At 37.4% G+C, this 62,991-nt stretch overlaps 2 protein-coding genes across 3 annotated transcripts; one reads left to right on the top strand and one right to left on the bottom strand.

Moving 5' to 3' along the window:
* Window positions 1–25,413: 25,413 nt before the first annotated feature.
* Window positions 25,414–26,806, top strand: LOC120080944. The gene is made up of 2 exons (XM_039035629.1): window positions 25,414–25,666; window positions 25,995–26,806. The coding sequence occupies exons 1-2, from the start codon at window positions 25,414–25,416 to the stop codon at window positions 26,804–26,806; spliced, it is 1,065 nt and encodes a 354-aa protein (XP_038891557.1).
* A 15,595-nt stretch (window positions 26,807–42,401) lies between these two features.
* On the bottom strand, window positions 42,402–54,752 carry LOC120081479 (plant UBX domain-containing protein 7). 2 transcript variants are annotated; one of them, XM_039036369.1, is made up of 10 exons: window positions 54,347–54,752; window positions 53,475–53,611; window positions 53,271–53,381; window positions 50,255–50,447; window positions 46,641–46,718; window positions 46,478–46,546; window positions 44,967–45,110; window positions 44,782–44,881; window positions 43,240–43,493; window positions 42,402–42,885 (listed from the first exon to the last, which is right to left on the bottom strand). In XM_039036369.1, exons 1-10 carry the CDS (start codon window positions 54,446–54,448, stop codon window positions 42,721–42,723), a joined length of 1,353 nt encoding a protein of 450 aa, XP_038892297.1. In that variant the 5' UTR covers window positions 54,449–54,752; the 3' UTR covers window positions 42,402–42,720. The 2 variants fall into 2 exon arrangements, with proteins under 2 accessions (XP_038892297.1, XP_038892298.1); XM_039036370.1 differs by having other exon boundaries at window positions 53,271–53,372; window positions 54,347–54,750.
* Between the last annotated feature and the right edge of the window lie 8,239 nt (window positions 54,753–62,991).

Genomic DNA, 62,991 nt, shown 5'->3' on the forward strand with positions numbered 1-62,991 from the left:
TGATTGGTTCGGGATGCATCATTTGATGCATTTCGTCCATTTGCCTAGGGTCTAAACTCGCTAATATGGGTCTGAAAACCTTTTGCTCATCTCTTCGAGACAGTTTTATGGGGTTTGTTGGGTTGCGCTATAACGTAGGACTATAAGAGCTAGAAGGGTTGTTGGTGGGTTCAGGTAGGTTGGTAGAAGGGGTATATGGAAAACTGGGTGAGGAGATGATGATGGGTGAGGAAGGTTGGGTGGCTTGGCTGGCTTGGCCTCCCTCAGAAGGAAAAATTATGGCCAAGGGTTGAATGGAGAGAGGGGCCAATGGACGCATGGCAGGTGATGGAGTGGTGTGGAGATGCTCCGGGATTGGGTCATGCGTCGACACGATAGGGGTGATGTTTGGGATGGTTGGTGGTGGGGCAGGTTTTCTATATGGTCGTGCGACAGAAGATGAGGTATATTGGGGTTTTGGAAGGGTTGAAGTGAAAGGTTTAGGTCTGGTTGAGGTTTGGAGTTTTTGGAGGGTTTTGGGTAATGCTGAAGCGCGAGTGAGTGTTGTGGCCAGAGGAGGCTTTGCAGCCGTTTTGGGCTGAGACAGCCTCCGAGAAGCAGAAGATGAATCGCCTTGCTATTTGGCTAAAATAGGGGGCTTCGACATGGGGGAAGGGGAAGAGGCATGCAATAATGAAACGAACGAAGAAGAAAACGAGCTTACCGGCGAGTCTCCAGTGAAGCTCATCGATTGATTCTGACTGTCCGAGGCATTCGATATTACGAGCTTGATAGATGATTGGAGCTTTAAACGGAGTGGCTGCTTGGTCAGATGATGAGGGCTAGGAGATATTTTTTTCTTTTTTAAACACAGAGGGCTCGGGGAAGATGAAGAAGAATAAGGCAAAGGGTTTGAGAGCCCTTTTATAGACCAACCTAGGTGAGAGAAATGAAAGGACAGCTCTGATGTGTCAGTCGATTGGGACGTTTAGGCTGCTCATTAATTGTGGATGTGAAGAGACACGTCTTGGGCTTCCAAACACTCAAGTGCTTGCTCCCCACGGAGAGTGTTTGTTCAACTTTAAACGCATGGTGGTGCGTTGATCTAATCCTAATGCATTTATTTGTCAAGTTGGTTTAAACAAACATTCAAAAAGAAGCATTTTTTTTTTTGTGAATTAATAAAAAGCAATCAAAGCAAGAATCAAAGCAAGCAGAAATTTAAACAAGACTCAAACCAGACAAAAAATCAATAGCATAAAATACATAAAGCAAAAAAATGATGAAGAGGAAGCGTCACTGGAGTATATGTGTCTGATCAAGCGTAGAGAGGCTTCAACACGAGCTTTAGATAGCTTCACATAGCTCGAGGGATGATTTTTGTCATTCTATATTTACTTCAAGGTAAGGTTTCACCCACTGCCCATTTAACTTGAATGTGTTTGTACCATCCTCTCATGTAAGTTCCACAGCTCTATGAGGAAAGATTGTTTTTACAATGAATGGGCCTAACCACTTGGACTTCAATTTTCCTGGGAACAATCGCAAAAGCGAGTTAAATAGCAAGACCTTTTTACCAATATAAAGTTCTTTCTTACCGATATGTTCTTCATGCCAACACTTGGTCTTTTCTTTGTAGATCTTGGCATTTTCATATGCACTAAGCCGCCACTCATCGAGCTCGTTGAGTTGCAGTTTGCGTTGTTCACCAGCGATCTCCAAATTCAAATTTAGCTTCTTCACTGCCAAAATGCTTTGTACTCCAATTCCAAGGGTAAGTGGCATGATTTTCAAAATACCAAAGAGTAGAGAAACATACCTATTGGCGTCTTGTAGGGTAGTTCTGTAAGCCCATATTGCCTCATCCAGCTTTTGTGCCCAATCTTTCCTTCATGCATTGACCACTTTTTCCAATATAGATTTGATCTCTTAGTTGGATACTTCCGCTTGACCATTGGTTTGGGGGTGGTATGCGGTAGTGATTTTATGCCTGACATTATATTTAGCAAGTAACTTAAAAATGATACAGTTAATGAAATGTGTACCTTCGTCACTTATCAGCGCCCTAGGCATTCTAAAGTGCATGAAAATGTTTTTGGTAAGAAATTTCGAAACGGTTGCCACATCATTCTTGGCACACGCTACAGCCTCAACCCACTTTGATACATAATCGACTACTAACTAGATGTATTGTTGTCCGCAAGACAAAGGGAAAATTCCCATGAAATCAATGCCTCATACATTGGACAACTCAACTTCCAATATGTTATTCACAGGCATAACATTACTTGAAGAAATATTTCCAGTGTGTTGATACATTTCAGCACAAACTCCCTAGCGTCCTTGAAGAGGGTAGGCTAGAAATATCCACTTCGAAGTACTTTTGTAGCAGTTCTTTGCCCTCCGAAATGACCCCATAAGGCGAGTCATGACATTCAGCCAGGATGCATTGTGTTTCAACTTCCGGAATGCATCGACGCATAATGAAGTCAGGACCTTGCTTGTAGAGAAACGGTTCATCCCAGAAATAGAACTTACTGTTATGAATAAGTCGTTTCTTCTGTTGTGCATTGAAGTGCTCAGGGAACTGTTTATGGTTAAATAATTAACAATGTCAACATACCATGGTTCCCTGTCTTCAATTTTAAGTAGACATTCACCAGGGAACGCATCTCTGATTTCAACTTGTTTTTCCTATATTTCCATGTTTTCCAGCCTTGACGGGTGATCAGCCACCTGATTCTCAGTTCTCTTTCTGTCTTTGATCTTTACATCAAATTCTTGTAATAGCAATACCCATCTAATTAGCATTGGTTTTGCGTCCTTTTTGTCCATCAGAAACTTGATAGCAGAGTGGTCTGTGTAGATTATTGTTGCCGCACCAACCAAATATGCTCTGAACTTCTCAATACCGAACACTACCACCAACATCTCCTTTTTAGTAGTGTTATAATGTTCCTGGGACTTGTTTACTGTCTTTGACGCATAAGAGATGGCATGTATCAGATTTCCTTTTTTCTGCCCTAACATGGCTCCAACTGCTACATCATTCGCATCGCACATGAAAATGAAGTGTTGTGTTCAGTCTAAGGCTATCAGTATCGGAGCTGTTGTTAATGCATACTTCAATTTATCTGATGCGTTGATGCAGTCTTCGTTAAATATATAGGGCTTGTTTAATTCTATCAATGCACTCAGAGGTCGCACAATTTGAGAGAATACTTTTACAAAACTTCTGAAGAAGCCTTCATGGCGTAAGAAGCTTCGAAGTGCTCTAACATTTGCAGGTGGGAGAGTTCGGCTATAACATCAATTTTCGCTTCATCGACTTACAATCCTGCTTCAGACACCTTGTGTCCTAAGACAGCGCCTTTAGTCACCATAAAGTGACATTTCTCCCAATTCAGCACAAGATTTGTTTCCTTGCATTGTGCGAGAACAACCTCTAAATTGTCTAGGCAGGATAGAAAGGAATCCCCAAAAATAGAAAATTCATCCATAAAAACTTCAATAGTCTGTTCTAGAAAGTACGAGAAAATCGCCATCATACATCTCTAGAAAGTCCTTGGTGCGTTACATAGCCCGAAGGGCATGCGTCTGAATACGAATGTTTCAAAGGGGCATATGAATATTGTTTTCTCTTGGTCTTCAGGATCAATAAGGATTTGGTTATATCCGGAGTATCCACCTAAGAAACAATAAAACTCTTTGTCAGCTAACAGGTCAAGCATCTGATCAATGAAGGGAAGAGGGAAGTGGTCTTTCTTTGTCGACACATTGAGCTTCCTGTAATCCATGCATATTATCCATCTTGTGATAGTTCTCGAGGGAATGATTTCATTGTTGCTGTTAACTATCATAGTGATGCCTCCCTTTTTGGGGATGCATTGGACTAGGCTGACTCAACTGCTACCAAAGATGGGGTAAATTACCCTTGCGTCAAGCCACTTTATGATTTCTTTCTTCACCACTTCTTTTATTATAGGATTTAGCTTGCTTTGAGGCTCGATCAATCTAGTTTTCCTTCCTCCAGCCAAATCTTGTGCATGCAGTAGGATGGGCTGATGCCACGAATATCATCCAGCGTCCACCCAATTGCACACGTATGCCTTCGCAACATCTACAAAAGGGAACACTTGTTAGGCTAAAAAAGATTGGTTGAAATAATCATAGGTAAAGTGTTATCGGTACCAAGAAAAGCATATTTTAAATGATGAGGTAAAGGTTTTAGTTCCAATGCTGGTAGTTCTTCTAAGGATGGTCACATTGGTTTGGTTTGTCGCTCATTCAGACTTAGCGGTTTAAATTTTCTTATGGTTTCCTCCAATGCATGGACCTCGCAGATTTGGTCCATTTCTTCTTCATCATGCAACTCAATTGGACTGCCAGGTTAACATTGTTCATCATCTAGGAACTTCAATGCGTTCAGCACATTAAAGTTTACTTCCTGGTTGTCCACACGCATAGTAAGCTCTCCCTTGTGTACGTTTATCAATACCTTCCCAGTGGCAAGGAATGGGCATTCAAAGATGATTGGAACATCCCGATCTCCTTCATAATCTAAGATAATGAAATTTGTTAGGAATATAAACTTGTCAATCTTCACCAAAACGTCTTCAATCTTACCTTCTAGGTACGTGATTGTCTTGTCAGTGAGCGGAAGTGTCACAGAAGTGGGTTTTTGTTCACCAATTCCTAGCTTTTTGAAAATTGAAAGGGGCATGAGGTTAATGCTGGCTCCCATGTCTCACAACGCATTACCTATATCTATCTCTTCATTTGAACAAGAGACTGTAAAGCTTCCCGGATCCTTCTACTTCTTAAGAATTTTCTTATTGATCAACGCATTGCATTCCTGTATTAGCGCCACGACTTCCAACTCACCAACTTTTCTCTTCTTTGTTAGAACACCCTTCAGGAATTTTACATACTTTGGCATTTTCTCCAAGGTTTCTATAAGAGAAATGTTGATGTGCAATTGCCTTAGGATCTCAAGGAAATGCCTGAATTGTTGCTCATCATTCTTCTTTTTCAGGTGTCTGGAAAATGGAGCATTTAGCTACACTGTAGGCGGCCCTGTGTTAGACATGCTCAATCCAGAATGACTTGTTCTTTCTTCTCAATCTTTAAATGCCTTTGTATGCGTTATGTGCTCATCTGCTGAAGGATTGTTATTTCTTAGGTTCATCTTCTTCTCCACTAAAGCTCTACCACTTCACAATGTCACCACATGACATTGCTCCTTCCCATTATTACTTCTCATGGTTTCCATGTTACTAGGTAGCACTTCTTGTGGCCGATTCTTCAGTTCACTAGCAATCTGTCCCACTTGCATCTCTAAGTTCCTGATAGATGATGCCTAGCTCTTTAACAATGTGTCATTCTGGGCTATGTACTCCTTCAAAATATTTTCAAGTAGGGATGTTGAACTCGACGCCTGACCACCTCTATTGAAGGATTGATGCTGAGTTGCTGTGATGACTGGAATCTAGACGGCGGTCCGTGCCTCTGTTGTTGGTTTGCCCTTGGTTGATGTTGTTCCTGCTCGTGACCTCCCTAAGAAAAATTTGGATGGTTTCTTGATCTAGGATTGTAAGTGTTCGAGAATGGGTTATTCTTGATAAAACAAACTAATTGCGGATTCTATGGGCAGTCATTATAAGAGTGAGGTTCTCCACAGCCCACACAGCTAACCATAGGTGGTACGAATGCATCCACCGGATTCACCTTTTGAGTACGAGCTGCATTTCCTAATGATAAAGTTTGCAAAAGGTTTGTCATAGCAGGTACCTGTGAAGAAAGCGTGGTTATTTCGTTTGAATCAACATTGTTCACATTCTGAGAATGCCTCCTAGTGTTTGTTATGGCATTGTTAGTATCGTCCACCCATTCTATGTTGTGTTTGGGAACTATTTTTCCATGAACTTTTCCACTAATTTCTCCTATGTTGTTATCTCGCCAGGTTCTAAGGAACTTGCCCATTTCTTTGTGTCATCACGAAGAGAATAAGAGAATAAAGAGAGTCTAATGGCCTCTGGAGTGATTCCAGGAATCACAAACGATTTGCACATTTCTAGGAAACATTTCCTGTGGGCATGTGGATATTCACCATGGGCACCTCCAAACTGACTTATAGTTTAAAGCATCTGGAGCATTATGAACTTCATCTAAAATCTCGTTCCATCTGGCGTTAGATGATCCCCGACGAAAATTCATATAACACAGGTGACGCATACTTCTGCATTGGACGCATACTGTTGTTTGCCATCAAGATTGGATTTGGGGCTGCGTTGGCTAATTGCTAAGCTAAGTTCTGGTTTAGTTGATCATCCACCATTTGTTGTTATCTTTGTTTTTGTTGTCTTATTTGTTGCCTTAAGGATTGGATTTGGGGAAGCGTTGGCTAAACGATTCGATCGGTTTCTTCGTCTAAAGGTCCTTTCAACTTTGGGGTCGTATAGGAGCTCAAGATTTTTTCCCTGCTCATAAAATATTTACAAGCTTAGGCTTAGCTTGTAATACTCCCTCAATTGCAAGTTTTTCTACAAAAGATACATGCAAAATTCTGGTGGCAACAACAAAAACAACAACAAATGGCAGATGATCAACTAAACCAGAACTTAGCTCAATAATTAGCAAACGCTACCCCATATCCAATCCTGATGGCAAACAACAATATGCAGCTAATGCGGGAGTATGTGTCACCTATGTTGTATGACTTCTCGCCAGGGATCATATACCCAATGCCAAAAACTTGTTTGTGATTTCGTGATGTGCACTAGGAGTGTATTATAAGTGGAGATGGAAGATAAAATTGATGTAAATGAAGATGAATGGTAAATGACTTCTCCAAGTGAGAAGAATGGGTGATGCGTTACACTCTTTCGCTAATGCGTACAAGCTTTACCTGAGCTAGATCCAAGTATAAATCTAATTAAAGTTCATGGTAAGTCCATGGTCGAACACAGGGATTTAGGTTAGTCTAACGCAAGCCTTGCTTGCACTGATGTACAAGGGTTCCAAATAAATGCTAGGAAAGTTATCTACACTAATTTACTACATGCATACAAGAACAAACAGAAGTTTAAGTGAAATATAGGGTTCAATGAAGGAATGATGCTAAATGATAGGGGATGCATTGATCCAAGTAAGATGAACACGAAAGAGTGTGGGCGGGAATGAAGATGGAAAATGCGTGTTTACAATCAAATGTATGTCATGAAGGAAATCGGACATGAGAATATCCTTGAGCAGCAGAAGGATCATTCCAAATTTCAATCATATATGAACATACACAATTACAGTCACTAACGGAAACAACTGGCTATGCACAAAATAGAAATTACAGCACACTTTACTACACGATCAAGGGATGGAATTAACATACCTTTGAAGACTCATCTTCAAGATCCCTCGATCACGGATGCTCGATCATAGCAACACGGCAACATACGAATGCTCGTACACTATGACTACTACACAACACGATCACAGCAAACTCGAACATTGTGATCTCCAACATCACGAAGACCCCAAACACCACGAACGGCCTCCATAAAATCTCGACTGTGTCGAGTTAAGCATGACATGACAAAAAAGGTTTCCTTGGTATTCTCGGTTGAGAATCCGAGTATGGGCTTTGTGTGGACATGGTTAGAGAATGAGACTGGAGGAGAACAATCGTGTAAATGATTGAGCAAGTGGGAGATGTCAAGGCCTATCGTATAGGACGATGCCCAATCATTTAACAAAAGCTAGTGATCATTTAGCTAAATATATGCAATCTGTTTAGCTCATCGGCTAGCTGAGTGCTTATCGTGTAGAAACAATCCACGATCATCTAGTCTCTCCAAGCTGTCGTTTAGTAAATCTAATTTACTTGACAACCTTTCTGTGAGTAATTTCTGAGAGTGGAAAATCTCAAATCAACAATCACTAAATTTAGGAAAACATTTTTCCTTTTAACTCACAGTTACCATAAAACCACCAATAACTCCCATTCAATTGGTTATTAGAGAAAAATAGATAATTATCCAATAATTAACATTATTATAAATATAAATCATAATCAACTTATCATACTATATTTATAACCTATAGTTTTAATATTTCATCTCATGAAACATATAAACCATGGCTCTTTTTCTATTTCGTGGTCCTAAATGTAAATCTAATTTACATTAATCCTCTACCAGATGTATCTCATATACCATACTGATCATATCATATATCATCAAAATACCTCTTGTTAATTTGAACATTTCAAATCAACACCAAGAACTGATCCTCAACTTGAATCCATTGAGCTACCAATGGGACCTTATGGACCTGTAGCTCAAAGCTCCAACGGTACATGAATAACTGACTAAACTCGTTAGTCACAGGATCCACCATCCGTTAATTGCCAGGCACTCCAATAAAGATCGACAACTGAACTCTTCTTACTACAGATATATTATATGTCCATCTTAACCAATCAACAGGGCGACAACCTTTCACAGATCGCTAGTAAATATAGCTCGGCCAATAACTGTTATACCCGTGTAGTTACATCTAACTCCTTAAGTACCAATGATCCCTCTAATGAACATAAGTCATAGTTCTACTATGACCGAGTCCTCTCCTCTAAAGAGAAGTTGTAGCCACTATGTTCATGAAAGACCTCTTATACAAGAGTACCTATGAGCGGAAGTGGATCTTTCCAATTCATTGTGACAGAATTTACACATATACATTCAAACAAACAGATATGCATTGCTAACACTAAATTACTGGCATGCTTTAAAAGGTAAAAAAAAAAGACCGAGAGAACGTACCAGTTGAAGACTTTCTTCAAAAAACTCGGTCTCTTTGTGAACGAACTCCTGTCGCTCTTTCTTATCCAGCAAGTGATCGCCCAGTAACACCATGATTGTCTACACGAACAGCAACACACAAACAATAGGCAACAAGGACGACACTACCACTCGAAGACCTCAGTATTCTCGGAGTGAGAATCCAAAAGGTGGGCTTTAATGGAATTGGTAGAGGGGAGGAGGAAAGGCTATCGTATACGACGAACAAGTAAGTGGGAGAAAGTGAAGACTATCGTATAATTGGATGCCTAATCGTTTAGAGCGAGGCACATGACCGTGTAATAAAAGCTAAGCGAACGTCTATCAAAAGGTAAGTGATCATTTAAATACACTCAGGCACTAAGCGATCGTCTAGGAAGAGGTAAGCGATTGTTTAGGAAATCCCGAGCGATCGTTTAAAAAAGCGCGGGTGTGCGATCGTTTAGTAAGTGGGCTCTATCGTATAGGCTCTCAACACTAAGTGATACAATACTTATCACACCGTGAGCGATTATGCTGCTCATTTGCAAAATGAAAACTATTTTCATTTTATTCTTCAGTTACTAAAACTGAATTGAACTTGCCACTATCGCACGAATTCGGAGAAAACTTAGGCCAATTATGTCATAACCGGCCAATTAATAAATTAATAAATATAATCATATTATATTCATAACCTGTAGTTTGATATTATATATCAACTATAGTGTTTTCTCCTCTACTTGATAAAATCATATTTATATCCAATTTTCTCCAAAAATAATGTACATTTAGTCAATCATATCATATATAATTAACCAGTTCAATTATATCATATATAATCGAACTTCTTCTTATCAATTTGAACATTTCAAACTGACCTAAAAACTGATTCATAACTTTTATCCAAGCTACCAAGGGGACCTTATGGATCTATGGCTTGAAGCTTTAATGGTACATGAATAGCTGACTAAACTCTTTAGCCACGAGATCCACCATCCATTAACTACCAGGCATTCACTAAAGACCGACAACTGGAATCTTCTTACCACAGATATATTTTTGTGTCCATCAGATATAACCAATCATGAGTACGATAACCCTTCACAGATAATCGTAAGTACAGTTGGGCCAATTTACCGTGTTGCCTCTGTAGTTACATCTCACTTCTTAAGTACCCCTGATCCCTCTAATGAACAATACAACATAGTCGAAATCTCTGTCATGAATGGTGTATATAACGAGACATTAACACTTCATGGTCAGGTCTTATACAAACTCTTTGTATAGGACACCCCCGCTCATATGTCCCCTGCACGAATGATCAGGATCAGACCATCTGTGACAAGTCAACACTTATAACTATTCACAAAGCGGGCCGCATCTGTAGCGTTACTAGGATAAAGTTTCCCTCCTATATCCATATGCTACAAACCATTTTGGTTATCACTTAAGACATGATCCACTTGTATGCCACCACATACATTATTAAGTTACATAAAGACAACTAGAGATTTTAGTTCATTAACTTGTGGTAAAGCAAATAAAACATCCAAATGAGAAGAATTAATAAGTGAAGTAAATATCATATATTATACATTGCAAGCGTTCGTAGAAACTGTTTACAAACTACGGCACATGAGACTTTAGGGCATCAACCCCAACAGTTCAAGCCCTAGAATCAGCCCTTAAGGGAGCAATCTATCTACTTACTCGTACTTCGGGGAAGGAGTGAATTCCATCTTGTGTAACTGAGTTCCCAGCTCCTAAATCAGACAAGTCTCCAAAAAGATAGGCATGTTGAGTTGGCAATCTGGCCACTCTCACCCATACTAATCAAAGAACCGCCCTCAAAGGCAGAAGTTCCAAAACACTCAGGATTGAGGTCGTGACATCTATGGTCGTTTAAGTGAGACGTAAGTCTCCAATATCAACAGCGTTATATACAGAGACGAATCATCTCGTGGTCCGATCTTATACAAACTCTTTGTATAGAACACCCCCGCTCACATGTCTCCACATGAATGGTCAGGATCTACCATTTGTAGTAGTTTAAAACACTTGTAAATCCCTACAAAGCAGGCTATATCCGTAGTGTCACCAGGATCGGTATCCCTTCTTAATCCTTATACTACAGACCTATTTAAGTTATCACTTAAGGAAAATCCATATTTGGAACAACTTCCAAATTTGAAAGGAATTTCCTCAGCCAAACAGGCTCCTTAGCTCCTTCACAAGCCACTACGTATTCGGCTTCCATAGTGGAGTCCGCTATGCATCCTTGCTTAATGCTTCGCCATACTACAGCCCCTCCATTCAGAGTAAACACTAACTTCGATGTTTATTTACAAGAATATCTATCGGTCTGAGTCTGTGTATCCTGTAAGGATCAGATCCTTATCTCCATACACGAGCATGTAGTCCCTCATTCTCTGAAGATACTTGAGGATCATCTTGACTGTCGTCCAGTGATCAAATCCTGGATTGGACTGATACCGATTGACAATCCCTACTGCATAGCAAATGTCAGGTCTAGTACACAACATTGCATACATTATGCTTCCTACAGCTGAAGCATAGGGAATCTGCCACATCTTCTCAACCCCTCGAGGTGTCTTAGGATATTAATCCTTAGACAAAACGATTCCATGCCTGAAGGGTAACAAACCCCTCTTAGAATATTACATCATATACCTGATCAACATTTGATCAATGTACGATGCCTGAGACAAGGCTAACCTCTTGTTTTTACGATCCCGAATGATCTGGATCCCTAGAACATATTGTGCCTCACCCAATTCATTTGGAACTTGGCAGCTAGCCGTTTCTTAATATCAGTCAGATACTCTACATCATTCCCAATGAGTAGGATATCTAGTACCAGGACAACTACTGAGTTGTTGGTGATTTTCTTGTAGACACAAGGCTCATCAACGTTCTAATCAAAGCCAAACGACTTAACTGCAGTGTCAAATCTAATGTTCCATGATCTAAACGTTTGTTTCGGCCCATAAATGGACCTTTTAAGCTTGCAAACTCTTTGCTCTTGATCTACTATAAACCCCTTTAGTTGAGTCATGATAGACTTGAGCATGACAACAGGTGAGAAAGTTACCGTATAGTCAACTCCTTCGACCTAGGTATAACCCTTTGCCACAAGTCGAGCCTTAAAGGTTTGCACCTTTCCATCTACACCTCTCTTTCGCTTATAAATCCACTTACACCCAATAGGTCTTACCCCATCAGGTGGATCAACAAGCTCTCAGACGTTATTGAAGTACATAGACCCATTTCTTGGTTCATGGCTTTAATCCATTCATCATTGTCAACATCCTCCATTACTTTCTTAAAAGACAGTGGATCCTCGACTCCATCATTAGTAATGACGTTCTGGGCTTCGGTCAAACCTATGTAGCGATCTGATAGGTTCATAACCCTCCCACTACGTCGAGGCAGTCTTAACTCTTGAGTTGGTTGACTAGATGCACCGACCTCAACAACTCTTGTTGATCCGTCAGTCTGTTCAGCTCTTGTTGAACCCTCAGTAGTCTCAATCTCACTAGAAATCTCATGTAAAACAAGCTTACTTCATGGTTTATGATCCCTCATGTGGTCTTCTTCCAATAAGATAGCATTTGTAGAAATAGACACTTTGTTCTCACTTGGATCATAGAAGTATCCACCCCTCGTTTCCTTGGGGTAGCCTACAAAGAGGTAAACCTTTGAACGCGGTTCCAACTTCTTCGGGTTAGTCACTAGCACATGTGCCGGACACTCCCAAATCCTGAAGTGGCATAAACTACCTTTATGGTGTCTCCACAACTCAAAATATGTTTACGAAACTGATGGGCGGAAATTGGAACTCAATTTTACTCGACAACCAACTTCCCTTGGACGCATTATTGTGATGCATGTTCCTAAAATATGCGTTGATAGCCATGCATCGATGGTCATGGGTTGGAATGAAAATGCGTTAACGAATGTATGCAATGACCATGCGTCCTGCCACAAGTTTTCTTGCGTTCACACCAAGTGTAACATGAACGCAAGTTTCTTGGGTAATCCGAGGTCGAATACAGGGACTTGTAACTATATGTTTGCAGTGATTATGCATGCGGCGGTATAAATAATAGAATGAAGGGGATATTGCTACATTAGTCCTACTCCTACTCCTATCTATCAGACAACGCAATGAGAATATGCATGAAAGGTAGAAATGTGATAAACCTTGACATGAAATAAATGTGTGGGAAAATAGATAAAATGTGGAGATGTTTTCATTGCAACCCTTAAGAGTGAGCGCAAGGGAACCTTAGTCAGCGCAGACTATGCGATCATGTTACAACCATACACGGAAAGTCATTTTCCAATGGAAATGCGATGCTCCTAATTCTAGGACGCATGTGTTGAATGCAAAGTGTCCATAGAGCTTATTTCTAAGTCTCTACTGTTGTCCTATGTGATGATGAAGAATGCATGAAAGCAAGGTGACCGCATTCAATCGTATCCTATCTCTAGGATGCATGTGATGCGTTAATAACAAACAGTGCTCATTCCTAAGCGCCTATCTCTTGTTTTATATGTTCTAATCTGGCTTTCTCAAGCCTAGATTCTGACCTGACCTTCCCAAGTATAGATCCTGTCCTTAGACTACCCTCTTGAGTATGCCTAATGGACGAATGAAGCATACATAACACAAGACAATCGCATAAACTTCGCTGACCTATGGTTGTTACTAATCCTAGTGAACAACGCATATCTTGCTTAATGCACCCAACCACTTACCCTCTCGGGCAGTTGATTATTACTGACTTCACTCATAGACAAGCAATGTGTTAGCCCATAGACAGGCATTTTCGTAGCTTTACACGAAGCAAATAAGATTACTCACATACTCGCACAACACACACCTCTTGGTGGGTTGCTACATGCTTCATATCCCTAATTCACATGACTAAGTATGCAATACCCAAGCAATCCCACTAAGTGTTGCAATGAAAGTAAAGATGCTAAGCAAAGAAGATGGAGATGAAGTTGAAGGACAAGAGAAATGCATTGAAAAACACATTGTATTAATTTCTTAATTCCAAAATGTTATACAATACAATATGAGAAAAGAAAGGAAAAGAAATGACCAACTGGAAGCAAAGGTTTGCTTCTAGCAGATGTGCGTCAAGGCTGTCGTGGTGTCATGGATGGGCGGAGGAGCTGACTCTCTCAAGGTCTAACTCCGGTCGAAGGCATCGGTCGTCACTCGGAATGGATGAAGGAAATGAAGAACTCTCAGGCGTCTTCTCACGCATTTTATCTGGATCGCAGGGAAAGTCCCCAGTTCAAAAGGATCCTCCCCCATATGACCTGAATTTATGCTCATTGGCTTCTATTTATAGAATTTGGATCGTCGACAACATTAATTAGACTGCTCTGAGTCTGACATTCGGCGCGTCAGTCCTTTCTGAACCTCTGCCACCAACGGTACGATAGGTGAAATGTCAGCATCAACTTTGGATTTTCTAGAGGTAGATGCGTTAATGCGTTCATTCCGCCTACTTTGCGTTGATCCCATTAGAATGCTTTGTCACGTAGCCGTAGTCATTCAATGGCCGCATTCACTTAACACCGCAACTCTACATGATGACCGCAATTTCTTAACGAGCGCAACTCCCATGCGATGAACGCATACGGCTTATTATCGACATCCATGCGTTGATCGATGCATTTTCCTTGCGATGGAGTGTTTCTCCACATGTGGTCATCTAATAAAGGTCCGGTTTTAGCTTTTTCGTTCATTTCCTGCATTGGCTACAAAAATAGAACTTTGAACGCATAATTAACGCAAAGTAATGGGTTAGCTAAGATTCGATATGCTGCTCAACGCAAACTCTTTTTCTCGTGAATTCCTGGCATGATCGACGCATATTCTACCTAACAACCTTAGGGAACATTGTTCATGATATAGCATACAGTCTCCACTGCAAAACCCCAAAACGAGTATGGAAGATGAGCATAACTCATCATAGATCGAACCATGTCCATTAAGGTTCTGTTTCTCCTTTCTAATACATCATTCTACTGAGATGTACCTGGGGCCGAGAGTTGAGATGCAATCCCATGTTCTATCATATAGTTCTAGAATTGGAGGTCTATATGCTCTCCACCACGATCAGATCGTAGAGATACCCATACCTTGAATAATCATCTATGAAAGAGATAAAATATTCATACCCACCTCGAGCCCTAACACTCATCGGACCACAGAGGTCATAATGTACAAGCTCCAAGGTTTCCTTCGCTCTGTAACCTTTTCCAGTAAAAGATCGTTTGGTCTTGCCTTCGAGGCATGCTTCACACGCCGACAAGGAGTTTTCTTCTAAACTCTTTAAAAGTCCACTTTTCACCAACTGATCAATCGTATTGAGATTGATATGATCTAACCTTAAATGCCAAAGATGGGCATTTTCCTTAGGAGAAACCTTTGGTCTTTTAGTTATTGTCACTGTACTGAACATTTCAATGTTAAATAAGGCTTTTATGACTAACGGCCTTAGTACATATAAGTTACTTTCCATCGAACAAAAACCAATCTCCATTCCATTCTTGAAAATAAACAATTTATTCTCAGAAAAAGAGACGGTATAACCTTGTTCAATGAGACAAGAAACCGAGATTAAGTTCCTTTTAATATGAGGAACTAAGAAAATATTATCCAGTAATAGATAACGTTTCTTGTTAATAAATAATTTCAGCCTGCCTACAGCAACAGCTAAAACAACCTCACCAGTATCGACTTTAAGAGTCATCTCTCCCTGTGGTAATATTTGCCAGGAACTGAATCCTTGGTAAGAGGAACTGACATGTTGGTAGCACCTGAATCTAAGATCCAAGCAGAATCATCATTCTCTACCAAACACGTCTCCAAGACCAATAAATCACATTCACTATCTTTCCTCCTCTTTTGGAGAGTAGTGGGATCAGTATCAGAACCTAAATAAGCTCCAAGTTCCATGTCAGAGAACACTTATTTTCTATAAACCTCAATAGAGTCAGCAACAATTGCTTCCTCTTCATGGAGTTTAACTTGGGAACTGACACTATTGGTTTTGTCATCCATCCCTTTGTGCTCGAAAAGTAAGAAATGAAGTTTAAACAAATCTTGCAACGAGTCCATGATCTCGCATGCAATGACCATGTTCTCAAACCTTTTGGCCAAAACATCGGGTATGTTAGCCAAAATGTGAAGTCGGGCTAATGAGTTAGCCTTCATCCACAACTCGTATCCATTGCGAACACTTCGTGGTGTATCAAGGGTCAGGACTTGAGGACATTCCTCAACCATGACAAATTCGAGGTCATTTACCACGAAATATGTTTTACATGACTCTTTCCACTGTATATAATTGGTCATATTAAAGGCACTAAACGGAAATACTAACGAGTTGCTGAAAACAAAAACACATTGACCTACGTGGTTTTAAGTAAATACCCATTGAAAAACAAACAACATCCAATAAGGTTTAGCAAAACTAACATGAACCCCGTGTGACATCTAGTTTTACAATGACTCTTCAAAGTTTTAGGACAAAATTCGCCGAAAGAAGGTCAATTATCCCTCCTCTGAATTGAGATTCTCAACCAGTCATTAATTCCAGAACAACTCTTGTTCCTATAATGACTAGCCATCATTGATTTGGTCAAGAGATCATTAACTTACTTAATAACGTAACTGTGACTCGCCATTTTAGGACCTAGAGATCTGCCCCAAGCAACCAATCTGAAGGGAAAAAATCCGATTGGGGAAAAACCTAAAGCAACCCTATCCATTTCTAGAGTTCACCTTGATCTTGACCAACTACAAAAATCCATCCGAAGGGGGACGCTCATAAGGCGCCACGAGGGAGTACAGAATGATCTCACAGTGTGAACCAATGATAGAGACCATAGAACGTGTTGACACACACCCTTCACCCACTTACTATAAACACTCTCTCCGTCCACCTTGATATTGACTCATGCAAACACCATCCGAAAGGGGATGCTCCCAGAGCACCACGAGGCCAAGCATGAATCTCACGACATGAACATTCAGGGAGAAACGTGAGTGGAATCATCGACATATTAGATACATCTCTTCCTCCCACTGAGTATTTTATAACCTAGGGTTTAATTTACTTAGAAAAAAACATGGCTAAAAATTTTAATTAAGTGACTTTTTAGGTTTTCCCAAGAGTAACTTCTACCTTGGATAGTTGAAACAACTTTTGATCATCATCCATTAAACCCAATTGTCGCATGCTTGTAGAAAATCTATTTAACTCACCTTTCTAGGTAGGTTCCCAGGTAGGAGTGTTCCATTTCCATCAGCTTAAGAACCCCAGCCTAGACAGAACCCGCCTTAGATAAAAAGTCCCTTATAGATAGATTTAAAACAAAATTAATCCTTTATGCCAATCAATTTAATCCTATTAAACCGATTTTAAAATATTAAACTAGGTTCCTAATCTCAATAGAATCATTTGAACTTAGGTCTATCTCAATCCAATTTTAAAACCCTTTTAAAAAGCATGAGTTCACCCTACGTTCGCATGCAACTCTTTCTTATCGATTTTAGTTCAATTTCCTTTATAACACTTATAACAGAAACAACCAAAACCACAACACAAAGCAGACACATGAAAGGCATTCATAACGCTTATAAACAACCTAAGTGTCATGCTCAATGCATTGTTCATTCATTGCTACCTTTTTATATAACACTTATACAAAACAACCAAGGAATCAAGCACAACATGCTTCCATTCACCCTTATACCATAACGCTTACAACAAAAGGATGATGCATGAATATGCTCACTCCATGCAAAATATAACTCTTATATTTCACAATGCATGTGCATGTTTTCATGTAATTTCTTCATGCTATATTATAACACTTATAATACATGATGCATGGATGATTGCACAACCTAAGGTGGGTTTTAAACTATATGTCAAATACTTTGCCATATAAACACCATACATCACATGTATAATTAAAAAAAGTTAATGAACCAGGAAAAATTGCCTCAAATCCTAAAAAAGAAATAAGCTAACTATTACAAAACAAGGAGTCTTTGGTTCAAACAGGCGAACCGGGTCTTGAACTGTTCAGGCGAAGCAACGCATCTATATTAATCGTGCACCAAACACCCCGCGATTGTCTACACGAAAGAACAACCGATTTGCTCTATCGTTTACCTATGCTTCCTGAGCTAAACGATCGTTTAGCAACGATCGTGTACCTTTTACTATGCAATGAAGCATGAGGTATGTGATCGTGCAGAGTGCTCTACATAACACAAACTTTATACGATCGTCTAAATGACCGCTGAATGAGCACCTTCGTATCGTATACTGTGTGATCGTGTAGTTAGTAACTATACGATGAGGCATGCTAACTACACGATGAGCATCAAATACTCCCACTACGATCGTTTACCTCCAACGTCTATGCGATTGGGAAACCAATGCTACTGTCTCTTATACACATCTAGATGTGTATAAGAGACAGGTATCGTATACTGTGTGATCGTGTAGTTAGTAACTATACGATGAGGCATGCTAACTACACGATGAGCATCAAATACTCCCACTACGATCGTCTACCTCCTACGTCTATGCGGTCGAGAAACCAATGCTACGCGATAGACTAAATGATTTACCCCATCTAAACGATCATTTAGTAAATACTACACGATCGTGTAGAAAAATCTACACGATCGTTTATTTAAATCCCAACGATCGTTTACCTAAGGCTTCACGACACGACCAACTCTTGGTCTTCTTTTTCACTGAGAACTGCATCTCCATGCTTCGAAACTTCATCACGAACGACTCAACTAACTCAAACTCTTTGAATTACAGTCTCATAGCATGCTAATTGTGCCCAAAAACACAGGGGCCCTTACAAATTAACACTTTGTAATTTAAAGAAAGCTTTAAACATAAGCAATGAACCCATAAACATCCATCAACGCCATCCAAAAAAGCATTTAACAATTAAACACAAATGCAGAAAACCCACCACCACTGTAAAAGAAGTTCAAAACAGAAGTGAAATTTGGAATATCAGAACAATCTGTCTCTGATACCAATTGAAGGACATCGGACATGAGGATTTCCATGAGTAGTGGAAGGATCGTTCCAAATTTCAATCATATATAAACATACACATTTACAGTCACAAACGGAAACAATAAGCTATATGCAAAACAGAAATTACAGCATGCTTTACTACACAATCAAGGAAGTAATTAACATACCTTTGAAGACTCATCTTTAAGATCCCTCGATCAAGAACGCTTGATCACAAGAACACGACAACACACGAACACTCGTACCCTACGACCACTACACACCAAACTCAAACACCACGATATCACGAACACCCCAAACACCACGAATGACCTCCACAAAACCTCGACTGTTTCGAGTTGAGTATGACACCACCAAAAAGGTTGCCTTGGTTTCGTGGTGTGAGAATCCAGAGTGTGGGCTCTGTGTGGACTTGTTTAAAGGATGAGACTAGAGGAGAATAATCGTGTAAACGATTGAGCAAGTGGGAGATGTCAAGGCCTATCGTATAGGACGATGCCCAATCGTTTAACAAAAGCTATGCGATCATCTAGCTAAAGCTATGCGATCGTTTAGCTCATTGGCTAGCTGAGTATCTATCATGTAGAAACACTCTACGATCATCTAGTCTCTCCAAGCCATCGTTTAGAAAATCTAATTTACTTGAAACCTTTACGTGAGTAATTTCCAAGAGTTAAGAATCTGAAATCAACAATCACTAAATTTAGGAAAACATTTTTCCTTTTATCTCACGATTACAATGAAACCACCAATAACCTCCTACTCAATTGGTTATTAGAGAAAAAGAGATAATTATCCAATAATTAATATTATTATAAATATAAATGATAACCAACTTATCATACTATATTTACAACCTATAGTCTTAATATTTCATCTCATGAAATATATAAACTATAGCTTTTTTTCTAATCCATGGTCCTTAATGTAAATCTCATTTATATTAATCCTCCACCAAATGTATCTCATACACCACACCGATCATATCATATATAATCGAAATTCCTCTTGTTAATTTGAAATTTTCAAATCAACACCAAGAATTGATCCTCAACTTGAATCCATTAAGCTACCAAGGAGACCTTATGAACCTGTAGCTCGAAGCTCCAACGGTAGGTGAATAACTGACTAAACTCTTTAGTCACAAGATCCACCATCCGTTAACTGCCAGGCACTCCACTAAATACCGACAGCTGAACTCTTCTTACTATAGATATATTATATGTCCATCTTAACCAATCAACAGTGCGACAACCCTTCACAGATTGCTCATAAGTACATCTCGATCAATAACCGTTATGCCCATGTAGTTACATCTAACTCCTTAAGTACCACTGATCCCTCTAATGAACATAAATCCGTAGTTCTACTATGACTGAGTTCTTTTTTCTAAAGAGAATTTGTGGCCACTATGTTCAAGCCTTGGAATCAGCCCTTAAGAAAGCAATCTATCTACTTACCCCTACTTCGGGGAAGGAATGAATTCCATCTTGTGTAACTGAGTTCTCAGCTCCCAAATCAAACAAGTCACCAAAAAGGTAGGTAGGTTGAGTTGGCAATCTGGCCACTCTCACCCATACTACTCAAAGGCAAGAGTTCCCAAAACACTCAAGATTGAGGTCATGTCACCTATGGTCGTTTTGGTGGGATGTAAGTCTCAAGTATCAACGACGTTTTATACAGAAACTAGTCATCTTGTGGTCCAGTCTTATACAAAATCTTTGTATACGACACGTCCGCTCGCATGTCTCCACATGAATGGTCGGGATCTACCATCTGTAGTAGTTCACAGCACTTGCAAACCTCTACAAAGCAGGTCGTATCCGGTGTGTCACCAAGATCAGGAATCCCTCCTTAATCCTTATACTAAGACCTATTTAGGTTATCACTTTAAGCATGATCCACTTGTATGTCTCATATACATGCTTAAGTTTACATACAATAACCATGGAGCTTTGTTTATTGGAATGAGTAAATGCCAGAATGAAATAACACTTATTTTATTCATAAACAATGTGTATAAGTACAAACAACGAGACTCCGGGAGAATTAGGACACCAATCTCAACATGTCAATGCATTGAGTTTCTATTTATCTAATCATTTAACATTTCTCAATGCAAATGCCACATGCTCATATCTCTAGGGTGCATGCGTTAGATATAATAAGTAGTGAAGCACAAGTATCTTTTTCTCTAAAGCTACTATTTGTTCTGACTTTATGCATTTCTAGTTATCTTATTCTCTCGAATGGTTTAGCTGAGGTAACTTCAACCAAATGATGAAAATGATTAAAGCTTTTAGAATTTTAGCATGCACAAAGTCACAAATACGTTTAACACGGTAAATTGTAAGCAGAGACAAATGTGAACGGAGTAAATGCATGAATTAATAAAGATCGAAATTATCTTTACAATAACACACTTAATCGCATGGAAGGATGAATGGAAATAAAGGAAAAAGAAAAGAGTCAAGCCGCAGAGTTCAATTTCTTGTCCTCTTTGGCTTGATCTGAATGTGTGTACAACCAATTTGTTAAAGAAATGAAGAAAAGTTCTCTCTTGAGCTTGGTTCTCTTCAATTATCCTTGATCAACAATGGTGATGGTTCTTTTCCTCCTATAATCTTCTTACGGCAGCAGGACTACTATAATCTAAGCTCTAAGATGATCTCTCTATGTTATGCTGCTTTTTTCGGTTGCAAGTCTTCTATTTATAGACGCTTTTCCTCAGCAACTTGTGATATGACAACATTAATTTCCATGTCCTGGTCAGCTGCCTGCCATTTCAGTTTCTTTTCAGATGCCGACATTCAGATGCCCATACTTGCAAGTGATGATTTGACAGGAACAACTCGAACCAATGTATCTGCTATGCATTGGAATCCTTCAGACGCATGCCTTTTCATTAGTTGAGTCTGCGACACTTAGTGAAATTTATTGAAATCCTGCGATGAGATGCATTAATGACGTAGTTTTATAAAAAGAATGTTTTTGTAGAGGTTAGTAATGTTTGAAGGATTCCATGCGTTTTTCTTTAAGATAGATGAGATTTTATCATTAAGAATCCTGATTGTTCCAACTTTCGAGAGACAATAACTTGTATTTCTACAAGTTATCAACAACAAAGACGATGTGACCATATGTGCGGTAAGAAAGAGTTTCACTCATTTAAATGAAAAATTTAGGCCCCGTTTTGTAACCATTTGGTTTTTTGTTTTTGTTTTTGAAAACTAAGCCCATAGGCAATACTTCTATCTTCAAATTTCTTCATTTGTTAGCTACTTTTTACCAATAGTTCAAAAAACCAAACCAAATTTTGATAACTAAAAATAGTAGCTTTCAAAAAGTTGTTTTTGTTTTGTAATTTGGCTAAAAATTCAACCAAAGAAAGGTGTAAATTATTGTAAAAAATGTGAATGAAATAGGCTTAATTAAAAAAAACAAATGATTACCAAAGGAGCCTGAGAGAATCAATAAAATTGGGCAACATTTCAAGCAAGGTAGTTAAGGGGAAGGAAACATTAGACCGAAAGTGAATGGAACCATATGTATTATTACTGGAGTTTTCTATGTGCCTGAATTGAAAATACCCTAGTCAGTATTGGTCAATTGCAAGAGAAAGGATTTGTCATTATATTTCAACATGGTAGAAGTAAGGTGTTCCATTTTGAGAAAGGCTTTGATTATGGATGGAAACATGTCTACAAATCGAAGTTCATTTTAGAAGCTATTTCTCAACCTATAACATTTGTTTGTTTTAACACAATTACAGAAGATATGGTACAACTTTGGCATTGTAGATATGACCACTTGATCTTTGCAGGTCTTAAAACTCTCCAACAAAAGGAAATGGTCAATGGCTTGCCCCAACTCAGAATTCCTTTTAGATTATATAAAGATTGCTCAGTGGAAAAGCAACACAAGGGTCCATTTCCAAGGATGGGCACTTGAAGAGTGTCACAAATTCTTCAATTACTACATGCTGACATTTGTGGACCAATCAAGCTCATCTCTAATAACAAAAAATGGTACTTACTTTTACTAATGATTTCAGTAGAAAAATATGGGTTTTCTTTTTGACAGAAAAGTCAGAAACCTTTAAAGCCTTTAAAATTTAAAAGACTTAAAGTTCGTGTGGAGAAGAAGACTAACACATAAATTCAAGCCTTACGAACATATCAAGGAGGAGAGTTTACATCACAAGAACTTGATAAATTTTATGATGAAAATGGCATAAAAGACAATTGACAACTTCATTAACGTCACAACATAATGGAGTTGTTGACCGGAATATGATCTCATAAAAGAAAGTACCAAAATTGTTTTGGCTTAAAGCTATAAATTGGATTGTTCATGTCTTAAATCGAAGTCCAACAATGGTTGTGAAAACAAGACCCCAGAAGATGCATAAAGTGGAACAAAACCATCCATAGAGTATCTCATGTTCATGTTCCTGGAGAAATTTGTATGGATAATCCATTTTTTGGGTCCAAAATGTCAAATGATCCATTTTTAAAAAATAATGTCAATTGACCCTCTGCTACCATCATCGCCATATTTATTATGTAAATTACTCTCACAAGTGCCTCACGTTATAAGTCGCGCTCTCGTCTGGTTAAACACTCTCGCTTTCACTTGAAATTCCCTGGTTTTATGTGGTTGCTCGTTAGTGTACGAATGATTTGACAATTTTCATGACTGAAGCTTCAAATCAATAATACCTAAACACAATACAATGGCGATTTCTTTAAACTCTAAACTCCATTTCATCGATGATTACTTCTCTGGTTTTTTTATGGTGTTTTTTTTAATGAAGATTTTTTGAACTGGGATTTCCAAGACGAGGCTTTTTCAGAACTTCAGAACGATGTTTCATTATTTTGAGTCAGTTTCATTATTTTGCTATGTTATTTCTGGAAAGGTAGGTAGCATTACGAAATTTTGTATTGGGAGGGAGAGAGCGAGAGATAGATAGAGAGTGAGAGAGAGCAAGAGTAAGAGAGAAAGCAAGAGTAAGAGAGAGAGTGAGATTAAGAGAGAAAGAGCGAGATTAAGAGAGAGTGAGATTAAGAGAGAGATAGAGCGAGATTAAGAGAGAGCAAGATTAAGAGTGAGCGAGAATACACTTCAATTGGTTGTACAACTTAATGAAAAATATTTTCTTGCTTTGTAGGATGATAGAAAAGTGTCTACTTATTCGATATGGAGGTGATTGGGATGAGAATGAAAGTTCGTATATTGGGAGAGAGTTGATAGGAATCATTGTGCCTGTTACATTGAAGTATAAAGAACTTAAATCTCATATTTACGGGGTTACAAATGTTAGTTCTTCAGAGTTTGATCTTATAATGAGAGTTAAATATAAGTTTGAATATGAAGCCCCTCCACAATACATAAGAAGTGATGATGATGTTCGCTTCCTTCTTTTCTGAGAAGAGCTTAGTAAACTTCAGTTATCTGTAACTAGGGGTGTACATAGTCCGGGTTGGGCCAGGTTGGAAGATTTTTGTGGACCAACCAAAAATTCGGGTTGGCTAATAATGAACCCTATTAGTTCTTTTTTGGAGGGTCAACCCAACCCGACCTAACCCAACCCAAAATTTTCGGGTTGGGCCAGGTTGGGTCACCGGTTCTGTTTTTTTTTTTTTTTAATTTGACTATTTTTTTTCTTTTATTTATATATATATTCGGGTCGGGTCGGGTTGACCCGACCCTGAAATGGGGTAACCCGAGACCCAACCCGAATTTAATATTTTTTAACATTTTTAACTTAACCCAACCCAAAATAAAATCTAACCCAACCCAACCCTTGTGGTTTGGGTTGGGTAGTCCGGGTTGGTCAGGTTACCGAATTTTTTGAATACCCCTATCTGTAACGCTAAAATTGAATCAGGACGAAAATATTAGAATGGGGGTTGGAAATATGAGTTATGATGATACGACTGTGGATAGACAATACGAGGAATCATATCAGTTTCATTGGGAAGAGGATGATATTCCATTGTCTACCAATACTGTACCATCAACATTATCATTAGACAATGACCACACTAATCCAACAAGATTAAATTCAGAATTAGGTGGTACTTAGGTTGTTGGTAATAAGAGATCATCTAGACTTGATTATATGGATTGTGTTCATCCATAGCAACGCAGTGGTCCTTTAGTGGATGTTAATGAGCAACCAACAAGATTGAATGAAATAGATCGTGATCATAGAGATGTGCGTTATTGTATGGCAGCTTCAGTGGTTCCACCATCTGTGTCTTCAAGTCATAGTGGAGAGTTGATTATGCCTGGTACCTTTTCATCTGGGACAGAAGACGTTGAAGTTGGTCAACTATTTTTGAGTAAAAAAGGACTTGAAAATGCGATTATCTATTTTGTCCATCAACAAAAAAAATTGAATTTAGGGTTAGGAAGTCAACCAATATTTGTTCACTATAAAATATATTAGAGAGACTTGTAAGTGGAGCCTTCATGCAGTGAAAATGGAAGAGTCTGATATATTCAAGATAACAAAGTATTGCAGGTCACACACATGTTCCATCGAAATTCTGAATCACGACCATAGACAAGCAACTGCTAAGGTTATTGGTCAGTTGAATAAAAATAAGTTTACAGGAATAGAACATATTTATAAACCTTGTTATATCGTTGAGGATATGATGAAAGATTATGGCGTGAACATAAGTTATGATAAAGCGTGGCATGCAAGGGAAGCCAGATATGATCTCACTAGAGGTACTCTAGAATAATCATACTCCATACGACATGCTTATGGGGAAGCGTTAAAAATAGAGAATCCAAGTACATTGTTTGAGATCGAACTTCAAGATAAGGTGCATTTCAAGTATATGTATATGGCATTGGGGCCTTGTATTAGAGGTTTCGTAAGTTGTCGGCCTGTGATACTTGTTGATGGGTCGCACTTGAAAGAAAAGTACAAAAGGACCATGTTGGTTGTAGTTTCTATGGACGGGAACAATCAATTATACCCACAAGCATATGCAATAGTAGACAATAAAACCGATCGATCATGACAATGGTTTATGTAGAACTTGAAATGCAGTATCGGAGAACCCGATAATCTATGTGTCTGATCAGATGGTATCTATCAGCAATGCTATTCATGGATTGTACACGTGGCACATAGAACATAATCTTATTACAAACTTTAAGGATAGTACGGTTGTTAGGATATTTAGAGATGCGGCAAGGGCATTTCGCATGATACAGTTCCAGAAAAAATGGGACGAACTCCTTAGTTTTTTAGACGGTATTGTCACGAAATATCTAGAAGACATCAGTCTTCAAACATGGGCATGGGTTTACCAAATAGAACAAAGATATGACAACATGATGTCCAACAATGCAAAGTGTTTTAGTTTGTTAACTAAAGAATATCGGCTATTGCTCATAGTATTCTTGATTGAACATGTTAGAGGAATACTCCAATTGTGGTTCTACGAACGAAGGAATTACTGGGCATCTCGAACGACATTGCACTCTAACTACTGTGAAATCCGATTAGCAAGTGAGGTTGATAAGGGCAGACGATATCGGGTTAAGCCTATTAATTGTTATCAGGTCCATGTGCGAGATAATCAATTGGACGGTATTATGAATCTTCACATGAAGGGATGCACGTTTAAGGAATTCGACTCACTTGGTATCCCGTGTTCGCATGCAATTTTTGCCACCAAGGAACGAAACATACCTATTCAGAGTCTTCGCAGTCGATTTTATACAGTGGATTCTCTAATGACTGCGTATGCAAAACCTATAAATCCACTTTGGCAGATATATGAATGGAATAGAGCTCCTGAATATGTAGAAAAAACTATCCTTCCTCCAAAGTTTGTGGCACAAATTGGGCAATAGAGAGTGAGAAGAATACCATCCAAAGGAGAATTTCGCAGATAGATGAAATGTGGTCGGTATGGGAATTATGGGCATAACCGCCAAAATTGTAACGAACTACTCACAATCGTGCGACGTACTAAAAATGCTAGAAACCATGACTCAAATATCTCTCATCTAGTTTAGTTTATAACTAACTTTATCTTGTAACAGTCTATTGGTATGTGTTATAAATACCATTGATCAGGCCCCAGAGAAGAGTTTTTCATACTTTCTATTTTTTCTGTAAACAAAAACAAGTTGTAAGCAATCTTCATTTTTATGTAAACAAAAAACAATAACAAGCTGGAGTATGAGTATTTTTTCTGTAAAAGAAAGTGAATCTTTTTGCAAATCACGAAAACACAATCTTGTTATCAAATCATATTGAAATCTCGCTCTCTCAATCTTGCTTTCTCTCAAAATCTTGCTCTCTCTCAAGGTCGAGCTCTCTCAATCTCTCCCTCTCTCTCAAAATCTCGCTCTCTCAATCTTACTCTCTCTCAAAATCTTGCTCTCTCTCAAAGTCTCGCTCTCTCTTAAAATCTCGCTCTCTCAATGTTTGAACTTTGAACCTTGAACTTTGATATAATGTTTTATATACCATTGACATAATGAAAAGAGCAATAGCTCAATTATACATGTTTTGATAAAATGTATAATATTGAACTTTGAACTTTGAACTTTGATAAAATTATTTTATACATGTTTTACATACATAAAAAATACGTGTTTTATACACATAAAAAATATGGAGTGTTCGCCCACAATTGATTACGGACGGATCAGCACCAGTCACCAAATGTTCTAGTAGTTTTATTACAAAGATGCCCCAATCAAGCGACCCGTGCTATATGTTTCCGTTCATAGGTCGCGAGATTTTCCAACGGGATGTGGATAGGTCTGGCTTTGAACAATCCACATCACAGTAGTGAAGTAGGGATGATATTGTGACAGTCAATGGCTCCAGCCAAGTCCCCAGCTTCATCATTAGTGTGTATAACGAAAATGAATCGAACATGAATATATGGCCTCTGTTAATGTCCATTGCAAGGACCATTCAGTGCTCACTGATATTCATTGTCGTATACACGAAATCCACATCTGCCCATTTGACATCGAATTTACCGATAACGTAATCCTTGTACGTGTCTTCATCCTCCCATACTAAGGTAACCTCTAGTCTCGTCTTATTCTTTATTCGTTTAAATACCCCGCCACGAGCATTAAGGTGACTCAAACAAATAAAATGAAAAGTTAAGTAATGAAATATACAATATTAAAATAACTCTGCACAACAAAATATATCAAAATTTACTGTTACACCAATTGGCAAGATGGTGAACTTGTGCATGCACATGTCAGGGTGGGTATACAATTTTTCTTTCATAAAATGAAATAAAGTATTTATGGTTTGCACAAAAAATTACTATGTCAGTCAAAGTACAAGATATCTAACTATAAAGAAATCAAGATTAGGAAACTTACATCGCACTCGACCCACGAGCTCGGTTCAATCAATTCCTTGTAAAATTGCTTGCCAAGTGGTTTAAAGGAATTCTCTCGAACCTCTTTATCGGTATTCTCATTTGAGATCCAACCCATCATTTCTATAAAGATATTAAGTGGAACGTCATATGCTATGTTGTACCCGACAATCACTCTGGATAATGACGTAGGCACACTCGGGAGAGGATACTTAACAACACATTTCTTTTTTAGTTGAGCTGGAGGTGTATATTTATCAACACCTTTCCTCTTACGAGTAGCTCTTCGAGATTCCTACATAAATAGATAACAAAAAATTACTCATCAAGAAATATAAAAATATAAACAAAGATTACTGATCGATAAATTACTCACCAATGTAATTGCTTCTGTGATCGTAACAATACCAGAAATGTCAGCCTCTGGGATGTCAGACATGTCGGCCTCTGTATGTGGGACGTCGACCTCTATACGTTAGACGTCATTTGGTGATCTTATGGTATCGGGCTTTAGAGGAGGGATGGGAGTAGGTGAAATGGTAGTATTTTGACGCTCTATAGGGGGGATGGGAGTATCGAAGGCAGTCACATCAGTGGTATAGAGATCCCGAGATGGGATGAGCGACATTGTGGCATCGTCACCTTTATATGGGATGGGTGACCTTATCATCTCCTCATTCATCGTGGAACCCTTTAATTAGTAAACTAATATGATGAGTTCACGAACACATAAAGATATAAAATGATAGTAAATGCAAACCTTACACATAGACTGCAACAGTGACAGGATGGCCAACAATTGTCTTTTCACATCTGTCATATTTTCCTCGATATTTGATACACGACTATCTAAACTCGATATACGGCCATCCAACATCGATAGTGAGCTCTCAATGGTCCGCAGGTACAAATAAATATCGTTGGGATTGGCTCCTTCCTTGCGGGCAACACACTCAGGACACTCTTCATCCATAGATCGCTCTCTATGGGAGTCTGCAAGATGGACATCAAATGAGTACAACTCATCCTCATCGCGTACATCCTCCACCACATCATGGAACTTATCATCACTAGGTATTTACGTCCCTCCTTCCAGCCTTCCACATTTAGCATCCTCGTGCTCAGAATGCTTGCGTTCATCCCTTCCCTCCATCCTTCCACATTCATCATTGTTACCTCCGCGATGTTCATCACCGTTGCTTTCAGAACTACCCCTACTACTCGACCTACTGCAACTTTTAGCACTATCATCATTTACACCTAGATTAAATATAGGTCGTCTATCCACTGGGTTATCCCAAAACACCCTCTCAGTGTCTGTCATGACAAGACCCTCTTTAACCTTTGTCTGCATTAACAACCCAGTAAACTAATTAGTGTTAATTTAACAACCAAATAAATATATTATGCATAAAGTAAACATACATTGTTAGAATCGAATATGTCTCTCTCGGGTACTTTGAAGGACGTTGAATGGGAGCATGACCATCATAATATGCGAGGCAAAGCCACCTTGCTCCTTTGCTCTGCAATGTTCCCAACTATCGATGTTGCTAGGATCTCGTATGTCCATACTTAAATAAAATTTAACATATATTAAGAACAATAGTAACGTTAAATCAAACAACATGATTGTTATGATAAGCAAATTTACCTGGAACGCTTGTGAAAAACCACGCAAAGAGTACTTCACGACGTAATTTTTATTTCCTTTCACCTTCGTCTTGTATAGACTACTCTTATCATTCAATGCAGTCTTTAGGGCATCAAGTGTCCTCTCCCGAATAATGGTACCTCAGTTTAGAATACTCTTATCATTCAATGCAGTCTTTAAGGCATCAAGTGTCCTCTCCCGAATAATGGTACCCCAGTCTAGATTGTTGTAGTACTTTATGTTTTGAACGTCCTTAAAATGTTTAAGGTCCACTGCATTTTTCTGATTGTTCTTTCCCATCATTGCAACCTCCATATAGTAGACTAATGTGATCTTCACAGCATTCTCGTCATTTTCAAACTCCAACTCCTTGTATTTTTCTTCTAGTAGACGGACATGTAAGGTGTCCTTCATCACTCGATTACCAAAATACTTGACTGCAAATTCATACGAGGATTGCTCATTCTAATCAACTCGCATAGGGGATCGCCACAACCAGTCATCAACAAAAAATCATCCTTCAAAAAAGTGATGATATTTCCACCAACAAAGAATGAGATTGAGTCAGATCTCGTCCTCTTCACTTCTTTCAACAACATATGATGGATAATTAGGCTATTGAACAACATGTCAACGTTTACGAATTGCCCAAACACTGTTCTCTTGAACATCTCTAACTGCCTTGGGGTAAGCTTCTCCTTTACAGTCTTGTTCGCATTAGCAATGTGGGCCAAGCTCGTTACTTGACTGGGAAATTGGTTGATTACAGGTATTCTGAAACGTGTTAACATCTTAAATCACTCCTACATGAAATAAAGATTCAATCAGTAAACTCCTTCAGAAAAAAATTGTAAAAAACATTCTGTTTAAGTCTTGCTGGTATTGCTCTCTCTGGTATCGCTCTCTCTGGTATCACTCTCACTAGTATCGCTATCGCTGGTATCGCTCCCTGGTATCGTTCTCGCTAGTGTCACTCTTGTTGGTGTCACTCACTCTAGTAACTCTCACTTATCTCACCCACATTCTCTCTTTTTACTCGTCTTCAACCACAGAACACATAAAAAACCAAACAAAAAAAAACAAACAAAAAAACCATAGGTTCACAGTATTTCTAAACCACAGAACGACCCACCCTTTCTAGTGTCACTCTCTCTAGTATCGCTCTTTCCGATTTCATTCTCACTTATCTTGCTCACATTCTCTCTTTTTACTCGTCTTCAACCACAGAACACATCAACAACAAAAATAAAAATAAAAACAAAAAAACCATAGGTTCACAGTATTTCTAAACCCAGAACGACCCACAAAGCCCCATTACCGATCAGTTTAAGACATTTTCAGGCACAAATTGAAAGATTTACCGATCAGATTCGATTTTTCGGCGGTAGTGGAATCGTTTGCAAGCCAAATGATGGATTTTAAAACGCAACAAAATCATCTGGAGCTTATGAGTGATACGAAGCCGTTACGCTTGGGAAATTTGAAGAGTCTTTAGTTTTGGTTGGTTTTCAGTAAAAGGGTAAGAAGATAAAGAGGTGAGAGCAATTTACGTAATTTGATATGGTGATGATGTCAGTAGAGGGTCAATTGATATTATTTTTAAAAAAATGAGTCATTTGACTTTTTTGCCCAAAAAATGAGTCATCCATACAAATTTCCCATGTGCTTGACAACAATACACTAACTAAATTAAATTATAAAAGTATCACTTGGGTTTTGTTGACCGCTAGCGAAGAATCGAAGGAAAATCGATTTTATAATCCTATTTCACAAAAGATCATGATAAGTAGAGATATTATGTTCGAATTAGACAACAGATGGGATTAGGAAAAAAGTTGTGAGGAAGCAATACATGTGACTTACAATGCAGTTATCAAGAAGAAGCAGCAGCTGAATTAGCTCATCCTATTGGTAATGTAGTTGATTCAAATACCGATGTAGAAGAAGAGCAGTCTATGTCCAACACTAATTTTCTCAATGAGGAGACTTCACCAAGCTCACGTGAAAAGCATATTAGAAGATCACCAGCCTGGATGCAAAACTATGAATTAGAAGATGGTCTTTTTGAAGAAGAAATTCAGTTGGCTATGTTTGCTATTTATGATCCCATTCACTTCTAACAATGTGGTAAAGAGTGGAAATGGAGAAAATCCATGGATGTAGAAATAGAGACAGTCCCACATAATGACACATGGGAATTAACAAAATTACCAGACGGTAGAAAGGTAATTGGAGTAAAATAGATTTATAAAACCGAGTTCATTGAAAATGGTGAAGTAAAAAAAATACAAAGCAAGACTCATTTTAGAGGGATATTCTTGGCGACATAGAGTTCATTTCACTGACGTATTTGCACCCCTCGCAGTTTGGAAACAATTCATCTAGTGGTATCTCTTGCAGCTCAACGGGGTTGGACTATCTTGATTATGTGTAAATAGGACATGAACACAAGGTTTATAAATTAAAAAAGGATTTCTATTGTCTAAAATAAACTCCACGTGCTTGGTACATATTAGGAAGATAAACAAAGATGACTATCTGTGCCCTGTCAACAGTCAAAACTAGGTCAAGCCTAGTTACTCAAGTCAAGTTAGCAAAGAAGACAATGTTAGTAACTCAAAACTGCAAATTAGTTTTTGAGTTGGTCTAGTCAATTCCTAGTTTCTAGGAAATAATTGAAGTTATTTTTAGTTGTAGTCAAGTCTAAGTTCCTATTCTTGTGGAGTTAGTGGGATTAGTTGCTAACATTGTGGAATCTATTTTTAGACTTAAGATATATGTATTTATATGGAGTTGTCTATAATCAAATTTACACACTTCCCATTTTTCTCATTTCCCTCTCATTAGTTAGAACAACAGTGGTATCAGAGCCCTCAATTCATAAGGGATCTACGAGTGAGAATCAATAAAATATCTCCGAGAGAAACTGAGTGATACACTTGTGGGAGTTGTTAGAGATGGAATTAGGATCAAACAGTCTTTCTTCAGTGGCTCCACCTATGTTTGATGGTGAAAACTACCAAGCATGGACTATCAGAATGCAAGCCTATATGGAAGGTTGTGATTATTGAAAAGCAATTGAGCAAGACTATGAGATTACTCTACTTCCTGATAACCCAACAATACATCAGATCAAGACTCACAAGAAGAGGGTCACTAGGAAGGAAAAAGCTTGAGCTTGCCTATATGCAGTTGTGTCTCCCGCCATATTCAATAGAATTATGGCCTTGAAGTCGGCAAAGAAGATCTGGGAGTTCCTCAAAAGTGAGTATGAAAGTGATGAGAGGATTAAAGGCATGAAAGTATTGAACTTGGTGCGAGAATTCGAGAGAATGAAAATGAAGGATTCTGAGTCCATTAAAGAGCATACAGATAAGTTAATTGGGATTGCTAACAAGGCAAGAGCATTAGGAACCAATTTATCTGACAATAGATTGGTTCAAAAGATTCTAGTTTAAGTACCTGAGAGATATGAAGCAACCATTGCTTCCTTAGAAAATACTAAAGACCTCTCAAACCTCAAGGTGATAAAAGTGGTTAGTGCTTTGCAAGCACAAGAGCAGGGGAGGTTGATGAGATAAGAAGGAAGCATTGAGGGGGCATTGAAAGCTAAAGTACAGCAGAGAGAAGGTGGAAGGGAGAAGAAGGGGAAAGGGAAGAAGGGAAGGGGCAGCAGTAGCTCAGAGTCTGCTCAAAGGATGCTGGTAGTACATGCAAGCACTGTGGAAAGCAGAATCATCCATATTTCAGATGCTGGAGAAGGCCAGATGTGAAGTGTAGAATATGTCATTTATTGGGGCACATTGAACAATTCTGTAAGGAAGCAAAATCTCAACAGCAAGGAGGAGCACATGTTGTAGTACACGAAGAAAAAGATCAACTCTTTGTGGCTACTTGTTTCTCATCAGTCATTCAATGTGATGATTGGTTGGTTAATAGTGGATGTACCAATCACATGACAAGTGACAAAGAGTTGTTCAAGGACCTTGACAAGTCATTCAAGTCAAGGGTGAAGATAGGAAACGGTGAGTATCTAGAAGTAAAAAGGAAGGGTACAGTGTCAATAGAGAGCTGTGCTGGAACCAAGTTGATTACTGAAGTGTTGTTTGTCCCTGAAATTGATCAAAACTTGTTAAGTGTTGGTCAATTAGTAGAGAAGGGATTCAAAGTGTTGTTTGAAGAAGGAAAGTGCCTCATTTCTGATTCCGATGGGAATGAGTTGTTCAAATAAAGATGCAGCACAAGAGCTTCTCGTTGGATCCATTCGAGAAGGAATAGATAGCTTTCAAGTGTCAAGTGAATGACACTAAGTTATGGCACAAAAGGTTGGGGCATTTTCATTAGAAAGGGTTGCAATATCTATAGAAGAATGAGATGGCAGTAGAAGTACCAATTCTGGAGGAGCTGAAAACAAACTACAGAGCTTGTTTAACAGGGAAGCAAACAAGGCTGCCTTTTACGAAGTCACGATGGAAAGTAACTAAGAAGTTGCAGCTCATCCACACTTGACTTGTGTGGACCTCAACCAACTCTCTCACTAAATGGTAGCAGGTATTTCATTATCTTTATTGATGACTATACCAGAATGTGTTGGATATATTTCATGAAGCATAAGTCTGAAGTAGCTAAAGTGTTTCTAAAGTTTAAGAGATGGGTTGAAAATCAAAGTGGCTATAAGATTCAGGTGGTGAGAACTGATAATGGGACTGAATATACATTGAAAAGGTTCAATTCCTTCCGTGAAGAAGCTGGGATAGAGCATCAGCTCACTGCTCCATATTCTCCACAACAAAATGGAGTCAATGAGAGGAAGAACAGAAGTATTAGGGAAATGATGAGATGCTTATTGCATGAGAAAATCTTGCCAAAGGAATTTTGGGCTGAAGCAGCAAACACAACAGTCTTTCTATTGAATAGACTACCTACCTATGATGGTATTGTAGAAGAAGACACCTTATAAAGCTTGGTTTGATACTAAACCAAAACTGACAAATTTGAAGGTGTTTGGTTGCTTGTGTTTTTTTTATGTTCCACAGGTGAAGAGAGACAAGTTGAGTGAGAAGGCCGAACCAAGAATCTTTGTAGGCTATAACATGGTGTCCAAAGCCTACAAGATCTATCAACCTCACACAGAGAAGATGGTGATTAGCAGAGATGTTCAGTTTTTGGAGGATGAGGAGTGGGACTAGACAGAAGAAGTAGAGGTGAAACAACAAGAAGTCTCTCTGGATTCTGATGAATTAGTTGATGATGCACCAGTTAGAGGGACTAGACTATTGAAGGAGGTGTATGAAAGAAGTAGTGTAGCTGCATTAGAGCCTGCAGGATATGAAGAACCTAAAAGAGATATGGAGTGGATGAAGGCAAAGAGTTGAGTATGATAGAGAAAAACAATACATGGGAGCTGGTGGAGAAGCTTGCAGACAGGAAAGTGATTGGAGTCACATGGGTTTTCAAAACCAAATTGAACCCAAATGGCTCTGTGAATAAGCTCAAGGCTAGGTTAGTGGTAAAAGGGTATGCACAAGTCTGAGGAATTGATTTTTCTGAGACTTTTGCACCAGTTGCAAGAATGGAAACAATCAGGTTGCTATTGACTGTGTCAACCGAGCATGGATGGAAGGTGTATCAGCTAGATGTGAAGTCAGCATTCCTAAATGGAGTGTTAGAAGAAGAGACCTATGTTGAGCAACCAGAGGGATTCATCATACCAGGACAAGAGCAAAAGGTTTATTTGTTGAAGAAGGCTCTCTATGGATTGAAGCAAGCTCCTAGGGCATGGTACAGCAAGATGGATGATCACTTGCTAAACCTGTGTTTTGTGAAGAGTCTAAGTGAATCCACACTCTATGTGAAGAAATCAAGTACTGCTATTGTGATTGTATCTCTCAATGTAGATGACTTGCTAGTGACATGAAGTGATGATGTTCAGATAGAGATATTCAAGCAAGAAATGATGAAGGTGTTTGAGATGACTGATCTAGGTCGGATGCATTACTTCCTAGGTATGGAGATTCAGCAAAGGCAGAATGAAATGCTCCTCTATTAAAAGAAGTATGTAAGAGAGATATTGAAGAGGTTCAATATGGAGGAGTGTAAAAGTGTGAACATTCATATGATTCAGAAGGAGAAGTTGCAAAAGGATGATGGAGAAGAACCTGCCAATGAGAATGTGTACAGAAGTCTAGTTGGATTCCTCATGTATCTCACATCCTCTAGGCCTGACATTATATACGCTGTAAGTGTCTTATCTAGATTTCTTCACTGTCCAAGCAAGAATCATATGGTTGCTGAAAAAAGGGTTATGAGATATCTAAAATGCACACTGTCTTTGGGATCAAATTTAGTAAAGTTGAATATTTTGAGTTACAAGGCTACTCAGATAGTGATTGGCTGGGTCATTAGATGATATGAAGAGCACCTTTGGCTGTTGTTTCACTTTTAGCTTAGGGTGTTTCTCATGGTTTTCAAAAAAGAAAAATATATTGGCTTAGTCAACTGCAGAAGCTGAGTTCATTGCAGCGACGGCAGCAATCAACCAAGCTGTTTGGTTGAAGAAATTGATGCATGACTTGCATCTGAAGCAGGAAAAGTGTGCGAAGGTGTTTGTGGATAATCAAGTCACTCTAGCCATTTCATTGAATCCAGCTTTTCATGGAAGGACCAAACATTTTAAGATCAAGTGTTATGTTCTGAGAGAGATGCAGAAGGAAGGAGAAGTGCAACTGGTACATTGCAGCTTAGAAGAGCAAATAGGCTAATATCTTCACTAAATCTTTTTGTATGAGTCGGTTTCAAGCTCTTAGGAGCAAGTTAGGTATTTGCAGTATTTGAGTTAGGAGGAGAATGTTCGTAACTCAAAACTACAAATTAGTTTTTGAGTTGGTCTGTCAATTCCTAGTTTCTAGGAAATAGTTGAAGTTATTTTTAGTTGTAGTTAAGTCTAAGTTCCTATTCTTGTGGAGTTAGTGAGATTAGTTGCTAACATTGTGGAATCTATTTTTAGACTTAAGATATATATTTATATGGAGTTTTCTAGAATGAAATTTACACACTTCCCATTTTTCTCATTTCTCTCTCACTAGTTAGAACAACAGACACGTCTGAAGAATAATTCCAGAAGATTTTTCTGTTATTGGTCTGTTAGGTTGTTTTCCTTTGGACCTATCACAAAAGGCCATCTGTACCATAAATGCATTATTGCATATTCTTTTATTCTCTCTAAATTAGGGCATAACTTGTATAAATGTAAGTCTCCTCAGTATAAACAACAAAGAGAAATATAAAGAGAAAAGCTTCTCTCTCAAATCGTTCACTCCTAAATTCTCAACTGTGCAATCGTATAGAAGCTTATTTTGTAAAGGAAGGCTTTGATAAATGTGAAGTGAGCATGCTCTTTTTGTGATCAAGACGTAAAATTTTGATCATAAGTTTATATGTTAGTGATCTAATTTTTACCAGCAATGATGAACAAAAGGTTGGAAATTTTAAAAATTCCATGAAGGTTGAGTTTGCAATGACTGATATTGGGAAGATGAGATTTTTCCTTGGTATTGAAGTCCTCCATCATTCAAAAAGTATATTCATCAGTCAGAAAAATATGTATTAGAGCTGTTGAAAAGACTTGACATAGATCAAAGCAACTCAATTTTAAATCCAACAGTTTCAGGCTGCAAACTTGTGAATGATGAGTGTGGTGTTAAGGTAGACAAAACTCATTTTAAGCAAATTGTAGATAATCTCATGTATCTTACTGCCACTCGACCGGATGTATTGTTAGTAGATACATGGAAAATCCTACTGAACTTCGTTTACAAGTTGCAAAAAGTAGGGAGGAAATGAAAATATTGGTTTCAAAGCCTACACAGACTGATTATATCATAGATTTGGAGGATAGGAACAGCACTTCAGATTATGTGTTTTTGTTTAGCTCGGGAGCAATATCTTAGTTATCAAACAAACAACCAGTTGTAAGTCTCTCTACTGAAATTGAATTCATTAGTTATCTCAGTAGCGACAGATAGGGGTGCTCAAATAACCCGACAACCCGAACAATCCGGACTACCTAATAAAAAATATAAGGGTTGGGTTGGGTTAATTTTGTTTTTGGGTTGGGTTAGGTTGGGTTAAACTTTTTCTATTTTTGTTGTGTTTGGTTGGGTCGTAGGTTGGCTAAAAAAAATTTGGGTTGACTCAACCCAACCTGAATTTTATATATATAAATAAAATATACTATATATATTTCTCTTTATTTAAAATTTGATTAGTTTGTATTGATTAATTTATGAATTTTAAATATTTTTCTTTTAAAATTGTTATGATATCTGTCTTTATTTGAAGTTTGCAATAAATATCTTAGATATTTGGTATTTAGCATTTGAATTTTTATAAAATTTTAGTTATTAGTCATGTGTTGTATATAAATTTACATTAAAGAGAAAAAAAAACAAGTTATAACCCGACAATCCAACCCGAATTTTAAGGGTTAGGTTGACTTGGGTTAGAAACTTTATTTGTGTTTTGAGTTGCCAATCCAACCAACCTGAATTTCCGGGTTGGTTTAAAAAACACTTTCAACCCAACCCAACTCAACCCAACCCATGTACACTCTAGGATGTTTTCTTAATAGAATCTACTGTTGATGTATATGTGGAATCTAATGTCCATGTGTGTATTTGTGCGCACATGCTTACACTTATGGTATATACTAATTAACTATGAAGCACAGACACAGATATGGCTACATGATACAGATACGATCAGATACGGCGATTCGTCAATTTCTAGGATGCATCATTTTTTATATATTTTTTAATATATATATTTCTAAAAAAAACGATGATACTGTTATACATTTTTTCTTTTAAAAAATCTAGGATATAGATAAATTTAGCATACAAATTAATAGCAATAGCACAAAATAGAATACAAACACTAAAATATAATACAAAAAAAACATCTAAGATGTTGAAGTACAATAGTTAATAAAATGTAATAGAAACGTGACTCATATTGCAAAGAAGAAGAAGAAGAAGAGAGAGAAGTATGAAGATAAAACGAAGAACTAATTGTTGAAGATATCCAAATGGTTTATATTTTGGTGGACTTTGTGGGGACTCAAATATGAAGATGAAGATTTGATGATTCTAGTATAGGGTTTGATCCGTTATTTATTTATTTTTCTTTTAGTTTTGGACTCGAGTAGTGAGCTTTTTAAATAGGTTACCTAATTTTAGATTGGGAAAAATTAGATGAGTTACTTGTCTTTTTTCTTAAAAAAAAAAGTACGCATAAAAATAAATAGGTCAAATCGCGTGTCAGATACGTATCTGGAAATATAGATACGTCAAATCACGTGTCAGATACGTATCTGAAAAGTATCTAGAAGTATCGGTATCCGATACGTGTCTGATACTGATTCTTTGACTCACATGAAGTATTCGTGCTTCATAGCTAATTAACATACATTTATAAATATGTGATACATACACATGGAAATGTATGAATTATATATGGTATATATAATTTATATATTTCCATAAATGTATGTATCACATATTTATAAATGTACGTTAATTAGTATATACCATAAATGTGTATATATAATTTATATATTTCAATCCATTTATACAATTTGACTTCACAACAATATTTATTGTTGGCCATGACGCAAAGACAGCCTGCAACGTTGGCTCGTGAGTAGAAGCGATAAATTTACTAAAAAAGAGGTTGTTTATAATAAACAGTTTTTTTTTTTTTTTAAATGTTTTGATAGTTGTTTCATACTATGTATATTTTCTTTAAATGTAGGGACATATTTAATAATATGAAGTATATATTCAACGTTTTTCTTTTTGCAAAATTTATATATATACCAAGTATATATTTGCAAATGATAAGTCCATTGTGATGAACATATTATGCATGAATTTGCAAATAACCAAATATATCGAATATATATGACGAAATTCATTATAGATGAAAAACATATCTCAATAAAGTTAAGAAACAATATATATAAACGTATAGTATATATGTTGGGTTATAGTAATGTAATATCATCACTAATATTTGTATGACAAAATTTATATATATATGCTCAAGTATATTAATGTAATATTATCACAAACATATTATATACTGTGGAATTAAAACTAATATAGTGGAGATTAACATCTTCATTTGAAACTTGTGCTGTAAAAATACAATGAATAATGTTTAAAACTCGACGATGGTTAGTTGTCGTAATTCGATGAAGTCAAAATGACAAACGAACATAATGGAGAAGATAAACTGGAGAACACCAATATACAAATTTGTGATGATATGGGAAAAAAACTATCCCTAAAATCATGCATTTTCACTAATTTCAAACAATTGAATATCAACTGAAATTGATGCATTTTTTAGAATTTTATTTTATTTAATTACCTACATTAAAATACTAACAAAGTTTGCATGAAAAAAAGAGAGGAAAAAAAGAAAAAAAAGAAAAGTAAAAACCTAATTAAATCCGAATTATGGAAGCTAGAATCACGAAATGGGTGGCATTTGATTTATTATAAAGGTAGAATGGTACTTAAAATTAAACAAAATTTAATTATATAAGAAACCTAAAGTTTGGGACATCTCTAAAATTATAAACTTTAAATGGTCCTTTTGGCTAGATATTTCTTAAATTATATTTACATGTATTGTTCAATAATCATTAGTAAACAATTATATCATTTTAAATTCAAAAAAGAAAAATAATACGAAATCGTATTTCTGTTGAAAAAACTGAAGTGTTCATAATATACGTATTTCGTTTTTTGTTTTTGGCTTTTGAAAATTAAGTACAAGTATTGAATTCTTAGTCAAAAACAAAAACAAGTTTTTAAAAACTATTTTTTTTAACTTTCAAAATCTGACTTGATTTTTTAAACTATTTGTAAAAAATAGATAACGAATGAAGAAATTTATAAGAGGAAGTGTCTATAGACTTGATTTTCAAAAACAAAAAAACAAAAAACGAAATAGTTACCAAATAGAACTATAGTTTTTTTAATTATATTTGAATTTTCTTTTAATAAGATGGTTAGTTTACGTTGAAATGAAATCTTATGAGAAATTTGTTTTCTCTGAGTTTTTTTTAATATATATATATATATATATATCATTCTTATTTGTGAGATTTAAAGAAAAACATTAAAACTTAAAATTTGGTTCCAAATCTTACGGGAAATGGCTCCAAATCTTATGAAAAATTTGTTTTCACGTAAGTTATAAATTTTCTTTTTATTTCTGAGATTTAATTAAAAAAATAAATAAACATTAAAACTAAAGGGAACGATTTGGAACCAAATCTTACTAGAAAATGCTTCGAAATCATAAGGAGGAACTGTTTTCTAATAAGTATAGGTTTTTTTTTTCCTAATTATTCTTATTTTTTAGATTTTTGTTTAAAAAGACACTTAAAACTTACGGGAAAACCATATCTTACGGATTTAGTTCCAAATCTAATGGAAAATATCATAAAACTTAAAATTTGGGATAACAATAAGATTTGGTTCCAAATCTTACCGGAAATTTTCCGATAAGATTTTTTTCATTTTTACAAAGTAGATTTTTTAATAAAAAAAAACTAGATAAATTCTTACCAAGAAGATTCTTAGAGGAAATGAAATCTCTAAATATTTCTCTTGTTATTATTAGGAATGTTCAAATAACCCGATAACTCGAGAGTTGAGTTGAATCAATTTTATTTCTTGATTAAATTTTTTCTATTTTTGTTGGGTTGAGTCGTGGATCGACTAAAGAAAAATTCGAATTGACCAAACCCAACCCAAATTTTATATAAATAAATAAAATATACTATATATATATTTCTCTTTGTTTAAAATTTGATTACTTTGTATTGATTAATTTATAAATTTTAAATATTTTTCTTTTAAAATTGTTATGATTTTTGGATTTGTTTGAAGTTTGTAATAAATATCTTAGATATTTGGTATTTAACATTTGAATCTTATGAGATCATGAGCTATATATAAATTTACATATTTTTAATTAAAAAGAAAAACACACATTATAACTCGACAACCCAACCCAAACCGAATTTTAAGGATTGGATTGGGTTGGATTAGAGCCTTTATTTAGATTCTTAGGGTTGCCAACCCAACCAAACCGAATTTTCGGATTGATCCAAAAAATACCCTCAATCTGATCCACACCCCAATCCATGTCCACCCCTAGCTTCTTGTTTAGTTTTAAAAGTAAAATGTCTGTCGTTTACATAGTTATCGCGATTACAACACTTCCTCTCTTTTCTCTTTTCGTTTTTTTCAAGTTTTCCTTCTCACAATTAATGCTAAAGAGCTTCTTCTAGTGAATGCATATACAGCATAATCTATCTAGGATTCTAAGTTTACAAAACTACAGCTAAACCACAAGAAAATTTCCAGTACTACCAAAATACACATTGATCAAATTTACGAGCGCGAAAAACACACGCACATGCATAGGAGGGTAGAAGTGATAAATTCAACTGTCATACAAATAGTAGTCACAACCCGGCCTCCTCTGTATGTCGTATGCTTTTTTGAAAGGAAGAGGAGAGGAGGGGGAAAAACAGGAGAATATCATCCTAACTAAACTTTTTACCCAAAGTATATAGAAAATGCAGAGAAACCACAAAATACAGTGACTGATTGACTACTTACACAACTGCTCAACTATGTTTCTTTGGGAATAGTTTGGAAAATGGCACCTTCTTCTCAGTCCCAAGTGACAGAGATCATTGAATTCGCAAGCCCTGATTCCTCAAATGTCATTTGGGTATCATAGTCCAGAGACTTTGTAGCTCCTGGTATTGCATGCGTCAATTTGAATGGTTTTGTCTCACCATCCTCTAACTGAGAAGCACAGAAAGACCAAAGCAACTGCAACAAGAAAAGGCCCTCAGGGTTCAAATGGAGGACACAACTTTTGACATTAAGAGTTGGATTAGATTATAAGTATATTTGTTCGGCTTGAGTTGAGATCATATAATATTGCTCCTGCCTGTACTTCAAATTATAGAATTGTCTAATATATTCTAATGTTTCGTGCTTCTTAGAAGCTTGAACAAGTTGTAATGTTTTAGTATGTATCTATAGTCAGATAAGCAAAAGAAAATGAAAAGTAACAATTTGAAGCAAAATCTGAGGCCCAAGTCCGTGAATCATATAACCCTAGAAAGTATAAACAAAATTTAGGATGCAATTGCAGCTCTCAAGAAACAGTATTACGATTACCTGAATTGGATCGGTTCGGAGGAAATTCCTTTGGCATCGACGTCCATTAGGAAGACGGACACCAATCCTGCAAAGAAGGTTTCTGTCACCTTTGGGTTCTTCAGGCAATGGTGGATAAGTTGGGCACTTCTCTTCTTCCTTCTCAGCAACTTTTGCATCCTTATCCTCAGAAGACAATTTGACTGCTTCCTTCATGCCTTCTAGAGAAACTGCCAATGCACGTTGCACTTCCTCATCCTCCTCGTAATCCTCTTCTGCAGATAATTGTAAATAAAACTTTTACGCATGTTGCACTAAAATAGACATTGGCAAACCATGCACAACCACAATCACCGCCATGCAAGTTTCTTCCTTAAAGAGAGTAAAAGACCACAAGAAGAAGCCAGCCGTCCAATCCAATAAGAATCACAAAGATTGCTTGGACCTCCAAATATCATCAGCACAATGGCTTTTTTTCAATATCAGAAACAAAAGTTCTTTACTCGTATTTGTATTAATGCTTCTGTATGAACTTCCTTATTCCTTAATTATACTTTTTGACATTCCCTGTCTTCAAGTAAGTTGATATCATACGTGTGTGTGTGTGTTACAGAGAACTGAGAAGGAAATATACCAGATTAGTGAAAGGTTGCAATCTAAGCTCAAATTCAACAAATATAATTTTATAACCTTACACCCTTCCCCAACAAGACTTCCTACTAAGAAGAACAAAAATTTCATAAACTTAGTGTTCTTTACAAGGGGGAAAAATATAATTTCTTTGGAATATGAAATTAACAAACACATCCATCTTGATCATATGTAGCAATGGTGATCTGTGAGACAAAGTTCTGGAGAACTTTTCCTTACAAAGAAATATTCATCGGTAGTTCTGTGGATGTCTCTAATCTGAGAGTGCCCTACATAAAATTTTCTTGGTAACCATACCGTTTTTAAACTAACCAAGTGAGGAAGATCTTCATGGAATAATTTTCTTTGGGCAGGACTCTTCTCTACCCAACCACCCCTTGTCAACAAAAGAACTTAACTGAAAAGCAACCATTAGACTACAAAATCCACAACCTGTTATCATCAAAATGGTTTAAACCAAACAGTTTTACCATCTGCAACAACTCCCTTCAGCTCACTTTCTTCCCTGTCTTTTGAATTTCTTCATGTTGAAGTATTCCAACTTATTCTTGAGTCCCATCTTAAAACTGATTTGAACTTTCCTTTCACCATCCCATATAAATTGAGATATCAGACTGCAAGGAATCTTCATCTAACCATACATCCTTGGCTGTTAGCTGCCTTTGTTTAGGCAAATTAGTTGAATCAATAGTTACAAATTCAAATAGTTGTTTGGCTAGTTGAATTAGGTAGAAGGCTTCAGATTACTTCAAATCCGATAAAGGTTGTTCTTTTTTTCTTCTCTTTTTTTCTCTCTTCAGTGAAATATATTTTATCATCAGTTTTTGGATGAAAACGGGGAAGCAAAAATAAAAGAAAAGCAATTAAAACTATCAAAATTGAACTTCCAAACTAAAAGAAAACACTAAATACCTCTAACTTTCGGTGGAGTCAAGGAACTCTCCCTTGGACGTTTATGAGATAAGGTAACATGATGATCCTTTGGACCTCCATCCATGAAGGGCAATAGATCCTGCAGGACACAAGATAATACCATTTTCAGATAAACCAAACCCATTATTGAGATAAAGACGTTTAAAGTCTCCAGAAACATTTACCTCAAGTAACCTTTCAGGTTGAACCATTCCAAACCAAGAGTGCATTTTTTGCCCTGTGATGGGATCAATGACAAGGACAGCAGGAATTGATTCTAGTTTATAATACGTGCAAACCTTTTGGCCTTCAGTTGAATCATCATACACCTGTGTGCAAATAACATGATATGATTAAGAAAAATGAAAATACAACCCAGAAACACTAATGTTATTATATCAATGGGGAAAAAGGGTAAATTTTCCATTAATACACAATTTTGCAACTGACAAAAACAATCTTACTAGAAGAGGGAGAAAAAAAAAGGAAAAAAAAAAAAGAGGGTAATAGCTGAAACTAATACGGGACCATGAAAGCTCTGACATGCCATCCATTATATTGGACAATGGAACAAGGTCAAACTTTGATGGATCAAAATTCTAGGTTCATTTAGGAAATTGTAGCTTAGAAAGAATGTTGCATTGTTTTTAATCTTGCAGAAGAGCACATTTGGTAGAAAGTACTTGTCTAAACTGTGCTGATAAAAGATTGTCGCATTGCCAGAGGTTGGTGGAACCTTTTGGAATATCCAAGGCTAATGGCAAAGGGTTGCTTTTCAAGAGATGGCTGTTGCTGGCTCGGGGCTTTGTTGCTGTAAAGATCTCGGAGTGAAGAATTAGGTGGTGGCTGAAAGTTGTGTTTTTTCTCTGATACTAGGTCATACTAGGAGATTATTGAAGCGTAGCTATCTCAAATCCAGCTTTTTGAGGTTCTTGGTTTCAAGAGGTGCTGCATGGTCTTAAATGGTTCGTCTTCAACATTCTGCTGCAGTTGTTGGTTGTGACCTTAGCAAGTCTGTGGTTCTTTCATCGCCAAATTTCTGCTGAAATTGGAGATGAGGTCAATCTTACAGTACTCAATTTTTATTTGGTGCTAGTGTAAGGGTTGTTCTCAGTCGATGTACCTTTGAGTAGACCTCCAATTGTAAATACCTATTTTAGAAGGGGTAAAAAGGGAAATAGCTGTGGGCCTAGTGGTTAATGGACAAGAGTTAGTTTAGTACACTTTTGTGTAGGAGCGTGCGATGACAGGTTGCTTTATTAGTACGTGTCTAGTATGTTTTTGGGATTTTTATTCTGTATTTTGAATAGAACAGTAGTTCTAGAGGGGAGAGATTACCAGCATTCTCAAGTATATTGGTTGTAGCTTGTAATCCATGAAGTTCTTCTGAACCAACATTATTATCACTAGTAAGACCAAGTGTTCGTACAATTTGTTAGTGCAATTTTGGTTTGGATTTTAGTTTGAGCTTTGAGTCCTCTATTTAATTAGAAGTTTTTCCTTTAATAAGATGCTCTTGTGTAATTATTCTGTTTCCTTCTTTAAAAAGTTAAAAAGAATAAAATGCTGTTCGTCCACTTTTATGCAAAGTGTTGAGAAACCATGTGCAAGTGCAAAGAAGATTTAATTCTAAGAACAAATTACAGAAAGTAGCAAGTATAAGAAAACTGAAAATCTACCCAAGAATGGAGCTGACCTGCCAAAAAATAAAATTGGTAGTAATGGTTTGAGAAACAGCTTCATTTGCCCATGTATCCCGGTTAAGCTACACAAAGCAAAATACTTGTTCCAACTAAGTGCCTGTTATAAAATGGTAAGCAAACTACCAAGACAGAAATCACATTGGTAGAAAATATTACCATGTGCGAGCTGAATTCCTTGGTAGACTGCAGATTGACTATCAGCCACTTGTCCTGGACGCAGGCAGCACCTTTTGCCTGAAGAAGACAAAAACCTCCAGTAAATTGAGGAATGGCATATATGTACCAATTGTTGAAAAGACATACTGCATCACTACATAAACAGAAAAATGTTAAGATCTTCTATCAACTAAAGAAACTTATATCATAAGAACAAGCCCAGAATATGGTATTAAGATAGAAATACTGAAATAGATTTTTAAGAAAAAAAAAAAAAAATTAAGAAACTGTTATTCAGAGAAATAAAATATCAAAGCCATAAAAAATAACAAGTCCCTAAAAAGGAATATGCCCTAACTACAGAAATGAAATCCAAAAGAAAAAACCAAGCATATAATTACAAAAAAGACCTAGTGACCAACATCCACGATGAGATGTACGAACCTAGCCACCTCCCAAACATCCTCAGTTGATCTCAATCTCTCTAAAAAATCTATTAGTTCTCTCAATCCAAATATCCCACAAAATAGCAAAGAAACTAGTCTATCACAAAACTGGCTTTCTCCCCAAATGAAGAATTCAAGAGCACCTCATCCAACAAACCTTAGCCATCTCTATTTTTCTTTTCTTCTTTTGGCATCCATAGAGCCCGGGGCAGCTTACGCGCACCTCGACCAATCTCACGGGACAACCCGCCAGACCCTACAATATTTGAGTATCCAAAAAACTCATAGGATATTAAATCCTAGGCAAGTAGCCACCATGGATTAAACCAATGACCTCTTAGCCCTCTATATTTAGCTCAACCATATCTATTCTAAGCTCAACAAACACAAAATGATCTCAACCAGCACTTTCAATGGTAGTGTCCTAGTGAGCAAAGTGGCAATCCCAAAATGAGTAATTGGGTCCTCCACGTGACTCCTACAAAAAATCAGTGTTGTCGAGGTGAGAGGTGAGGCAAGATGAAGCCCCTACGCCTTGGATGCAATGCCTTCAACAAGGTGCTCGCCTTGGTGCGCTTTTTCTTGCCTTTTATACCATCACCATAAAGCCAGGCAGGCACCTATTAACATGGGCGATAAGAACCCTATTAACATGAATATGGAAGAATTGGAAGAAGAAAGATAATAATACAAGGATGAAGAACAAGAAGTCTAGATGCTTGAAGAATAAGAAGAAAAATAAGAAGAGATGAACAGTCTATAGCTCTTGCATGTTTTACAAATATTCAAGTTGATTGGTCATCAAACGTGAGGAGTATTTTGAGCCTTGAAAAATTATGGGCATCTTTTTTCTTTTTGTTGATCTAAATGTTAATGGGTTTTAGTGTTTGCGTGTCGAACATTCACATAACCAAGAGGTTCTTGAGCCAATTCACTAGAGTTCATTTGCATTGGAAGGACCAAACCTTGGAGATATAAACCATCTAGAGCTTATTTAAAGAAAACAAGTGAGAAGAGAGAGGAGCCAATCGAGCTGAAACAATATGATCGACAAGATACACATCTAAAAGATGAAGATTATACAAAAGGGAGGACAATGAAGTCATACCATCCACTCCCTAATTAGACAGCTCTTCCCATCTGATATCCCAATTTTTATTAAGAAATGAACTTTTCATTGATTAGCAAGAAGTGATATGATCATTATTTGCCAAATCAAAGTTGAACAGAAATGGAAAACAAAAATAAATGGGTTGTAGTCAACCAATAATCCAACCAAAAATAAACACAAAAACCTTCCTTGTAGAAAAACAAATAGAATTAAGGAAGCAAAGAACAACTTGCAGAATCTCTTCCTTAAAGTACAGGCGGTCTCTACCTGCTTGAAGGATGCAAGAGACCAAAAAGAGATTCTTCTGCTATTTCCGAGCTTGAAGGATGCTAGAGGCTCAACATGTTTCCAAACCTTGGATTTGGAACTGCTAATCCATGGGCTATGCAGACTTCAAACCACATTTCCCTTAGGTCGATAAATACCAATGCCACATATGCTCATAATGACTTTACACTAGAGGAATTTTTCAAGCATAAATCTCCAATCCCACTTGAGCAAAAGAGCCATATTTTTAAATTTCAAAACCACCATCATTCTATGCTTTAGAAACCGATTCCCAGTTTACTAAATGAATAACTTGCTTCCCTTTGAACCATCCCTGAAAAAGGAGTGCAAAATTCTTCTCACGTCCATAATAACTTTGAGAGGCATTGAGAAAATTGACATGTAATGAAGAGGATTCAAGATAAAAATGAGTTGCAAAGTGTCAATCTTCCTCTTCTTGGTGGATTGAATCTTTTCCACCTATCTAGCTTCTTTTGAAAGTTATCAATCACAGACTACCAAAATGTACTACCCTTTGGATAGCCCCCTAAAGGCAGACCAAGATACGTGAAAGGAAAAGATGTTGACTGCAACTTAGCATCATTCCCATTAATTCCACATTAAAAAAAAAAAAAAAAAAAAAAAAAAAAAAAAATCTCAATTTTTTACCAGAGCACCATCCAAATAGTTCTTTATTAGATCAGAAACAATTTCAGAAATAATTCAAAATGATACAAAAGGACCCTATTCACAATCACAAGGAATACAGAAGATGTTTCCAATTAGCAATAAGAAAATTTAAATTGAGGTTTTTGAGGGGCTGTAAATCTTTACACCAAAAAAGTGCAGTGAAAACAGATGATTGTAGGACTTCTTTGTATGATCTAGCAATATCCTTGAAGATTCTAGCATTTCTTTCTTCCCAAATCTTTGATAAAACCGCACGTGTGAAGTTATGCCATATGAATTCCTTTGTAGCTTTGAAGGGATGATCCCAAAGAGACCTTCAAAGCCAATCCAACGAGCTTTACAGAGTCCAATCCAACTTCAGTCCAATTGAAGGCATTGTAAAGCTCGACCCATATATTGCTAACAAAAGGGCAGTGGAAAAAGATGTGTTTTTGAGTTTCATTGGCATTCCGACAGAGTCAATGCCATGAGGGAGATAGGTTAATCCATGGACATCTAAATTGGAGCTGGTCCATGGTGTTGAGGCAAGAAGGGCCCACTTCCCATAAAAGGAACTTGATCCTTTTTGGGCCAGGGAGCTTCCATATCTAGGAAAAACAACATTTTGGACCAAAGACCTGTTGGATGCTTGATGGGATGATAACAATTTCAATTAGAGTGTCGGAATGTCATCCAAATAAGAATATTGATGCAGTTGGCATGAATCCTATCACTAAGATTGCTAAAAACTTCACAAAATATAAGGAAAATAAAAGGAGATAGTGGGTCTCCTTGCCTGATCCCTCTAGAAGCTAAAATTCTGCCACGGATTAGTGCATTAATGAAAGTAAAGAATTTAGGGTCTCTAAGACACACATTGATCCAATCAAGTGTCATCACTTCCTCTAGAAATTTCCAATCCACATGGATGTTGTTCCAAAGTCCGTTTTCTTTCTTCATTTTTTTCCTCCTTTTTTTGTTTTTTGGGGGGGTGGGGAATTGGGGACAGAGAGAATCTTCCAAGAATATGGCATGCATGCACATCAAGAAGATCAACCTAAACATCATAAGATTTTGTAAACGTCAGGCAGAAACAATGTAAAATAAGGGACTCAACTCACCTTTTCAAAGGACCCATTGAACATTAAATGGTAAGGAGGGCGGTATAAAGAAGCTAAATTATCTCGAGAATTGCCACTTGTGGATGCTGCACCTTCTCCTGATTCCCAAACATCATGATGTTTCACTTCATTTTGCAAGTTCCGGAACCCTATTGATGAACCAGATTCATTTGGCAGATAGCCCATAGTTGTTCTGAACAAAGTTAACCAATATCCACACTTTTAGGAAATACAATAGTAAATCAAATAACAGGTTCAGAACTGCATATTGTTGCTTCATGTAGCAGTCAAAAAATGCAACATAAAGGTGTGAAGAAGAGAATAGCTTCTAAAAGCTAATTTAAACGTATAATGGAAAGAAAAAAAGATACAAATGCTGGAAAAAGTTAAGCACACTGTTTTGATTAAACCTATTTCAAATATAATCAGAAAACAGATGCAAGTTGGTAGTATAAATATATTTAATATTGGGGTCAAAAAAATGGTTGAGATAATTCATTTATTTGACCTTCTGAGAACTGATGTAAAAGCCAACAAACAGATGTTTTAGAAAGAAAATAAATGCAAGTGTACGTGGTGTAGACATTTATCAATAGTGTCAATATTAGGGGAAGGAAGCTGTAGAAGTTGGCCAAATGGGTTTCATTCCGTAGATTCAAGATCAGAACATTGGTGACAGTGAAGGAGGCCGGCCTTTTGGAAAGATGTGTGGTTTGCGAAAAATCTTTGTTTGAACAATTTACTAGTCTAGTTGGAGTGGTTGTAGTTAAAAACTGTTTGGTGTTTGATGGTTAGTTTACCATCAATGAAATTGTTTCTTATAAAAAACTTAAAACTGGGAGAAATCTAATTGAGGATGAAACCATGTCCACAAACGAAATTCAAAAGTTGGATTCTTATAAAATATCGGTTCATTCCTGGTGAAGAGATTGAAAATGAATAGCCTTTCCACAGAATCAAAAGTTTAGACCAAAATCCCTATGAAGGTAAATACTTCAACGTGTATCTTGAAAATGCTGACTAGCAGATAGACATCAAAGAAACCCGTCTTAATGGTCTCGCATTCTTAGGTAGGCCTGTTATGCACGGAGACAAGATTCTTTTATGGCATCAAGATGAAAGGCAAAGCTAAATTGTTTTGAATATGCTTCATGGAATCAAAGGAAATTTGAAGACAAAATATACACAATCATAGGAGTGAGAGAGTACATGTAGCTAAATATAAAACAATCTGTAGGTGTTCGTCAATCTTCTTTATTTATGCAGTTAACTTTTTATTGGATATCTTATTAATTGGAGGTCATTCTAATAAAGTTTCACTATATTATGGGAGGTATGCGTATTCTCCAACTTTTTATTGGATATCTTATTAATTGGGGGTCATTCTAATAAATTTTCACTATATTATGGGGAGAGAGGGGGGTATATGCGTATTCCCCTAAGAGGCGTCCAACTCACTCTCCTTTTTAGACCTTGTAATTTCCCCCCTTTTCTGATGGGCTCATAGGAATGAATTTCATAGTTCAAAAATAAAAAATTATTATATCGTACATTTTTATTGATTTTAAAATATAAAGATAATAATTTCTATATATGTATAAAATATCTGGGTACAGAGGCCGGTTTAGGGCAGGTCAGGGTTGAGGTCAGAGTGGGCCATGGGGCATGCATTTCCCATAATGTCTTCAAAACTAATTCAAAGAAAAAGTTTTTATCCTTGTCAAACTAGGGATTCCCACACAGTCAAGTTCAGGTTCTCCAGGCCCCGAAAAAATTGCCGTCCATAGTCTATCCTATAGTCAAGAGTGAGAAAAACTGGTCTGAAATTACCCATTGAAAATTGAAAGACAGTGATTGTTTGGCATTTAGACTCCTCTGGAGACTTTTTGGAAAACTTTGCCAAGTCCCTCCATTTAGGGCCATCTTCTCTGGACTCTAGATGTGGAAAGGCAACAGTCCCAAGAAAGTAAAATTTTTTGCAGGTTCATGGGCCATGGGAGGGTAAATACCGACAAAGTGAAAAAGAGAAATCCTAACTTGATTTTATCCCCAAATACTTGTCTATATTTTTCTGCATTGTTGTTTTCTTATAGAAGCTGGAATTTCATCGTCAATCGTTCAGATATTGCATGAATTCCTCCAAAGACTACAGAAGATGGCCTTATTGAACTATCCTTTAGCTGGTGGTCATGGTTCAAAGCAAGATACAAAGTTATTCTGTTTAATGCAGTCAGAGTCACCTTTATTATATTTGGAAAGAAAGAAATTCTAGAACTTTCTCGCATAAGTATGATTCATTTATCAATTTTTGTGACCGCTTATGGCTATGGAGTGCCCTTCACAATTCCTTTTCTAACACCTCTTTTATTGATCAACTCTCAAAAAGATTGCAGGCCTTTTGTTTCATTCCTACTTTTTGGCTTAGGGGCTCCTCATCTCTAAGGCCGTTTTTATGTTATTCTCCTTTTTTGTTGATAATGGTATAGGTATATCTTCCATCAGTTCTCATTAAAAAAATAAAAATAAATTAATCTTTCTGAGGCAACCAATTCAAGCTAGTTATGCTTTTGTATTCAATCACAACAAACTGCCTCATTAAAAAATCCAAGACCTAACTAATTCAGGTAAATCAGAAGTTAAAAATCAATGATATGCAATCATTAGTTGACCAAGAGAAACATATATTCACATATTCCCATGGCAGACACCACATTACATTTATGAAATATCAAGCATTAACTCCAGTGTTTTTAACAAATTCACATCAAAATCGTTTTTGGAATTCGCTTATCTGGTAAACTTAAATGCATATGTGATGAAGAGACAACTAATGATCAAGAAGGCCTGTACAAGAGGCAGCTGCCCAATGAAATTATATCAATTTGCAATTGAGACTAGCAAACAAATAATCTAATGAGAAGAGTGAGTAATAAAAGCAAAATCATGACAGGTACACCCAAGTGACATAAGAAAGAGAGTGAATCAGAAATAAAGCAAGCATGGAAAAGATGCATACCCATACAACATTGCATCATCATAAAGAGCTTCCCTTATAACAGGTAAGGGAGGGCGAACCTCATCCTCATATTGCCCAAACGTTCCAGCTCCCACATGTTTTCTAGATTCACTTAGCCAATTGTTAAACCAATGTTAAAAAACTAACAATTAAACTCCAGTAATGTGCTAGAAACACACACAAACAAATGGCTTGCAAACATACTTGGATGTGTGATCAGTTGAAGAATTGATTTGTTCATTTGTACTTGGAGGAGAAGGTACAGGTGGTGGTCCAGCCAATCCTCCTTCATTACCGACATAAAACAGCTGAATAGCATCCTCAAGCTTCCAACTTGTTGCCTGTCCATACAACATTCAAAATTAAGACTCAGAACGAAACTAACTAGAAATTCTTTCCAAAATAGTCCCAAACCTAAGAGGAAAAAAACAAGAAGAAGATCCCCCACAAGCTTCCAACATCTTATTCCCAGATCATTAAAATCATTCAATATACAGCCTCATGTTAGTATACTAACTAGTAACTGTCACCTTCGAACCAGTCCAAGAACCTTGAAAGAACAAAAAAAGGGGGTGGAGCAAAAGATATGGCGATTCATTTCGTGCCGAACCTGGTAAACGAACAAATAGGTGGTCTTTCCGGAAATGTTAAACAAAAGTTTTTCCCTCGCATCTCGGTCACTTTTACTTACTCGTTATTTCGTAATCCCCTTCATAGCAAATAAAAATGTAGGATATGATTACATAAAAAGATCGTTCCAGAACCAAAATCTGGATTAGGGGACTTGATAGATAAGAGTCCCGCAGTAGACTCAGACGCAGCAAGCAGTAGAACAAAAAATTCTAAAAGAATAAACGAATAATATCAAAAGATTGCACATAGGAAAAACTATCTTCCCCTCCAGCCCCACAGCCGTAAACCCAACACTGACTTAGAAAATGGCCCGGATTTCGAAACCCCCTTAATGTCGAATTGAATGTACAACAATCAACAATCAGAAACAAAGACATAACATAATGTAACAAAATTAGAGGAAAAGAAATGGGCAAAAGGGATTGTGAGGAAAGGGGAAAAACCTGCAAAAATTGTCTAGCAGTCTCGGCAGTTTGGCCCACAGCAATCTCAAGGAAGGAGGAGACCATACTCTGCTTATCGGTGGCTGAGAGCACCCCTTCCATTTCCACCGCTTGAAACCCGATGATCGCACAAAAGCAAAGTGTTGATGAGAAAGAACCAAAATAGAAACTTGTGGTGGGTAATCAGAGTCGAGATTCTTTGCTTTTCTTCGCTTTTCTTTGCTTTCGAAGGATTCTAATCGTCAACCAATCGATTCGATACTGTTCTCTGGCAAAATTCTTGCGACTGTGAGATCTAATCGTCAATCAAATATATAAAGAGGAGGGTTTTGTAGATTCCCAAAAAGTAAAATTAAGAAGAAGAAAAGGGAACAAATTAAAGAAAGAGAGGATTGGTAATTGGAAAATGAGAATCTGGGTGAGGTAGTAAGAATTATGAGTGTCCAACTCACCTTTTTACTGACCTACTCCTTCAAAAGATCAATTCATGCCTATATTTTTTTTGGTACATTCCCTTTCATGCTTTTTTGTTTTACTCAACCCTAAAAACCTACTTTTACTATAATTAGCTTAGATTAGACTTTAACACTAATCAAGTAGGTAAGATATTTAACAATAGCCCGACTCGCGTTGTCTCGACAATGTCACATGATTTAGAAAGGGAACAATGCCTTTGAAGAGTTAATAAAATAGATCATTGATATTCAAGATGGAGAAGATTGAATTAAGGATAGATAATTGACGTGACTGTTGAATGAGAAATTTTGGACCAATCACAAATTGTAACGCCATTTAACAAGTTAATGATGAAATTATAAATCATCTAATTTGGGACTAAATAAAAGTTGACATATGTCCTGAATTGAAATTGAATATAAAAAACTTGTCGGTTCTGATGATGTCATGTGTTTTCATCTTGATCATTGGATCAAATTACTTATTTTGGATCAATTAAATATCAAGTTTTTTGCTAAATTTTAATTGAGCCTAAAAATAGACTTAATTTGACTCAAATGTGAAATAAGGTCTAAATCCAATTAGTTGAACCCAAGGGCTAGGTTCATAGAAAAACCAAAAAACTCCCTAACTCCTGAAGATTGAACTACTCCCTGAAGTTCAAGTCCTGAAGATACAAACATTCTTCCAAGATTTCAACTTCAAGAACATTACACGCTCAGCTTCCTCAAGTCAATCATACGCAATCAATTGAGAGAGAATCAGAGGATCAAATATTAGATATTGAACCACATCTGCATCAAATATACATTAACATAAGTTCAACTCCACGAAACACATTTTTCCGAAAACCTCATGCGAACAAATTAGTATGTCCAGCGGGACATCTCTACCTCTCATCTCTCTCTCAACATTCAAATAAACCAATAGCACCAAAGAAAGCTGCATCCAAAGCAATTGTTGCAAGCAGTACCTATCACCTATATTCATTCAAAAGAGATCATGCAGGAACAAAAACAAGGTTCTACCCTCGTGAAGAAAATATTGGAACATCTGACAAAATCTCTAAAGGCGAGTTCGTCATCAAAGAAAATCCCTTATTTAATAACTCTACTCCTGACCGATCAAAGAAAGAATCATACACTGATGTGATGTCTATCATGATGGCTTATGTAACAACTGAGGCGGCCATGGTAGAGATGAAGAAAAAATAGATCTCCTAATGAAAGTTGTTAAGGAGCGAGATCGTGAAATCACTACCTTTCAAATGCAGGCTTGAGGAACTACTGAATCGAGTCAAACTCCTTCTGTCAAAGCCAGTAACAAAGGAAAATTTGTGTTGTGGGAAAATTAACCACAACAATCCATCTTTATCGCCTCTCTATCGGTTCAACAGCTATAGGATATGATCATAAATTTCATAAGGGCTTAGTATGGAGGATCGTCGCAAAATTTTTTTATGCACTCCAAACCGTACAACAAGAGAATCAATAACCTAAGAATGCCAGTTGGGTACCAAACCTCCAAAGTTTCAATAGTTTGATGGAAAGAGCAATCTAAAACAATATGTTGCTCACTTCATTGAAATATACGAAAATCCAGGAACCTAGTCAATCAGTTCGTTTGAACTTTGAAAGGAAACACTTTTGCTTGGTACACTAATATCGAACCCGAGGCGATTGGCAGTTGGGAACAATTGGAAAAAGACTTCTTAAACTACTTTTACAACGTCATGTAGTGGAAGGAAGAGCCAGTCATTGACCATATCAATTGATGGAAAGCTCTGAGTCTGCATTGCAAAGATAAACCCATAGAATTATCTATGGTGAAAATATGCACACAAGGCATACACTAGAGGCTTCTCTACATCTTGCAGGCATAAAACTCGTACATTTGAAGAACCAGGGACTTGTGAATATGACATGGAGTTGAGTATTGCTTGGAAGGGGTGATAACGGGTAGAAATGCACGTTATTACAGTGCAAATAAGTAAAACAATGAGGGAATGCGACAGTAAAAATATACAAAATCATGTCTAAAAGCGTTAAACTGAGATTATTGCGATCGCATGCGCCCATCGAATAAAAGCAGCTAATTTACTTATTTTGTGTAGGAAAAATGTGTTGGCACAAGTAAATTGCGATCCAAGGAATTCGGCGTTTGCGTGCATTGAAAGATTGCGACCGCAAAGTCATGCGATCGTATACGCCCACGAGAAGTTGTTCAAGAAGGTGGCCGCATAATGACGGCGCATCAGGTGAAAGCATAATAAATCATGATGGGACGGAACGCTGATGACGGTCGAATCCGAATTTAGTTGACAAGCCGTCAACGACACACTGTAGCAAGTACACTCAACTTTTCGGTGACCATTAATCGGCGCATCAGAGCAGGAGATTTAATGACCGCCCATCATTGCAATCATTAGAGAGAAAAGCTTCCTCATCTTGAGCTCTATAAATACCGGAGGCCACCATTGTAAAAAGGTTGACAAGTTAGATCATATACAAAATAGATAGTCGTCAGTCTGTAGTTATTCTTATACTTAGAAGGCGGAGGTGAGTGAAGAGAAGAAGACGCCGAGAGGACATTCCTGGACAGCTTGAAAGACTGTCAAGAAGCATTATAAAAAGAGAGAGGGCCGACACTTGTGAAAGCAAGGATATTCTTCTGGGCAGAGTTGGAGTGAAAAGACAGTGTAAAAGCCACAGGAAGCAAGACCTTGCTATCGGGCTTCTTATCCCTACTTTCCATTGTTGTTTTGTATTCTGCACTTTATTTATAGAAAATGGAATTCTCATTTCAATATTTGTTCAATCTCTCCACAATTCGCATGAGTAGCTATATTTTCGAATGGGTTGAGAAGTGCTTAGCTAGCATGACCTAAGGTTTACACTTTATGCAATCATCTTATCTTATGTATGCGTCATTTACCCTTTAGAGATACTTGAGAGAGTAGTATAAAGAAAGAATCTAGACTTGAAAGAGTCAGATTAGAATCTTGGCTTGAGAGAGTCAGATTAGAACCGCATAAGCAAAAGATGGAAATTTAGACATAAGTTTTGTTTGCTATTATGCATCGCATGCACCCTAGAAATAGGATATGATAGTATGCAGTCACCTTGTATATGTGTGCATCATTCATCATCGCATAGACAAGAATAGAGGCTTAGACATAAGTCCTATCGACATTATCGTATACATCGCATGTGTCCTAGAAATAGGAACTACGACATTTGCATTGAGAGATGACATGCGGTTGTGTGTGTAGCATGATCGCATAACTTGAACGCAATCTTAGAAAGTGTTAGCTAAACCCCTTCTCAACCTGTTCATTGCATACTCATTGTAATTTTCGATTTCATCAACTCTTTATTCGAATCCATCGCATAGGAAATATACTTAAACAAAACACCATTCAACTTATTTGTTTTTGCACTGCAAAGTAATCAAATTTACTATCACATAGTAACTCAGTAGTCCCTGTGTTCGACCTTGGACTTATCAAGAAACCTAGTGAGATTTATACTTGGATCTTTTTAGAAAAACTTGCATGTGCAATGCATAACTCATCACCGCAAACATACATTATAATCGCATCACATTTACAACGCATCAAGGGGGAACAAGACTAAGGATTTCTTTGTTGACTCTCTTCTCACTATTGGCAATGACTCTCTTCTCATTGTTGGCAATGGTTTTATCGGAAGTATAAAAGGGGGAACAAGACTTAGAAAAAGAAGACGAAAAGGATGGCTTGGAAGCCTAAGCTCGTCTAGAAGGAAGACGACAATGTTCTTCAACCTCAACATCTAGTAACAAAGGAATAGTGTCCTAAGACACCTCAAGAAGTCAAGGATATGAGATGTATTCCCTGTGCCTCAACTATGCGCAGCTTAATGTATGTTATGCTTTTTATTAGGGCAGACATTTGTTATGCAGTGGGAATAGTCAGTAGGTACGAGTCCAATACAGGGTTAGACCACTGGACTGCGATTAAGAATATTCTTAAGTATCTTAGAAGAACGAGGGACTATAAGCTGGTATATGGGTCTAAGGATTTTATCCTTATAGGATATACCGATTTTAATTTCCAAACCGACAAGGATTCTAGGAAATCCACGTCAAAATCAGTGTTTACCCTAAATGGGCGAGCTGTAGTATGGTGTAGCATCAAGCAATGATGCATTGTAAACTCCACTGTGGAGGCTGAATATGTAGCTGCTTATGAAGTAGTAAAGGAAGCAATTTGTCTTAGGAAGTTCCTAAGTGATTGGGAAAGCAGTTCCAAACATGGACTTGCCTATCACTTTATACTGTGACAACAGTGGGGCAGTAACAGATCTAAAGAGCCTCGTAGCCACAAACAAGTAAAACATATTGAGAAGAAGTATCACTTAATACGGAAGATTGTGAAACGAGGAGATGTGATCATCACAAAGATTGCTCGGAGCATAACATTGTTGATCCTTTTATAAAGGCTCTCTCAGCTAAAGTGATCAAGAGTCATCTAGAGAATCTAGATCAGTGAGACATGTACATTGTATAATCTAGGGCAAGTGAAAAATATGTAATGGATATATGGATGCCCTAGTTTATTGTATTTATTTACCATTCCCGTTGTTTTGGATAGTGATATTATGTACATTCCACTGATTAGAATTTTAGTTCAAGTGAGAGTTTGTTGGGTTTTATGCCTTAAAACTCATAGATAGTAAATGTAAATAATTTACCGTCATCAATAAAGAGTTACCGATACTATTTCAATAGGTGCTATTGATTCTGTTGTATTATATTTTTTTCTTAATAACCCTAAATTCAATAAACTAAAGTTCTAGGTTGTTTGATGAGTCTTGAACTGTATGTGGAGACATACAGAGATCAATGTTCAAGATACAGCCTAGTGTTGAGGTTGATGCCCTAAAGTCTCGTGTCCTGTAGTTTGTACGAATGCTTGTGTTGTATAATATATGATATTTACTTCACATCTTGTTTGTTTGCTTAGTTGCATGTTTTATTTGCTTTACCACAAACCAATAAACATAAAATCCCTGGTTATCTATATGTAACTTAAGCATATATGTGGTGACATACAAGTGGATCATGTCTTGAGTGATAACCAAAATGGTCTGTAATATATGGATATAGGAGGGAAACCTTATCCTGGTAACGCTACGGATGCGGCCTGCTTTGTGGAATGGTCACAAGTGTTGTGACTTGTCACAGATGGTCTAATCCTAATCATTCGTGTAGGGGACATTCATAGGACCTTTGTGGTCCTATGAATGTGCGAGCCCGAGGTCGCTATGAGTATTTTATTAGTTTTACTGATGATTACTCTAAGTATGGGTATTTTATATTATGCAACGAAAGTCTGAATCCTTTGAAAAATTCAAAGAGTTCAAGGCTGAAGTTGAAAACGCATTGGATAGACGGATGAAAACACTTCGATCGAATCGAGGTGGAGAGTTTTTGGACTCGTCATTCCAGGACTATTTGATAGAACATGGAATCGTTTCCCAACTCTCAATTCCAAGTACACCTCAGCAAAATGGTGTAGCGGAGAGGAGAAATAGGACCTTGTTGGACATGGTTCGCTCGATGATGAGTTACGCTTCCTTACCGGGCTCGTTTTGGGGTTTTTCGTAGTGGAGACTGTGATATATATACTTAACTGTGTTCCCTCCAAGAGTATTGCGAGAACACCTCTGGAGTTATGAAACGGGCATAAAGTTAGTTTACGCCACTTCCGCATTTGGGGTTGCCGGCACATGTGCTTGAGGCTAATCCCAAGATGGAACCACGGTCGAGGTTATGCTTCTTTGTAGGCTACCCCAAAGGTACACGAGGGGGTTATTTTTATGATCCGACGGAAAATAGGGTGTTTGTTTCAATGAACGCTACTTTCCTGGAGAAGGATCATATAAGGGAGCACAGTCCATGTAGTAAAGTCGTGTTGCATGAGCTTTCCAATGAAACTATTGAAACTTCAACAAGAGTTATTGAAGAGCCTGCTACATCAGCAAGAGTTGTTGAAGGGAGTTTATCTAGTAGGTCGGTTCCACCTCAAAAGTTGAGGGAACCTCGACGTAGTGGGAGGGTTGCAAACCCGCCCGTTTGCTATTTGGGTTTCACGGAAATCCTTGCTATGGTAGCAGATGGCGACGTTGAGGATCTGTTGTCTTATCAGAAGGCAATGAAGGATGTTAACCGGGATGAATGGGTCAAGGCCATGGATCTCGAGATGGAGTCGATGTACTTCAACTCAGTATGGGATCTTGTAGATCAGCCTGATGGGGTAAGACCTATAGGTTGTAAATGGATCTACAAGCGCAAACGGGGTGCTGATGGGAAGGTACAGACCTTCAAATGCCCGACCTTTGGCAAAGGGTTATACCCAAGTAGACGGAGTCGACTATGAGGAGACTTTCTCACCAGGTTCCATGTTAAAGTCGATCCGCATCCTCCTATCCATCGCAACTTATTATAATTATGAGATCTCGTAAATGGACGTCAAGACGACATTTCTAAATGGCAATATTGAGAAGACCATTACATGGTGCGACCCGAGGGATTCATAGCCCAAGGTCAAGAGTAAAAGGTTTGCAAGCTGAATTGGTCCATTTATGGGCTGAAACAGGCGTCTCGATCTTGGAACATATGGTTTGATATTGCGATCAAGTCGTATGGCTTTGACCAAAACGTTGTTGAACCTTGTGTCTACAAGAAGATCATCAATGCTTTAGTAGTATTCTTAGTGTTGTACGTAGAGGATATACTACTCATTGGGAATGATGTAGGTCTACTGACTGCAGTTAAGAACTGGCTAACGACCTAGTTCCAAATGAAAGATTTGGGAGAGGCTCAGTTTGTTCTTGGTATACAGATCTTTCGGGGTTGTAAGAACAAAGTGCTAGCACTGTCTCAGGCATCATACATTGATAAGATGTTGCTCAAGTACTCGATGCAGGACTCCAAGCGGGGCCTACTGCCGTTTAGACATGGAGTCACTTTGTCTAAGGACATGTGTCCTAAGACGCCTTAAGAGGCTGAGAAGATGAGATGGGTCCCATATGCGTCTATCGTTGGCAGTTTGATGTACGCGATGCTCTGTACTCGTCCAGAAATCTACTACATTATGGGCATAGTTAGTAGGTATCAGTCTAACCTAGGGCAGGGTCACTGGACCGCAGTGAAGAACATCCTCAAGTATCTTCGAAGAACGAGGGACTACATGCTCATGTATGATTCTAGGGATTTGATCCTTACTGGATACATGGATTCTGACTTTCAGACTGATAAGGACTCTTGCAAGTCCACATCAGGGTCAGTCTTTACTCCTAACGGTGGAGCTATAGTATGGCAGAGCACTAAGCAAGGGTGCATCGCCGACTCGTTTACGAAGGCTCTTATGGCTACAGTGTTTGAAGGTCACCTATGGAGCATGGGTCTACAGGATTCCCCGCTGCTGGACTAGGGCAAGTGGGAGATTTTCTTGTACTGGGCTTTTATGCCCATAGTTTATTGTTTTATACTAGTTTTATTTACACCCCACTTCATTTTAGGACAAGTGGGAGATTGTTGGGGTTGATGCTCTAAAGTCTCGTGTCCTGTAGTTTGTAAACAGTTTGTATGAACGCTTGTGTTGTATAATATATGATATTTACTTCACATCTTGTTTTTTGCTCAGTTGCATGTTTTATTTGCTTTACCACAAACCAATAAACACAAAATCTCTGGTTATCTATATGTAACTTAAGCATGTATGTGGTGACATACAAGTAGATCATATCTTGAGTGATAAACAAAATGGTCTGTAGTATATGGATATAGGAGGGAAACCTTATTCTGGTAACACTGTGGATGCGGCCCGCTTTGTGGAATGATCAGAAGTGTTGTGACTTATCACAGATGGTCTGATCCTGATCATTCGTGTAGGGGACATGCGAGCGGGGGCGTCCTATACAAATAGTTTGTATAAGACCTAACCATGAAGTGTTAACGTCTCGTTATATAACACCGTTCATGACCTCAATCCTGAGTGAGTTGGGAACTCCTGCCATTGAGGGCGATCCTTTGATTTGTATGGGTGTAAGTGGCCAGGTCGCCGATTCAAACCTACCATTTTGGGAATTCGTCTGATTTGGGAGCTGGGAACTCAGCTACACAAGATGGAATTCACTCCTTCC

The sequence above is a fragment of the Benincasa hispida genome, chromosome 7 (genome assembly GCF_009727055.1).
Source record: "Benincasa hispida cultivar B227 chromosome 7, ASM972705v1, whole genome shotgun sequence".
Classification (NCBI taxonomy): Eukaryota; Viridiplantae; Streptophyta; class Magnoliopsida; order Cucurbitales; family Cucurbitaceae; genus Benincasa; species Benincasa hispida.

Bases quoted from the DNA above. Each gene is read 5' to 3' on its own strand.
- LOC120080944 (XM_039035629.1), top strand. From the start codon at position 25,414: ATGGAAGAGTCTGATATATTCAAGATAACAAAGTATTGCAGGTCACAC. The intron at 25,667-25,994 runs GTACTCTAGAAT...CTTGAAATGCAG, and splicing joins CAGATATGATCTCACTAGAG to TATCGGAGAACCCGATAATC.
- LOC120081479 (XM_039036369.1), bottom strand. From the start codon at position 54,448: ATGGAAGGGGTGCTCTCAGCCACCGATAAGCAGAGTATGGTCTCCTCC. The intron at 50,448-53,270 runs GTATGCATCTTT...AACTTTGTTCAG, and splicing joins GATGATGCAATGTTGTATGG to AACAACTATGGGCTATCTGC. The intron at 42,886-43,239 runs GTAATCGTAATA...TTCTTGTTGCAG, and splicing joins TCCGAACCGATCCAATTCAG to TTGCTTTGGTCTTTCTGTGC.